Source organism: Agelaius phoeniceus, chromosome 19 (assembly GCF_051311805.1).
Source record: "Agelaius phoeniceus isolate bAgePho1 chromosome 19, bAgePho1.hap1, whole genome shotgun sequence".
Lineage (NCBI taxonomy): Eukaryota > Metazoa > Chordata > Aves > Passeriformes > Icteridae > Agelaius > Agelaius phoeniceus.
Genome location: NC_135283.1, coordinates 12,131,797 through 12,201,556, shown reverse-complemented (window position 1 = coordinate 12,201,556; position 69,760 = coordinate 12,131,797). Strand labels below are relative to the sequence as shown.

Sequence of the window (69,760 nt, the reverse complement as noted above, 5' to 3'; positions counted from 1 at the left end):
CAGCCCCAAAATCTTTTATTGGCCCCAAAATCTTTATCAGCCCCAAAATATTTTATCAGTCCCAAAATCTTTCCTCAGTCTCAAAACCTTTTATCAGCTCCAGAATATTTAATCAGCACCAAAGACTTTTATCACCCCCAAAACCTTTTATCAGCCCCTAAAACCTTTTATTAGCACCAAAATCTTTTATCAGCTCCAGAATCTTTTATCAGCCCCAAAATCTTTGTCAGCCCCAAAACCTTTTATCAGCTCCAGAATATTTTATCAGCCCCAAAATCTTTATCAGCCCCACAATCCACTATCAGCCCCAAAGTCTTTTATCACCCCCAAAACCTTTTCTCAGCTCCAGAATCTTTTCTCAGCCCAAACTCTTTTCTCACCCAGGGAGAGGGAGGATGGAGATGAGGGGGCTCAGCTTTGGGTGGTTTTTGGGGTGGTTTTTCAGCGTTGGTGCTGCCTGTAGGGATGAGGTGATCAAAATCAGCTTTTCGAGGCCGATATCTGCAAGAAAAGCGGCGCCCACTGCCCTTCCCAAGGGCTTCCAGATTCTTTCCCAGGATTATTTTCGGGATTTTCAGAAGGAAGGGTTTTGCCCGCTGCCCTTCCCAAGCGTTTCTGGATTCTTTTCCAGGATTTTTCCCCTGTATTTGGGTTTTGCCCACTGCCCTTCCCAAGAGTTTCTGGATTTTTTTTCCCCCTGGATTTTCCAGGATGAAGGGTTTTGTTCATTGCTCTTCCCAAGGGCTTCCAGATTCTTTTCCAGGATTTTTTTCCTGTATTTTCCACACTGAAGGGTTTTGCCCACTGCTCCTCCCAAGGGTTTCTGGATTCTTTTCCAGGATTATTTTCTGGATTCTTTGAGAATGAAGGATTTTGCCCACTGCTCTTCCCAAGGATTTCCAGATTCCTTTCCAGGATTCTTTCCTGCATTTTCCAGACTGAAGGGTTTTGCCCACTGCTCTTCCCAAGGCTTTCTGGAGTCTTTTCCAGGACCCTTTTATGGATTTTTCAAAAAAATGAAGGGTTTTGCCCACTGCTCTTCCCAAGGATTTCCAGATTCCCTTCCAGGATTCTTTCCTGGATTTTCCAGACTGAAGGTTTTGCTCACTGCTCTTCCCAAGGGCATCCAGATTATTTTCCAGGATTCTTTTCTGGATTTTTGAGAATGAAGGATTTTGCCCACTGTTCTTCCAAAGGATTTCCAGATTCCTTTCCAGGATTTTTTTTCCTGGATTTTCCAGACTGAAGCGTTTTGCTCACTGCTCTTCCCAAGGCTTTCTGGAGTCTTTTCCAGGACCCTTTTATGGATTTTTCAAAAAAATGAAGGGTTTTGCACACTTCTCCTTCCAAGAGTTTCTGGATTCTTTTCCAGGATTCTTTTATGGATTTTTGAAAAAAATGAAGGTTTTTGCACACTTCTCCTCCCAAGGGTTTCCAGATTCCTTTCCAGGATTCTTTTCTGGATTTTCCAGAATAAAGTTTTTTGCTCACTGCTCTTCCCAAGGATTTCTGGATTTTATTTTTCCAGGATGGGTTTCCCTTCCTGTATTTCCCATTTTACAAATTTTGGGATAAAGGTGGGGAGGGCAGCATCCTCCACTGTGCCCTCCCAGCACTCCTGGGGATTATTTTCCCTCTTCCTCTCCTATTCTGGAAGGCTGGGGTGGCTCTGGGACTGGGAATGCCAAAATCCATCCTGGGGAGGGGACTGGGACCTGAACCCTGCATTGTCCCGGGCTCTGGGCCCCGAGCCCTCGGCTCTGGCACCTCCAGGGAAGCAGAGAAAGTTCCAGAAGGAGCTGGGGCCGGTGCCTGATGCACCTGGAGCCGCCAGGGTGGGATCAGCGCTCCCTGAAATGCTCTCAGTGAAAGTGAGGAGCGCTCAAGGGTGAGGAGCCCCAACCTTTCCGTCCCCGAGGGTGCCGATGTCACCTGCCTTTGGTGACACTGGAATTGCCCGTTAAACACGGGTTTGAACACCCTGCTAATTGTCATTAATTGGGGATTGCTCCTCCCTGCCATCCCCGGGGCAGGACGGTCCCCACCAGCACCAGCAGCGGCCAGCAGGGAAAAAACAGCTGGAAACAGCAAAATTCCCAAATTCCAATAATTTGGACCAAACCAGGCCCGGATCTTCATCCTCCTCTCCCATCTCAAATTCCAATAATTTGGAGCAAACCAGGCCCAGATTTTCATTCTCCTCTCCCATCTCAAATTCCAATAATTTGGAGTAAAACGGGCTCAGATTTACATCCTCTTCTCCATCCCCAAGTTTCATTATTTGGAGCAAAACAGGTTCTGATTTTCATTTTCATCTTCTCCAAAACCCCAATGATTTGGAGCAAAACTGGCTCGGATTTTCATCCTCCTCTCCCATCTCAAATTCCAATAATTTGGAGTAAACCAGGCTCAGATTTTCATCCTCTTCTCTGTCCCGAAGTTTCATTATTTGGAGCAAAACAGGAATTTCATTTTCATCTTCTCCAAAACCCCAATAATTTGGAGCAAAACTGGCTCAGATTTTCATCCTCCTCTTGCATCTCAAACGCCAATAATTTGGAGTAGAAGGGGCTCAAAAGGAGTTTGGAGGAAGATGAGGATTAAAATTTGAGCCTGGTTTGCTCCAAATTATTGGAGTTTGGGGTGGGAGAGGAGGACGAAAATCTGGGCCTGATTTGCTCCAAATTATTGGAGTTTTGGGGAAGATGAGAATGAAAATCTGAACCTGTTTTACTCCAAATTATTGGAATTTGAGGTGGGAGAAGAGGATGAAAATCTGGGCCTGATTTGCTCCAAATTATTGGAGTTTTGGGGAAGATGAGAATGAAAATCTGAACCTGTTTTACTCCAAACAATTGGAATTTGAGGATGGGAGAGGAGGATGAAAATCTGGGCCTGATTTGCTCCTAATTATTGGAGTTTTGGGGAAGACGAGGTTGAAAATCTGAGCCTGTTTTGCTCCAAATTATTTGAGTTATGAATGGGAGAGGAGGATGAAAATCAGAGCATGGGTTTTTTTCCAAATTACTGGAATTTTGGGGAAGATGAGGATGTAAATCTGAACCTGTTTTGCTCCAAATTATTGGAATTTGAGGATGGGAGAGGAGGATGAAAATCTGGGCCTGGTTTGCTCCTAATTAATGGAATTATGAAAACCAGAGCGTGGGTTTTTTTCCAAATTATTGGAACTTTGGGGAAGATGAGGATGAAAATCTGAACCTGTTTTGCTCCAAACGATTGGAATTTGAGATGGGAGTAGAGGGCGGCAATCCGAACCCATTTTCCTGCAACCCTCACGGAATTCAAGCTCGGAGAGGAGCACGCACCCATCCCAATCAATCCCGGGGGCTCAGGAACCCCTCGGGTGGATTTTTTTTCCCCTGAGAAAAGGGGGAGCGGGGCCAGCCCCAGCCCCACAGCGCGGAGCGCTGCCCCATTGTTCGATCCGGCTGTGAGACAGATTAGCAGCCCCAGGTGGAAAGTCAGAATCTGCATTTCAATGGGCCGCTTATAAAAGGTGGGGAGCGCAGGAGCCCGCAGCATTGTGCGGTGTCTTTAGCACGCCCTAATCTCTCTTTATTTTCTCCGCAGCCTGACCTGGGGGCACGGTTTCTAATTACCAGGTCACCCTGCTAATATTGTCATTTCCAGCCAGTGGGTGTGAAACCATGGCAACGCCACATTTGCGTCCAAGTTCCTCCAGGAATAAAATTTGCCTTTTAATCACAGAAAATGACTGGGCGGCTCCGCGCTGCCCCCCCGGCCCGGCCTGCTCCGGGCTGATGGAATTCATTCCCGGCGCTTTTCAAAGGTGTTTCGAGGGGAGCTTTGGGAATATTCACCTTGGAGCTGCTCCCGAGATGAGGGAGAAACCTCCACCAGGGCTGGTTTGCATCCCAAAGCTTCCCTGAATGGAATAATGGGATTTTTAGGATAGGAAGGGAATTTAAATCCCATCCATTCCCACCTTCCCCATCCCAGGTTGCTCCTGGGACAATTCCAGCTCCAGCTTCTCTGGGAATTCTATTCCAGAGCCTCCCCACCCGAAGGTCCATATTTTCATGTTTAGGATGAAAAGTCCATATTTTCATTTTTAGGATGATTTTTATCTTTGAAAGTTGTGAGTGAGCTGCTAAAAGGAATTCATTCCTGGGGCTTTTCAAGGGTGTTTTGAGGGGGAGCTTTGGGAATATTCACCTTGGAGCCGCGGCCAAGATGAGGGAGAAACCTCCACCAGGGCTGGTTTGCATCCCAAAGCTTCCCTGGATGGAATAATGGGATTGTTTTGGTTGGAAGGGACTTTAAATCCCATCCATTCCCACCTTCCCTATCCCAGGCTGCTCCTGGGACAATTCCAGGGATGGGGCAGCCCCAGCTTCTCTGGGAATTCTATTCCAGAGCCTCCCCACCCTATGGTAAAAGTCCATATTTTCTTTTTTAGGATGATTTTTATCTTTGAAAGTTGCGAGTGAGCTGCTAAAAGGAATTAATTCCTGGGGCTTTTCAAAGGTGTTTCAAGGGGGAGCTTTGGGAATATTCACCTTGGAGCCCTGGCCAAGATGAGGGAGAAACCTCCACCAGGGCTGGTTTGTATCCCAAAGCTTCCCTGAATGGAATAATGGGATTTTCAGGATGGGAAGGGACCTTAAATCCCATCCATTCCCACCTTCCCCATCCCAGGTTGCTCCTGGGACAATTCCAGGGATGGGGCAGCCCCAGCTTCTCTGGGAATTCTATTCCAGAGCCTCCCCACCCGAAGGTCCATAATTTCATTTTTAGGATGAAAGTCCATAATTTCATGTTTAGGATGAAAGCCCATATTTTCATGTTTAGGATGAAAAGTCCATATTTTCATGTTTAGGATGAAAAGTCCATAATTTCATTTTTAGGATGATTTTTACCTTTGAAAGTTGCGCGTGAGCTGCTGAAAGAGGGAACAGAGGGTTCAGAGCTCCAGGGACGCCCTGGTCACCCTGGGCTGGTGACTCCAGCTCCTGGAATTCACCTCCCAGCCTGGGGAAAACCCGGGGGGAATCAGGAACGCACGGGGCCGCTGGGGTGGGTGCACCCCGTGCTCCGTGTTTGTCATTCCTGGGGCGTCTCTGACAATTTGGGCCTTCAGAATCCACATTTTCCTCCCTCCCAGCTGCTAAATCCGAGGCGTGCTTGGTCTGCTTGATGAAGGGATGAGCCTGGAGAGGTCCCCAAGCTCATGGAGGTGATTTGCAGCTCCCCAGGGCTGGGCTGGCAGTGCCGAGGGACACCTGGCGAAATCTGCTCTGATTTTGGGACAAATTCAGCTCAGCCTTGAGCTGAAAGCGCCCCCGGGGCCTCCTCTGGTTTCCAGGGCAGTTTCTCACTCTCCAAAAGTGAAACTCCCACTCCAAGCCGGTCAGAGGAGAGCTGGAATCCCATTTTAAGGTGATTTTCCAGCTGACAGGAGTAGGTTAATTGCAGACTGTCTACTGAAGCTTTAAAACTCCTGTCCAGCCTTATTATCAGCAGCTGGGGATTTATGGAGCGAGACTCGGCGTGGTGATAGGTGTGGAATTAATCCCCACGCTGGCAGCAGGAAAATCAGATGGGAAACTGCTTTTTAAAATTGATTTCTGACACATCTGGGAGGGGACAGGAGCTCTGTCCTGCCTGAGGGAGAACTCAGGGCTGTCAACCCGGGGACTGAGGGGTTAAACCCTTCCAAGATGGGAGAAACCCCAGTGCGGGGATCATCAGTCCCTGAATTTGGGATTTTGGGGGGGTTGGATCTGGAAAATGCAGGGTTCAAACCCTCATGGGGTTTTCCTCTGAAATTGGGATTTTGGGTGGTGGATGTGGAGTCTCTGGGGTGCAGATTCCCTAAGGGATTTTCCCCTGAAATTGGGATTTTGGGTGTGGGTCTGGACCTTGTATGGTGCAAATCCTCATGGGATTTTTCCCTAAAATTGGGATTTTGGGTGGTGGATCTGGGCCTTGTAGGGTGCAAATCCTCATGGGATTTTCCTCTGAAATTGGGATTTTGGGTGTGGGTCTGGGCCTTGTATGGTGCAAATCCACATGAGGTTTTTCCCTAAAATTGGGATTTTGAGTGGTGGGTCTGGAAAATGCAGGGTCCAAGTTCTCATGGGATTTTCCCCTAAAATTTCCCCATTAGGTTTTTCCCCTAAAACTGGGATTTTGGCTGGTGGGTCTGGACAATGCAGGGTCCAAATCCTCATGGGATTTTCCTGTGAAATTGGGATTTTGGGTGGTGGATCTGGAGTCTGTGGGGTGCAGATCCCCACAGGGTTTTTCCCTGAAATTGGGAGTTTTGGGGGGTGGATTTGGGGACAGACAGAGCTCAGGTGTCCCCTTTGGGGTCACACCCTGACCTGGCCAGCCTGGGGTTCTCCATTCAGTCCCATTTATTCCCTGGCTCTGCTTTGTCTGGCATGGCTGTGCTTGGGATAAAGAGGGGGGCACACCCCAGCCCTGAGCCATGAACCCAAACCCATCCAGCATTGCCCTGGGGGCTGAGAAAAAACCCTGATAAAAACCCTGATAACAAACCCTGATAACAAACCCTGATAACAAACCCCACACCCAGGGCAGGTACAACTTATTTTTTGTATAATTTGGGGCTTCAAAATCCCCATTTCTCATTCCTCGGAGCCGTTTGTGCCCTGTGTCCCTGAGCTCTCCTCTCTCCTCGCTTTTCAGCACGGAACCCAAACATTTGAAGCAGATTTGGAGGACAAATGGGATTTGGGTTTATTCCCACCCTCTCCAGGCTGCTGGCTGCAATTCCCTGCTGTGATCCTGAGGGAAACAACCCCCGGGTTTGTTAATAATAATTGTTAACAAACTATTATTATTATTATTATTATTATTATTATTATTATTATTATTATTAACCCTAGGGAGTCTGGGATGATGATGATGGTAATAATAATAATAATAATAATAATAATAATAATAATAATAATAATAATAATAATAATAGATATTTTGTTATTATTGTTATTATTGTCTATATTATTATTAATATTATCATCATCATCATCATCATCATCATCATCATCATCATCATATTTCTGAGCCCGCCCCAAGAGCAGAGCAGGAATGGCAGGGCCAGGCTGGGGCTAAAGAAGCAAAAGTTTTGCTGTTTTTGGGGTTTTTGTGAGGAGGAAATCCCAGGGATGCTTCTGCTGGCAAAGGGGGCAGGGGGAGCTGAGCAAAGAAGGGTGGGGACAGAAATGTCCCAGGAAATGCCCCAGGAAATGTCCCAGGAAATGTCCCAGGAAACGTCCCAGGAATCCCATTTGCCAGGCTGGAGCAAAAGAGCAAAAGTTTTGCTGTTTTTGGGGTTTTTGTGAGGAGGAAATCCCAGGGATGCTTCTGCTGGCAAAGGGGGCAGAGGGGAGCTGAGCACAGCGGGGTGGGAATATCCCAGGAAATGTCCCAGGAAATGTCCCAGGAAATACCCCAGGAAATGTCCCAGGAATCCCATTTGCCAGGCTGAAGCAAAAGAAGCAAAAGTTTTGCTGTTTTTGGGGTTTTTGTGAGGAGGAAATCCCAGGGATGCTTCTGCTGGAAAAGGGGGCAGAGGGGAGCTGAGCAAAGCAGGGTGGGGACAGAAATGTCCCAGGAAATGTCCCAGGAAATGCCCCAGGAAATGTCCCAGGAAATGCCCCAGGAAATGCTCCAGGAAATGTCCCAGGAAATGCCCCAGGAAATGCCCCAGGAAACGTCTCAGGAAATGCCCCAGGAAATGTCCCAGGAAATGCCCCAGGAAACGTCCCAGGAATGCCCCAGGAAATGTCCCAGGAATGCCGTTGGGGTGGGATGAGAAAGGTCCCTCCTGTTCCAGGCTCTGCCTGTCCCGATTCCAGGCCCTTTCCCAGCCCACCCCAGCCCCAGGAGCGTTTTGTGTTTTGTGGAATTGTTCGTGGCCCCGCTGAGCTCCCCCTGGAGCTCCTTGCTCACCCTAAACCCTGGAGCTGCGTTTGCTGTCCCAAAAAGCAGCCAGGGCAAAGTCTGGGAGGAGCAGGGGAAATGCTGAGGAGAGAAATGCCTGGGATCAAAGAGCTCCCACACGGCACAGCAGAGCAGCGCTGACCCCAATTAACGCTCGGAGTTAATGAATCCCTGGGGGTGCTGGGCTGAGGGGGGAAAGGATCGGCAGAGGCAGCTCTGGGGCTGCAGGATGGGATCAGAGGGGCTTTTCCAGCCAGGAAAAGATTCCAGGGGGATCAAATCCCCACCTGAGCGCTGGAGCTGGGCCCAGAGAGGGGCAGGGCCAGCAGGGCCAGCAGGATTTGGGGACAGACAGAGCTCAGGTGTCCCCTCTGGGGTCACACCCTGACCAGGCCAGCCGGGATTTCTCCATTCAATCCCATTTATTCCCTGGCTCTGCTTTGTCTGGCAGGGCTGTGCTTGGGATAAAGAGGGGGTTTGCCCATCCCTGATCCTGTTTGGTGCCTGGCTCAGCTTTTCCAGCAGTCCCGTGCCAGCTGCAGCTCTGGGGGAATTTGGGACAAGCTGGGACATTGGACACGAGTTTTCCCAGCTGGAAGCTGAGGCCTTGCAGGGACCTGCAGGGATTTGTGTCCCCAGCGAGCCCTGAGGTGACAAAGCCTGGCCTGAGCTGCTCCAGAGCCCAGAGCAGGGCAGGGACAGAGTTGGGATGGGTTGGGTTGGAAAATCCAAGCTGGGCCGAGCCAGGGGGGTCCTTCCTTCCCAGGGAGGGACAGGGGACACGGATCCCTGAGGGGGACACGGGCCCTGCTTGGCTGGCGGCAGATTTGGGGTTTTTGGGGAGGATTGCAGCAGATTTGGGGAGGATTGCAGCAGATTTGGGGTTTTTGGGGAGGATTGCAGCAGATTTGGGGAGGATTTCAGCAGATTTTTAAGCCCAAACCCTTGGGGTTGCTCCTTTCTCTTCCCCTCATGCTCAGCATGCCCAGAATGGAGCAGACACCCCAGAGCCAGCAGGATTTGGGGACAGCCCAGGTGTTTGGGGAGCTCAGGTGTCCCCTTTGGGGTCACACCCTGACCTGGCCAGCCTGGGGTTCTCCATTCAATCCCATTTATTCCCTGGCTCTGCTTTGTCTGGGATGGCTGTGCTTGGGATAAAGGAGGGGGGGACATCCCAGCCCTGAGCCATGAACCCAAACCCATCCAGCATTGCCCTGGGGGCTGAGAAAAAACCCTGATAACAAACCCCGATAACAAACCCCGATAACAAACCCCACACCCGGGGCAGGTGCAACTTTTGATACAATGTATATTTATTGCAAACAATAATATACAAAAAAAAACCAACCAAAAAAAACCAAAAAAATCCAAACCAAAACGAACAACAACAAAAAAAATAAGGTAAGTTTCACAAAGAGAAGGATCTTGTAACCAAAACCAAACCAAACTTACCCTAAAGACAAAATATGATTTATAAAGGACAGGTCTTTTAAGTTACAGAAATACTTTAAAAAGATCTGCTTTTATACAGAAATAGAAAGATGCCATATTATAAGAGTGCTTTAAGATTTTTTTTATTCTCCTACTGAATCCCTACCAAAAAAAAAAAAAAAAAAGTTAACAAATATATCATTATTTTTTTTTAAATAAAAAAAAGTCTGCTGTCTTTTTTAAAAAGCAATCCTTAACTGTTCAGCCACAGCTTCACCAAAATCAGTGTCCCCCCCAGCTCTCCCAGGCAGTTTTAGGGGGGGTTGAAGGCTAAAACGGTGCCACCCCTGCAGCAGGGCTGGGGTGAGGGCTCGTCCTCGCACGAGCTCGTGTGTCCCAGAGAGCTGAGGCAGGAAACAAGGCAAATGATTCAGTGATCCGCTACATTTGCAATCTTTAGTTTGTACAAATCTCATTTTTTCTTTTTTTTTTTCTTTCTTCCAGTTTCTCCTCGAAGGCAAAAAAAAAAAAACAAAACAAAACAAAACAAAAAAAAAAAAAAAGGAAGAGCACAAAGTTTGTACAAACCCAGGACACAGATTCCAAAAAAAAAAAAAAGAATAATAATAATAATAATAACAACGACCAAAAAGGAATTAAAGAGATAAATAAAGGACTGGTTACAGTTTCAGACCATAATTTAACAGGCACGGTCACCTTCCAAATAATGCTCCCAACCTAATGCGACGCTTCTGAAAGGACTTGAAAACAACAAAACCCAAGGAAAACGGCGATTGAAAGCTGCTCTTCTCCCCAAATAAATAATTTAAAGGATCTGTGAGGGCCCCCAGGCAGAGAGGAGCCCCCGGCTGGGTTTGGCACCCTGGGGTGGGCAGGGGGTGCCCGGAGGGGTCGGGCTCAGCCCCAGCCCGGGGCCTGTGATTATCAGGGGCTGCTTTAAGGCTTCCAGCAGCACTTTGGGGCTGCTCCGTGGATTTATTTCTTTTTTTTTTGTCATTATTTTTTTTTTTCCTCTTTTTGTTTTTCTTTTAAGGCTCAAGGTTATTAAAAAATAAAGTGAAGTTCTCCTCCTGGCTGGTTTTGCTACGAGTTAGAAAAATAAAGCCTCTCCCATGCTGGTCCCTGCCCCAGTGCTGGGTTCCCAGGGCAGAGCACGCTGGTTTAGTTTCATTTTTAGAGCAAAAAAAAGACACTTCTCTATACAAAAATACCTCTGCAAGAAACCCTAGGGCTGCTCCACTAAGTGTCATTTTTTTTTTTTTTTTAGCTGTTGGAAAAATAAGAGCATTTCCAAAAAATCTCTAAAAAATAGGTATAAATCCCCTCACAATTGGTAACGAATCATACACAGTACATACTAAAAATATTTAAAATAGAGAATATTCCTCACAGAGGACTCTGAGCTTTCTCTTTTACCCCCCTTTTTTTTTTTAATTTTTATTTTTTTATCTCGCTTTTAATTACTGCTAAAAAAAAAACCAAAAAACAAAACAAAAAATCATTACAAAAGTCCAGAGAAGGAGCCAGCTGGGCGTGTTGGATGGAAATCTCCTCTCCACGCTGGAAGAAGCAGAGTTCAAGTCCAGTCCTTGGCAAGTCTGTCCCAAATTTCAGGCCTTGGGAGCGGGTCCTGGAGGATGCTGTAGTGCAGAAGGCTCGAGGCGCCAGCTTCCACGCGAGCGTCTTTTTAATCATCATTTCAATCTCACACACTCTGAGGCAACTCCTTGGTGCTTTCGCTCGTTCTGATCGTTTTTTTTTTTTTAATTTTTATTTTTCCTCTCGCTTTTTTTTCTTTTTTTTTCGCCTTTTCCGGCGCCGTCTCCCCGTGGCTCAGGGCCGGGTGAGCTGCGTGTACACGGGCTGCTCCCAGTGCTGCGGGCTGTGCGTCTGCGGGATGGAGGGCACCCCCGCGCTGTCGGCGATCGGGGTGTACATGGGGCGCTGCGTGGGGCTCATGTAGCTGAAGGTGGAGTAGATGCCCCCTCCCTGCCCGGCGTGGCTGTAGTAGGAGCCCGAGGAGGAGCCCTGGTGCTCGCCGTACTCGTACTGCGCGCGGCTGATGCTGGGGTAGGACGAGCTGTAGTGCTGCAGGTTGAAGGAGCTGTAGCTCAGCTGCTGCTGCTGCTGCTGCTGCTGCGGGGAGTGCTGCTGCTGCTCGCTGTAGTGGCTGGGGCTCAGCTGCTCTGTCTTGATGTGGGTCCTTTGCTGCTGCTGCTGCTGTTGCTGCTGCTGCTGTTGGGGGCCCTGCTCGGCGCTCAGCGCCGGCAGCTGCGCCGCTGGCGGCTGCTGCTGCTGCTGCTGCTTGGACATCCAGACCCCGGCAGCGCCGCTGATGCCGTAGGTGCCCGTGTAGGTGACCTGGCCGGGGTGCCCGTTGGGGGGCAGGTACTGGTCGAACTCGTTGACGTCGAAGGTCTCGATGTTGGAGATGACGTCGCTGCTGAGCTCGCCGATGTCCACGTCGCGGAAGTCGATGTGCGGCGGCTGCCGGCCGCCCTCGCCCAGCGCGCGGCCCTCGCGCTTCAGGTCCTGCTTGCCCGGCTGGGCGTCCGTCTTGGGGGTGGTGGGGGGCGTGGGGGGCCCCTGGGACTGGCCTGGGGGAGCAAGGACAGGGGTGAGGGTGGGACGGGGGTGGCAGCGCCCTGAGCGGTGACAGACACGTGTCTGGCGCGAGGGACGCGGAGCCCAGCAGCCCGCTGTGCCCTCACACACAAGAGATTATTTTGGGCCTTTAAAAAGCACAAGTTTGTGTTTCTCACAGGCAAATGGCTGCAGTGGGGTGACAATTTGTGTGCCCGGCCTCTGGGCACAGCTCGTGGGCAGTTCTCCCTGTTCTCCTCCACTCCTGCCTCTTTCCTTCCCCTCCCCTCAGCCAACCCCGACCTCAGCCCTGTCTGGGCAGCTGTGCCGTGTCCCCACAACCTCAGCCCTGTCTGGGCAGCTGTGCCCTGTCCCCCCAACCTCAGCCCTGTCTGGGCAGCTGTGCCGTGCCCCCCAACCTCAGCCCTGCCTGGGCAGCTGTGCCGTGTCCCCTCAGCCCTGCCTGGGCAGCTGTGCCCTGTCCCCACAACCTCAGCCCTGTCGGGGCAGCTGTGCCGTGCCCCCCGCAGGCATTCCTGGATCTTTCCATTCCTGGATCTCTCCTGGATCTTTCCATTCCTGGATCTTCCCCTCCCCACACCCAACCCCACGCTCAGCCCTGCCTGGGCAGCCGCGCCGTGTGCCCCGCAGGCTCCCTGGGCACCTACCCGAGTGCTCCCCGGGCGAGTGCACCTCGCTGATGCTGGAGGAGGATTGGGGCGAGTCCGCCTGCAGCGCCTTGAAGATGGCGTTGGGGGAGATGTGGGTCTGCTCCGCGCCCTCCTCCTGCTCCGCCTGCCCGTTCTTCACCGATTTCCTCCGCCGGGGCTGGTACTTGTAGTCGGGGTGGTCCTTCTTGTGCTGCACCCGCAGCCGCTCGGCCTCCTCCACGAACGGGCGCTTCTCGCTCTCGTTCAGCAGCCTGGGGGGACACGGGGGGCGCGGGGTCACTCGTGGTGGCCGAGCAGCGACACCGGCACCGATCCCTCCTTGGGATCCCCGCAAAGAGCGATGCCAAGCCCCCCACAAGCTGATCCCCCTGTCCGGGACACTCGCTGGTTGTCACCCCCTTGTCCCCGGCGCTCTCCGGTTGTCACCCCCTTGTCCCCCAGGTCCCTTCGGTGCCCAGACCAGAGCCGCAGAAGGGCTCCAGCCCCCTCCCTCCTCCCCACCCTGCGGGCACATCTCGCCGCTGTCCCCGGGCGTTTGGGGACACCCCCGCCTGCCAGGGCCAGCTTTGCTGCCCCGTGTCACCGCCGCGGGGTCCCCCCCTCCCCGAGGACGCGGTGGCCCAGGTGACTCACTCGCCTCGTGTTTTCCTCCCCTCCCCGCCTTATTCTGGCACTCGGAGGCCACCCGGCCCTGCGCCACCCACCCTCCCCTCGCTCCCTCCCTCCCCGCATCGCCCCGCGCTCCCTCCGGCCCGGCCCGAGCTGATGCAATAATCCCCAAAATCCAAAATCCATCGTTTCCTCCGCACCCGCGGCGCAAACAAACCACGGCCGGGGGGGCTCCGCATGGTACCCCCGCTCCGGAAACAGAAACCACTCCCAACACCACGAATGAACAACTTTCCCTACTTTCCCTGCTCTCCCCCTCCTATCCTGGTTTCTCCCCTTCCTAACAAGTTTTGCGCTCCGCACAAGTTTTCCAGCGCCTTTTCAACCCCGCATCCCCCGCTCCCCGCGGGCATCCCCGGCCCCGCACTCACCTCCAGAGCTTGCCCAGGGTCTTGCTGAGCTCGGCGTTGTGCAGATGCGGGTATTGATCCGCCAGCTTCCTGCGGGCCGCCTGCGCCCACACCATGAAGGCGTTCATGGGTCTCTTGACGTGCGGTTTGTTCTTGCTGGAGCCGTTCACCCGCACCGGCATCGGCACCAGGGTCCAGTCGTAGCCCTTGAGCACCTGGCTCACGGCCTCCCGGATGCACACCGGGAACTTGTCCTCGTCGTTCTCCTTCTTCAGGTCCGGGTCGCCCTTGGGGAAGGTGTTCTCTTGGGGTCTGGTGTTCTCCGTGTCCGAGCCGGATCCAGAGGGGCAGGGGGAGCCGGCGGAGTCATCCGACATGGTGGGGCTGGGGGCGTCGGAGATACATTTGTCCTGTTCTTCTGTCATTTTCATGAAAGGGTCGAGGAGATTCATGCGAGAAAGTGGCCGAGGGGGAACAAGGGGGCGAAAAAAAATTAACAATAAAAAAAAATTAAAAAGTTAGGCGCTAAGGGGCAGGGATGGGTTAAAAAAAGCAAAAAAACTCGGAGAAACAAAGTCTCCACCGGCTGCGGAGAGGAGGCTCGCAAAAAAACTTTTTATTACTTCTCCTCAGCGCAAAACGCTAAAAAACAAAAAAATTACAAAAAGCAAGAAAACCAAAAAAACTCCGAAACGAGGAAAGGGAAAAAGAAAAACTTTGTCGAGGCCGGGAGCGGGCTCGGGCTCAGGATCGGGCTCAGGACAAGGAGCAGGGCGAGCCCCGGGCAGTGTCGGGCGCGGCGGCCCCGCCGGTCTCCAGCGCGGCTCTGCGGCCGCTGCGCGCCGCGCGCACAAATACCCGCGCGCCCGCCCCGGCCCGGCCAATCACAGCGCGGCCCGCGGGGGCCGCTCCGCCCCTATTGGCTGAGCCGCGCGGAGGGGGCGGGGCCGCGCGGCGCAGCGCGGGGGGCACGGCCCGGCCGGAGCGGCGACAGAGCGGGGACAGAGCGGGGACAGAGCGGGGACACAGCGGGGACACAGCGGGGACAGCGACAGCGCCCCGCCCGTGCCCCACGGTCCCCGCGGGTGGCTGCTGGAGGCGCCGCCGCCGGGCCCCGCCGCTGGGGCCGCTGCAGCCGCGCTGGCGGCGGGCGGGACGCGCGGAGCGGAGCGGGGGCCGCGGGCGCTGCGCGGCTCCGTCCCGAGGGGGCGCCAGAGGCTCAGGAACGGCGCGCGGGGGGCGGCGGGGCCGGGCCGGGCCGGGGACCCCGAAAATCGCAGCTGCGCTTCAGCTTTTTCTCCTTTTTTAAACTTTCTTTTTTTCTTTTTTTTTTTTTTTCTTTTTGGAGGGGGTGCCCGGCGCGTCCCTCCGCCCACCCCGCGCTGCGACATCCGCACGTTCCCCCGGTTATTCCTCTTTCTATCGTTATTCCTCATCCCCGTGGCCCCGGCGCGGCTTTCCCTGCGCGGCCGGACCGGGCTGCGGGACCCTCATCCCGGTTCCCCATTCCGCTTCCTAATTCCGGTTCCTCATCCCGGTTGTCCGTCCCAGTCCCTTATCCTGGTCCCGCATCCCGATCCTGTATCCCGGTTCCTCATCCCGGTCCCGCATCCCGATCCTGTATCCCGGTTCCCCATCCCGGTTCCCCGTCCCAGTCCCTTATCCCGGTCCCGCATCCCAATCCGGGATCCCGGTTCCTCCTCCCGGTTCCCCATCCCAGTTCCCCATCCCGATCCTGCATCCAGGTTCCCCATCCCAATCCCGGATCCCGGTTCCTCCTACCGGTTCCCCATCCCGGTTCCCCATCCCGATCCTGGATCCCGGTTCCCCATCCCAATCCTGGATCCCAGTTCCCCATCCCGGTTCCCCAATCCCGATCCTGGATCCCGGTTCCCCATCCCGGTTCCCCGTCCCAGTCCCTTATCCCGGTCCTGCATCCCAATCCCGGATCCCGGTTCCTCCTCCTGGTTCCCCATCCCGGTTCCCCATCCCGATCCTGGATCCCGGTTCCCCATCCCAATCCTGGATCCCGGTTCCCCATCCCGGTTCCCCATCCCGATCCCGCATCCCTGGAGCCGTGCCCGGGGAAGGAGCGGCCTCTTCCCTCCCCCTCTGCACAGAAATAAAAGTTTTGCCGAGTGGATCAGGTCTGGGAAGGCAAGGCCGGGGCTGCCCGGGGTTATCTGCGGGAGCTGCGGCTGTTTCCCGGTACAGGAACATTCCGGGGCTGCAGGAATCGCCCGGCTGGAGCCGGATGAGATCGGGGCTCTCCCTGCAGCCCCCGTCCAGGTGGGCAGTAAAACACACCCCGGCTTTTCAGGCTCCAGGAGAAGGATTTGGTGGGAGCTGCCCGAAAAGCTGCGCCCCTTCCCACCTCCCTCCTTCTCCCCGCGCTCCCCGCCGCCTTTTTGGGGCAGAAACCTCCGAGTTCTGCTCCTTTCCCAAAGCCCGAGCCCAGAATTTTTCATCGCAACTCGAGCGTTAAAGTTGGGGCTTTCTGGCAGCCGCTTTCCTTCGCTGCTCTCATTTGCAGCCTTTGTGCGGCCGGACAAGCCTCGGGGCAGCCCTGTCGCGATTGTCGTCGTTGTCCTGACCATGGGGGCTTCAAGGTATTGGAAAGGGCACGTGGAAAAAAACCAAAATTCAAAAAAAAGTAATATAAAATTAAAATAAAAGGACAGCGTGGAAGGAGCCGGGAATAAACACACTCGAAAGCCTCTCCTTGGTTGTTTTTGGTTTTCCCTGAGGTTCTGGTGATGATTTTGATTTTTTTTTGGGTTTTTTTTTTGCTTGCAAACTGTTTTGGGAAGTAGCTTTGCTCTGGGTGAGTTTAAGGTAAGTGGCTGTGCTGTCCCGGAGCCTTTGTCTGCAGGAGCAGAGCGGGGCTTTTCTGCTTTTCTCCAGGGGAATTTGTTTTTTTTTTTTATTCCTGAAACACCAAGAAAGCTTTTCCCAGAGTTGTATTTCCTTCCTTTGCTAAATATCCAATTTTCCAGGAGAGGGCCGCTGAATTTTGCGTTGTTATTTGCGGTGATAGAGGTAAACTTTCAGCCAATATTACAGGTGATAATTTGGATTATTTTCCCTGGGTAATCCCAGCTCTAGGGCGGTGCATGCCGGAGTTTAGCTCCCCAAATCTCATTTAATAAATGTATTTATTGCAGAACATGAAAGCAAAGGCAGGCAGGAGATTGTTCTGATCTCAGCTGGAGCTGCTGGGGCCCAAAACCTGAACAAAACGCACCTGGAGAGGAGCAGAACCCGGTGACAGCAAATTGTCCCCCGGCCCTGCTGCTGCTGATGGCAGAACCAGCACGGGGACAACTCAGGAGGGTCAGGGATTGAACGGGAAGGGTCAGAACTGGGGCATTTTTCATCCTGCAAATCGTCTGGAAGGGGCTCTGCCTTCCCCGCGAGCTGCGAGGGCCTTGACAGGTTTGAACAATAAACAAAAGCGAAAGGGGAAGCAGCTCTGCACTTCTTGTGTGTGATTCGATAATTTCTGGCTTATTATTTTTAATTATTGCTCGATGGGCTATTTGGACAAGGTGGACAAGCTGATTAATCACAGCCGGGTGGAAGCTGCCTCTGGAGCTGCTGCTGCTGCTGCTGCTTTGGATGGAAGTTTTCCTTCCCTTTTTTTTTTTTCTTTTTTTTCTGGAATTAATGTTAATTTTTGTTTTATCCAAAGTGGCCAGCTCAGGGAGCGGGGAAGGTTTTTAGTGGGATTAAAGCTCCTGTTTGATGGGTTTTTCCTGCTCCTTGTGCTCAATGAAATCCCTGGTTTTTAGGGAATAACCTTTCCAAGGGTTAGCGGAGGAGACGGGAATTTTGGGAGTGGGGGGGGGGGCGGATTTGGGGAGGTTTTTCTGTCCAAATTGAAAAACTCATCTGTGCTTCAGATGGGCTGAGCTTCAAAAGTTGTTGTGTGGATTTTTGGGGGAGCCCCTTTGATGCTGGGGACGTTCAGGCTCTGCTCTGACCCCTGGGATTTGGGATCGGGGTTGGGAACGTCTGAGTTCTGTTCCAACCCCCAGGATTTGGGATTGGGCTTGGGAAGGTTCAGGCTCTGCTCTGAGCCCTGGATTTGGGATTGGGGTTGGGAATGTTTGAGTTCTGTTCCAACCCCCAGGATTTGGGATTGGGCTTGGGAAGGTTCAGGCTCTGCTCAGGATTTGTGATTGGGGTTGGGAAGGTTCAGGCTCTGCTCCAACATCCAGAATTTGGGATTGGGGTTGGGAGGGCTCAGACTCTGCTCTGATCCCTGGGATCTGGGATTGGTGCTGGGAAGGTTCAGGCTCTGCTCAGGATTTGGGATTGGGTTTGGGAATGTTCAGGCTCTGCACTCACCCCTGGATTTGGGGTTGGGAAGGTTCAGGCTCTGCTCAGGATTTGGGACTGGGGTTGGGAAGGTTCAGGCTCTGCTCTGACCCCTGGAATTTGGGATTGGGGTTGGGAATGTTCAGGCTCTGCTCTGACCCCGGGATTTGGGATTGGGGCTGGGAATGCTCCCAGGGATGCTGGGATGTCACCGTGTCCCTGCTCTGATTCCTGGGATCTGGGATTGGGGTTGGGAAGGTTCAGGCTCTGCTCTGAGCCCTGGATTTGGGATTGGGAAGGTTCAGGCTCTGCTTTAACCCTTGGGATTTGGGATTGGGGTTGGGAATGCTCCCAGGGATGCTGGGATGTCACCGTGTCCCCTCTGAGCCCACCCAGAATCCCAAGGAGAAGCTGCAGATCCTGGCAAACGTTCCCTGCTCCTGGTGCTCACCATGAACTTCAGGGGTGCAGGAATTCCCCAGAACCAGAGGTGTTCCTGCAGCAGAATCTGAATTCTGATATAAAACTGGATCAATTATTGATCCAGGGCCCAAAATGTGAAATTCCAGGTGTGATTGTGCCTTTGGATTTATCCAGGAATGTTCGCTCCTAGGTTTCCAGAGGGAGGTTTTGGCAGGGCCGGTTAATTAATTAATCACAGCTTAATTAATGTAAAAATTAAAAATCCCCCTCCTCATCAGTGATATTTTATTAAATCCAAGAGTAGGGGTTGCATCCCACAGAAATATTCCCACATTTTGTTTTTTCCCTCTCTCCTGGCAGCAGGGAAAGCTCAGCCTGTCCTTGGCTTTCCCAGAAATTTCAGCTTTTCCCTGATCTTCCCCTTTTCCCACCCAGGGATCCCACATTGTGCCATTCCAGGAGTAAAATGCCGCAGGTTTCCCTCCCAAATATCCCAAATATTCCTGGTGCAGGGATGGAATTTGTGCTCTGTGGAACCCTGATCCCATTTCCAGCTGATCCAGGGAATGAAACAGGAGCTGAGGGGGCACGGCCTTGGGGCCTTGAAATGGAAATGAAGAATTAAAGAATGGCCTTGAAATCTCTCATTTCAGCTCAGAATTCACTTGCATCAGATGGATTTTGTAAATTCAGCCGAGAATTCCTTGGGATTGGATCCATTTTGTAAATTCAGTTTATGAAAGTTCATTGGGATTTGATTCACTTTGTAAATTCAGCTGAAAGTTCATTGGGATTTGATTCACTTTGTAAATTCAGCTCAGAATTCATTGGGATTTTATTCACTTTGTAAATTCAGCTGAGAATTCCTTGGGACTGGATTAGTTTTTAAAATTCAGCTGAAAATTCCTTGGGACTGGATAAAATTTTAAAATTCAGCTGAAAATTCCTTGTGATTGCATTCATTTTGTAAATTCAGCTGAGAATTCCTTAGGACTGGATAAAATTTTAAAATTCAGCTGAGAATTCCTTGGGATTTTACTAATTGTGTAAATCCACTTAAGAATTCCTTTGGGTTGGATTCATTTTGTAAATTCAGCTGAGAATTCATTGGGATTTTATTCCTTTTGTAAATTCACTTGAGAATTCCTTTGGATTGGATTCATTTTGTAAATTCAGCTGAGAATTCCTTGGGATTGGATTCATTTTTAAAATTCAGCAGAGAATTCCTTGGGGTTGGATTAATTTTTAAAATTCAGCAAAGAATTCCTTTGGACTGGATTAATTTTTAAAATTCTGCTGAAAATTCCTTGGGATTGGATTCATTTTGTAAATTCAGCAGAGAATTCCTTGGGGTTGGATTCATTTGGTAAATTCAGCTGAGAATTCTTTGGGATTTTATTCCTTTTGTAAATTCAGCTGAGAATTCCTTAGGGCTGGATTAATTTTGTAAATTCAGCTGAGAATTCCTTGGGGTTGGATTCATTTGGTAAATTCAGCTGAGAATTCCTTGGGACTGGATTAATTTTTAAAATTCAGCAGAGAATTCCTTTGGACTGGATTAATTTTTAAAATTCTGCTGAAAATTCCTTGGGGTTGGGTTCATTTGCTAAATTCAGCAGAGAATTCTTTGGGATTTTATTCACTTGGTAAATCCAGCTGAGAATTCCTTGGGATTGAATGAATTTTTCGAGTTCCTCAGGACAATGCTCAGCCCTGCTGCACCTTGGGCTGGAACCTGTGAGCTGTGATTTGAACTTGGCACATCCTGGGAACGCCTCAAGAGCCAGCAGAGAACAGGAATTTCCCCCCCTCTTTTTTGAATACATAAAATCACAGCAGCCTGAAGGCTCCAAAATTCAATTTTTAATTCATGCCTAAAAACACCATCAAGAGGGGTTTCCTCTGGGGAGAAAATTCTGGGATTTGGGGTGAAAATATCTTGATTATTTCTGAGCTGGAATTGTGGGAATTATGTCCAAAATCACCCCAAAAAGGCAAAGCTGGGCAGGAATTGGGGTCAGGGTGGGGCTGGAGGCAGCAGGAGAGGAATTGGGAGCAGGGAAAAGCTGCAAAGGTTGGGAAGTGCTGAAAAGAGGAGAATCCGAGGGGAAAAGAGAGGAAAAATTGGGATTTTTTAGCAGAAACGCCAGTGCTGATGGGCAGCTCCAAGTTTGGGGTGGAAAATCTGGAATCCGGGGTGGGTGAATTCCCACCTTGGAAAACAGAAATAATTCCCTTGGAAAACAGAAATAATTGGAATAAACCTTGGAAAGCAGAAATAATTCCCTTGGAAAACAGAAATAATTGGAATAAACCTTGGAAAACAGAAATAATTCCCTTTTTCTGCTCCTTCTCCCCCAGCTGGAAACCTCCGGGCACAGCCCTGGATGTCAGAAATGCTCCTGGGATTTCTTTGGATTTTATTCCTGGAGATTAAAGACAGGAATCTGGAGATTTAGGGAAGGGGGAAAATATTTATTATTTATAATAATTTATATTTATTATTTATAATAATTTTTACTTATGTATTGATTTATTTTAGCGTTTCATAAATAAACATTCCCCCCTTTCCCTAAATCTCCAGATTTATTGATTTATTTTACCATTTCTTTCTTTCTTTCTTTCTTTCTTTCTTTCTTTCTTTCTTTCTTTCTTTCTTTCTTTCTTTCTTTCTTTCTTTCTTTCTTTCTTTCTTTCTTTCTTTCTTTCTTTCTTTCTTTCTTTCTTTCTTTCTTTCTTTCTTTCTTTCTTTCTTTCTTTCATTATTTATTTCTTTGCTCCAGGATTTTTGGCTCCAAACTCTCGCAAACTTTGCCTACATGGAAAATTTATCCCTCTCATGGAAATCCCCTCCCCAAAGTGTTCCCTCCTTTCCCAAAGAGTTTTCTCCTGGATGGAAAAAAAAAATAAAAATTAGAATTATTATTAATTTATTCTTTTTTTCTCCACTCAAAATGCAACTTGAAATTCTGGAAAAACCAATCCAAGCCACGAGGAAACCCCAGGAATGAGGACAAAAGAGGGAATTTGAATTCCTAACAATCAGAGCTCCCCAAAAAAGGAAAAATTCCCTGCAGGGAATGCTGCAGGTGAGGGATCACCAGAATTTTCCACCTATTTGAATCCATTTTTTTTCCTTAAAAATCTGGGATACAGAGAAAAGGGAAAATGCCCTGCAGGGAATGCTGGAGACAGATCACCATCATAATTTACCCATTTTTACCCTTTTTTAAAAAAATAAATCAGTGATAAGGAGAAAAGGAAAAATCTCCCGATGGGAATTTTTTTTCCTTAGAAATGGAGAATTCCCTGCAGGGTTTGCTGGTGGCATCATCACAATTTACCGACTTTTACCATTTTTTTCTTAAATAAATGAGGTGGCACCATCATATCCTGCTCCTTTTTGTCCATTTTTCCTTAGAAATCAGGGATATCCCACCCACGTCACTGTGAAATCTCTCTCTGTGAGGTTCAAGAGAATTTGAATTTCTTGACAAGCTACTAAACCTGCTTAAAAATAAATAAAAAAAATAAATTTCCAGAGTTTAACTCCTGATCGATTCTAATTTTTGATCTCTTTCTTTTTTAATCTCTCTATTTTTTTATCCCTCTATTTTTTCCCCCTCTATTTTTCCCCCTCTTTTTCCCCCCTCTATTTTATCACTCAATTTTTTCCCCCTCTATTTTACCCCTCTATTTTTAATTCTTCTATTTTATCCCTCTATTTTTTACCTCTCTATTTTTCATCCCTTTATTTTTTCACTCCATTTTTCCCTCTCCATTTTCCCCCTCTATTTTTTATCCCTCTATTCTTTACCCCTATATTTTCCCCTCTATTTTACCCCTCTATTTTTTACCCTTCTATTTTACTCCTCTATTTTATCCCTCTATTTTTACCCCTCTTTTTTTTTTACTCCTCCATTTTTTATCTATTTTCCCCTTTTATTTTATCCCTCTATTTTTTCCTCTATATTTTATCCCTCTATTTTCCCTCTCTATTTTATCCCTGTATTTTCCATCCCTGTATTTTTGATCCCTGTATTTTTTCCCCTCTATATTTTATCCCTCTATTTTCCCCTCTATTGTTCATCCCTCTATTTTCCCTCTCTATTTTTAATCCCTGTATTTTTCCCCTCTATTTTATCCCTCTATTTTTCCCCTCTATTTTATCCCTCTATTTTCCATCCCTGTATTTTTCATCCCTGTATTTTTTCCCCTCTATTTTATCCCTCTATTTTTCCCCCTCCATTTTTCCCCCTCCATTTCCCCCCTCCATTTTCCCCCCTCTATTTTTCCCCCCTCTATTTTTTCCCTCTATTTTCCCTCTCTATTTTTCATCCCTGTATTTTTCCCCTCTATTTTTTCCCCTCCATTTTTCCCCCTCCATTTTCCCCCCTCTATTTTCCCTCTCTATTTTATTTCTATTTTTCATCCCTGTATTTTTCCCCTCTATTTTATCCCTCTATTTTCCCCCCTCTATTTTTTCCCTCTATTTTTTCCCCTCCATTTCCCCCCCTCTATTTCCCCCCTTTATTTTATCCCTCTATTTTTCCCTCTCTATTTTATCCCTCTATTTTTCATCCCTGTATTTTTCATCCCTGTATTTTTTCCCCTCTATTTTATTCCTCTATTTTTTCCCCTCTATTTTTCTCCTCTATTTCCCCCCTCTCTATTTTATCCCTCTATTTTTTCCCTCTATTTTATCCCTCTATTTTCCCCCCTCTATTTTTTCCCTCTATTTTATCCCTCTATTTCCCCCCCTCTATTTTCCCCCTTTATTTTATCCCTCTATTTTCCCCCTCCATTTTCCCCCCTTTATTTTTCCCCCTCTATTTTATCCCTCTATTTTTTCCCCTCCATTTTTCCCCTCCATTCCCCCCTCTATTTTTCCCCCCTCTATTTTTCCCCATCTATTTTATCCCTCCATTTCCCCCTCCATTCCCCCCCTCTATTTTTTACCCCTTTATCTTTTTCCATTCCATTTCCCCCCCTCCATTTTCCCCCCTCTATTTTTTCCCCTCTATTTTTTCCCCTCTATTTTCCCCCCTCTATTTTCCCCCTTTATTTTATCCCTCTATTTTATCCCTCTATTTTTTCCCCTCTATTTTCCCCCCTCTATTTTCCCCCTTTATTTTATCCCTCTATTTTATCCCTCTATTTTTCCCCCTCTATTTTTCCCCCCTCCATTTTTCACCCCTTTATCTTTTCCCATTCCATCCCCCCCCTCTCCTTCCCCCCTCCCACCACCTCAGCCCCGAATTCCCCATTCCCCTCTCCCATCCCGACAAACCCAACGGCTGCAATTTCCAACCTGGCCCCGCTCTGTTTTCCCAGCAATAGTTCAAATTACAGAGCCCAGCAGCAGCTTTACAAGAAAATCCCCCAGAATTGGGCAAAGGGAATAAAACTGCCATTCTCTCTACCTGTTTGTGCAGCTCCTGCCCAACGCAGGCAGAGCCCGGCTGTTTATTTGGAGAAGGAAAGTTGTGGAAATCTCCTTGGAGGGTGTAATGTGGCCAGCACGTGTTGCTGGGAGCTACCTGAAGTCTGGACCCTAATGGCTTGCAGATGTCCCTGGGTCACCCATTTCCTCTCAAATTCGAGCGAGAAATTCGAATAAATTAAAAAAAAAAAAGAAATAAAAGAAAAAAACACACACACACAAAAAAAGGGGGTGTTTGGGCAGGGAAAGGAGGGGTTTTGGACTTCTGGAACTTGTAAAATTGTTTGTTTGGGTTGTTTCCAGCTGCTGGCCCTGCAGTGGGTTGGAAATCGGAGCTGCCAGCTCCAGGGAGGGGTAGGGGGGAGGATGATTTATTTGAAAAAGAGAGAAATCTGCGCCGGGATCCCTCGCAGTTTGCTCAGGGAGGGGAGTTTATTGACACGGGGATTATTTCTGCAGAAAACGCCGCGGTTTGCTCTGCCGAGCAATAAACAGGGATTTGTTGGAGCTGGGTGTACACGGATTTAAAGCCAGGCTCACGTAGGCCGGCCTAGAGCTGGGCCTGGCTGCCCCCGCGCCCAGGCCCTCTGTGAATCCTTTATTTCACAAAAAAACATCAATTTGCAACCAAAATCCAGCCGGGTTTTGCTCATTTTTGGGGGTTTGGGGTTGATTTTTCAAAATCAATTTTGATTTTTTGGTTCAAAATCAATTTTGGACCAAAATCCAGCTGGGTTTTGCTCATTTTTGGGGGTTTGGGGTTGATTTTTGCCCCGGGGCTGAGTCGCCTCCTGTCCCCAAGGCTGCTGAACCTGCCACGCTCTGGGCTTGCTCTGCTCCAGTTTGGGGAGTTTTTGGGATTATTTTTGGGATTTTTTGGGATTTTTTGGGGATTTTTGGGGATTTTTCTGGGGGAATTTGAAAAAAAAAAATTGGATTATTTCAGAGATTTTTTTGTGGATTTTTTGGGATTTTTGGGAGGTTTTTTTGGGATTTTCAGGATTTTTTTCAGAGATTTTTGGGGGTGATTTTTTGGGATTTTTTTTTGGGATTTTGGGGATTCTTTCAGAGATTTTTGGGGGTGATTTTTTGGGAGTGTTTTTGGGGATTTTTTGAGGGGATTTATTTTTATTTTTTGGGATTATTTTGGAGATTTTTTGGGGGGATTTTTGAGAGTTTTCTTGGGATTATCGGGATTTTTTCAGAGATTTTTGGGGGTGATTTTTTGGGAGTTTTTTGGGATATTTGGGAGGTTTTTTTGGATCTTTGGGAGGTTTTTGGGGATTTTTGGAATTCTGTCAGAGATTTTTTAGGGGGGAATTTTTGGGAGATTTTTTTTTTATTTTTGGGAGGTTTTTTGGGGATTTGTTGAGGGGATTTATTTTTATTTTTTGGGAATATTTCGGAGATTTTTTGGGGGGATTTTGGGGGATTTTTGGGAGGTTTGTTTTGGGATTTTTGGGAGATTTTTGGGGGATTTTCGGAATTATTTTGGATATTTTTTTGGGGGGGATTTTTTTTGATTTTTGTTAGGTTTTTTTGGGATTTTTGGGATTATTTCAGAGATTTTTGGGGGGATTTTGGGGGATTTTTGGGAGGGGTTTTTGGGAGTTTCTTTGGGATTTTTGGGATTATTTTTGAGATTTTTTTGGGATTTTTGGGAGTTTTTTTGGGGGGATTTTTGCCTCTACCGTGCCCCTCCGTGGCTCAGGGATGGGATGTGACCCTGGCCCTGGTGCTGAGCCTTTCCCAGCTGTGCGATTTCATTTCCCTGCTCCCCACGGATGCTGAGGCAGCTCTGCCCCAGCACCAAGAGGTTCCCAAACCCCTTTCCCATGGGAAAAGCCTCCCCAGGGCATTTTGAGGTGCCCATTCCGGTGCTGGCACTGAAGGGTCGGGGCTGCACCCCTGAAATCTCCATGGAATTTCCCATTTTCTGCCCTGTCCTGATAATTCAAGGAGTTTCCAAAGGGCTGAGGAGCCTGGATCTCCTTCAGGAGGGGCTGAAATGAAATTTTGATTTTCTGGAGCCTCCAACAGGCAGGAAAAGCCCTGGAGCCACCGAGGCAGCCGAGAGGTGCTGCCTTTAATTCCTCTCTAAATTAAAATTCATCAGCAGAGCTGCCCTTGAATTAATTTATTTATTTGCTTTCAATTTTACGACGAGGCCTTGAAGAGGAGCATCATTTATTCCATTTTCCTTTGCTGAAGTGGCAAAAAAGCAGGGGCAGCTTATGGTGAGAAGAAAAACACTCATTAAAAATTAAAATGAAGGGAGAGGAGGATGAAAATCCACAAATGAGGAGGGCAGGGAGTGCTGGATTTGCTGTGCCCGTCTCTCCTACCTGTGACAGATTAGAAATACGCTCTGGCCATTTAGCTTGGCAAAAATCAGATTTTTTTAGTTTTTTATATTTTTTTTGGTGAAAAAAACTTCATCCTGCTGCTAAGTGGGAAAAGTTTATTCTGAGCATAACACCCTCCAGCTCTCAGGGTTTTTGATTTTTTTATTTTTTTTTTTTTACCGAGAAATGTTTGCTAGGTCTTAATAATAACACAGAAAGTCTCTGACTGCCTGACAGAATATCACTGCATTTTCTGCAGGGGAAAAATCTGATTTTAAATAGGGCTCTGAATGGTTTATGTGGAGTTTAATTCGCTGTCAGCCTCCAACCTCTCTCTATCAAATCCTGGGCTCCTACACAGCATCCAAACCCATTTTGGTTGGGAAAAACAGGAGGAAAACAGCAAAAAAATCCCAAAATCCCAGTGACATCCCCACAACCCTCGGAGGGGGCACAAAGCTCATCCCCAGGTTTAATTTTTAACACCAAATTCCCAAAGCTGCGCCGCAGAAATTCGGGTTGCGAGCTCCGCCGGCCGAAATAAAGCCGGGCTTAGAGGGGATGTTTGAGCTGGGCTTAAAGGAAAGAAGAGTTGGCAGAACGTACCTGGGCGCTGGAGGTTTAGTCCCGGCTTTAAGCTCGGTCTTTGCAGGCGCTGGAGAGAGATTTAGCGGGAATCGGGGGTTGGAGGGCAGAGGGATGGGCTGGGAAGAGGAGCTTTGAGCCAGGTGCTCGCTGCCGATCCCCCCAAGGCTGCGCTCAGGGAGTTAAAATTCACCCAAATATTGATGGCAGCTCCCTCCTCTGCCAGCCCTTATCGGAGCCGGGCCTTGGCAGGGCCTGAAAGGAGCCATTGTTACCTGACAGGGGGGAAAAGGGGAGAAAAAGGAGGAAAAAAACCGGCGGGAGCTGAGGAACAAAGGAGGATTTGGGGATCTGGCAGCCCTGGGATGGGACCGTCCCCGGGGCCTGGCAGAGGGGAATGTTTGCTCTTCACACAACACCTTGGGCTGGTTTCGAAAATCTCCGAGGTTTTTGAGATCACCAGAGGCCTCAGGAATCCAGGATTTGCTACTTATTTCAGTCCATTTTTACTTAAAAATCCGGGATGTGGAAAAAAGGGAAAATGCCCTGCAGGGAATGCTGGAGACAGGATGGAGAAAAGGGAAAATGCCCTGTAGGGAATGCTGGAGACAGGGGATCACCAGCAAAATTTACCCATTTTTATCCATTTTCTTTCTTATAAATGAATGGCAGAGATAAAAGGAAAAATATCCTGGTGGGAATTTTTTCCTTTCCTTTCCTTTCCTTTCCTTTCCTTTCCTTTCCTTTCCTTTCCTTTCCTTTCCTTTCCTTTCCTTTCCTTTCCTTTCCTTTCCTTTCCTTTCCTTTCCTTTCCTTTCCTTTCCTTTCCTTTCCTTTCCTTTCCTTTCCTTTCCTTTCCTTTCCTTTCCTTTCCTTTCCTTTCCTTTCCTTTCCTTTCCTTTCCTTTCCTTTCCTTTCCTTTCTTTTCCTTTCCTTTCCTTCTGAGATCACCAGAATTTTCTACTTATTTCAGTCCATTTTTTCTTTAAAAATCCAGGATAATGAGAAAAGGGAAAATGCCCTGCAGAGAATGCTGGAGACAGGGGATCACCAGCAAAATTTACCCATTTTTATCCATTTTCTTTCTTGTAAATGAGTGGCAGGGATAAAAGGAAAAATATCCTTTATTTGGGGATTTTTTCCTTAGAAATGAGCAATGTGGAGTTTTGTGTGCCTGAGCTCAATCCTGGGTTTGGGGATGGCTTTGGGTTTGTGTGGGATGATCTGATCCGTGTCCTCCTGCTCCAATTCCAGCCAAATTCCACAGAGGGGACGTTTATGGGATCCATTTTCCTGGTAATTTGTGGAGATTTGGTAAAACCCTGCTGAGAAACAGAACCCCTGAGGATTATCCATGGCAAACCGGGATCCTCTTCCCTCCTGCACATGCAGCTCCTCGTGGGCTTTTGTTTCGTTATTCCCTCATCTGCCACCTCATCACTTGTCCTCAGTTGGCCCCAGGACTGACCAGAATCAGATATTTCATCCTTTGGCATCAAATGCTCCGGGTTTGGTGCCCAAGAGGTCCCAGCCTGAACAACAACCCCCACAAAGGTGACAAATCTGAGCTCTCCCCAGCGACCCGAAACTGCTCAGCAACACCCACATTTTTTCTCTATGACTGGGGCACCAGGGATATATTTGGGGAAAAGAAAAAGAAAAATAAAAATAGAAATGCCCCAGAGGGAGCCCAATCCAGTCCTGCTGGTCTGGCAGCTTTTGGGGGAGGAAAAACCAGGAGGACAACGGGGTGACCATGGAGTGTCCTTGTGTGGGGAGAGACCTCTCTGCCTGGGAGGGCAAATTTTGGCTCTTTTGGGGCTGTTTTAGGGGGATTTGGGGGTTGGGCTGAGGAAGCTCTGTCCCACAGCTCCTGCCACCGTGGCTCTGGGGGAATCTGTGCTTTCCTCCTGTGCTTTCCTGCTGGGGATGAGCCTTGGGCTGTGACCCTGGGGGATGCTGAGCGCCTTCAGCTGCCCTGGGGTGGGGCTGGCACTGCTGGGTGTCCCCAGGAGCCTCCTTGGCAGCAGGAAGAGCCCTGGGAAGGCCTTTGAGGGGTCCTCCCTCAGCTGGGACAGCGAGGCTCCGGTTCCCCAACCCAGCAGCTCCTTTCCCTCATCCAGCAGCTCCTTTTCCTATCCAGCATCTCCTTTCCCTGATCCAGCAGCTCCTTTTCAACCCAGCAGCTCCTTTCTGATCCAGCATCTCCTTTCTAAAATCCAGCAGCTCCTTTACCCCAACAGCTCCTTTCCATAATCCAGCAGCTCCTTTCTAAAATCCAGCAGCTCCTTTACCCCAACAGCTCCTTTCTCTGATCCAGCAGCTCCTTTCTAAAATCCAGCAGCTCCTTTCTGATCCAGCAGCTCCTTTCTGATCCAGCAGCTCCTTTTCCCCAATCCAGCAGCTCCTTTTTAACCCAGCAGCTCCTTTCCCTGATCCAGCAGCTCCTTTCTCTGATCCAGCAGCTCCTTTTCCCCAATCCAGCCCCTCCTTTTCCTATCCAGCATCTCCTTTCCCTGATCCAGCAGCTCCTTTTCAACCCAGCAGCTCCTTTCCCCCATCCAGCAGCTCCTTTACCTCAGCATCTCTTTTCTGATCCAGCAGCTCCTTTCTAAAATCCAGCAGCTCCTTTTCCCCAATCCAGCAGCTCCTTTCCCCCATCCAGCAGCTCCTTTACCTCAGCATCTCTTTTCTGATCCAGCAGCTCCTTTCTAAAATCCCGCAGCTCCTTTTCCCACCTAGCAGCTCCTTTCTCTGATCCAGCAGCTCCTTTCCATAATCCAGCAGTTTTTCCCCCAACCAGCAGCTCCTTTCTGATCCAATAGCTCCTTTCCCTAATCCAGCAGCTCCTTTCTAAAATCCTGCAGCTCCTTTCACTGATCCAGAGGCTCCTTTCTGATCCAGCAGCTCCTTTCCCCAATCCAGCATCTCCTTTTCCCACCCAGCAGCTCCTTTCCCTAATCCAGCAGTTTTTCCCCCAGCCAGCAGCTCCTTTCCCCGTCAGCCCCTGAAGGGCATTAATTGATTAATTCCCAACATCTTGTGCCTGATCCCAGGCCTTGACTGGGCAAACAGGAAAGGTCACTTTGAGTCACCCCTGGCGGTGGCATCCAAAGCAAACAGAGCCTGTGGCGTGCAGGGGGGGCTGGGGGGATTCCCACGGGAGCAGAGGCAGCTCCGGGTCCCTCCTCGCCCTGCTGCCACCCAGGCAGGGGGGAAACCCTGGAAAAAACCCTGGAAAACGCGGTGGCTGTGAAACCAGGAGCGTTTCTGTGAGGGTTGGAGCGAAAAAAAGGAGGGAGGAGCAGAAGTGTCCTTGTTTGTCCTGCAGGATCCTGGTTTTTAATCCCCTTGGCACGAGGAGGGACAGCCCCAGCTGAGGGCCCAGGGAGGGGTTTTGCTGTCTCGTGGCTCTGCAGGACACAGGGGGAATCTCAGCCCAGAATTCCTGGGGGTTTTGGGGTGTGCAAACAGAGCTTGGCCGAGGGACTGAGCCCTCGCTGCACCTTGCTCCCCTTTTGGGTGGGAAAATGGGAAAAGGAAGGAGGATAGGGAAGGGCTGGGGTAAGGAAGGGTTGATGGAGGGATGAGGAATGGCTGGTGAAAGGATGGGATGAGGGATAAGAAATGTTGATGGAGGGATGGGATGAGGAATAAGGAATGGTTGTGGATGGGTAAGGAATGGTTGTGGATGGGTAAGGAATGGTTGTGGATGGGTAAGGAATGGTGGATGGATAAGGAATGGTTGTGGATGGGTAAGGAATGGCTGGTGAAAGGATGGGATGAAGGGATAAGGAATGGCTGTGGATGGACAAGGAATGGTTGGTGGGTAAGGAAAGGTTGGTGGAGGGATGGGATGAAGGGATAAGGAAGGGTTGATGGAGGGATGGGATGAGGGATAAGGAAAAATTGATGGAAGGATAAGGAAGGGCTGTGTAGGGATAAGGAATGGCTGGTGAAGTGATGGGATGAGGGATAAAGAATGCTGATGGAGGGATGGGATGAGGGGATAAGGAAGGGTTGATGGAGGGATGAGGAATGGCTGGTACAGGGATGGGATGAGAGATAAGGAATGGTGGATGGGTAAGGAAAGGCTGATGGAGAGATGGGATGAGGGGTAGGGAATGGTGGATGGAGAGGGAAGGGTTGATGGAGGGATGAGGAATGGCTGGTACAGGGATGGGATGAGGGATAAGGAATGGTGGATGGATAAGGAATGGTGGATGGATAAGGAATCATGTATGGGTAAAGGAATGGTTGGTGAGTAAGGAATGGCTGTGGATGGGTAAGGAATGGCTGTGGATGGGTAAGGAATTGTGGATGGGTAAGGAATGGCTGTGGATGGGTAAAGGAATGGTTGGTGAGTAAGGAATTGTGGATGGGTAAGGAATGGCTGTGGATGGGTAAGGAATGGCTGTGGATGGATAAGGAATTGTGGATGGATAAGGAATTGTGGATGGGTAAGGAATTGTGGATGGATAAGGAATTGTAGATGGATAAGGAATTGTGGATGGGTAAGGAATTGTGGATGGGTAAGGAATTATGGATGGATAAGGAATTGTGGATGGGTAAGGAATTGTGGATGGATAAGGAATTGTGGATGGGTAAGGAATTGTACATGGATAAGGAATTGTGGATGGGTAAGGAATTGTGGATGGATAAGGAATTGTGGATGGATAAGGAATTGTGGATGGGTAAGGTCATTTTCACAGACAAGAGAGTGGCTGAATCCACCCAGACTTCCAGAAAATGGAAAATGTTTTTGTCTCACACAAACTCTGCCCTTTTCTGTTTGCGCTGTTTTCATGCTTTCTCCATGCTGGGGACTCCCAGGATGGGTCTCTCCCTCTGGAGAGCAGCACAGGCTGCAGGGATGTGGCTCCAGGAGCCCCTGGCCAGGCTCTCTGGCTGTGACACGGGGCTGGCCCGGGGCTGTGCAGCAGCTGCTGCACATCTGGCTCAGTCCCATCCCAACCACGTCCTTCCAGGGCTGGCTGAAGGAGGAGAAGCCTCTCCCTCCATGCTCAGGGCAGATGGGGAAGAGCTTTCCACATTTCTGGAGCTTTCTCTGGGTAAACCTCCTCCATCCAACCCATCCACGTCCTCCCCGGCTTCCCTCTGTCTCCCTGTCCATCCCCTGGCACAGAACTCCACCCCTCAGGAGCTCCATTTTCCCCCAAACAGGCTTAAAAATGTTGAAATATTCATCCAAATAATTTTGGAAGCTCCCACAACAACAGATCCAGGAGAACATGGCAGAAAAAATGTAAAAATGCAACTGAAGCTGCAATATTTTGTGTGTGCAAAATTTTTGCCCAATTTTCAGATTGGGCACCCAGCACAATTCTTGGTTTTTCTTGGGGTCCTCAACAGAAAGCAAAACTGTCCCGTGGGGAATGAGTTTGTACAGAAGGGTTTGTGTCACTCAAACTCAATTTTTGTTTTTAAATGTTGAAATATTCATCCAAATAATTTTGGAAGCTCCCACAACAGCAGATCCAGGAGAACAACACACAACTTCAAGAAAAGAAGTAAAAATACAACTGAAGCTGCAATATTTTGTGTGTGGCACCTTTCAGATTGGGCACCCAGCACAAATCTTGGCCCACTTTGGTGGTTTTTTTTTTGGGGTGCTCAACAGAAAGCAAAACTGTCCCGTGGGGAATGAGTTTGTACAGAAGGGTTTGTATCACTCAAACTCAATTTTTTATATTCATCCAAATAATAATTTTGGAAGCTCCCACAACAGCAGATCCAGGAGAACATGGCACAGCTTTAAGAAAAATGTGAAAATACAACTGAAGCTGCATTTTTTTGTGTGTGGCACCTTTCAGATTGGGCACCCAGCACAATTCTTGGTGTTTTTCTTGGGGTCCTCAACAGAAAGCAAAACTGTCCCGTTGGGAATGGGTTTGTACAGAAGGGTTTGTGTCACTCAAACCCAATTTTTTTTTTTTTTAGAAAACCCAGAAGCTCTGACCAAGCAATTGGCATTTTCTGACTGGTTTTCCAGCAGCACAGCCTCTCCCTTGTTCCCCAGACGTGGGTGGGAGCAGCTGGAGGTGGGCGAGCGCTCGCTGGCGGCTCTGGCCAGGCCTTGGCCGTGGCCCAGCTCAGCTCCCAGGGCTCAGGAGAAGCCAAAGCAGCGGGAGAATTCTCCAGCACCGTCTCCTGCCATCCACAGCCCTTCCCATTGCTGTGTTTGCTCTTGCCCGTGCAGACGGGCACCAGCAGCGGCTCTGAGCTGTGGTTTGCAGCCAGAGCCAAGCCAGGCCCAGCCCTGGCTCGGCCTCTGAGGAGCTCCAAGGCCTGGTGTCCACCTGGGCTGCTTCTCCCTCTCTAAGTGGGCAGTTGGTCCCACAAGCTCCCAGCAGGAGCTTTCTGCCTGTTTGCATCATAAAATCCTGTTTAAAGTGTGGTTATGGGCAGCACAGAGCCAGAGAGCAGCTGGAAAATCGACATCTCTGGGTTTTTTTTTTTTAAAGGATTTTTTTTTGTATTTCTCCCTTGTTAATGGGAGTCTTCTCCCTCCTTTAGGAGGTTCCTCCTTCCCCACATCCAGCGTGGCACTGGGAGCTGGTCCTCTCCTTGCTGGGCATGGCCTGAGGGGGTTTTGGGGAGCCAAGGGACAGGGAGGCAGCTTTGGGTCCCTCAGGCTGCCCCAGCTCGGTGGCCGTGCCCAGCAGGGCATTCCTGGGGCGTGCGCTCCCTTTTCCTACTGGAATCACCAATATTTGTGTGCAATATTTGTGTGCAATGTGCATGGGATGTGCCTGGGCTGGTCTGGCCTTTGCTGCTGAGCCAAACAGGGGCAACTGTGGGGTTTCACCCCAGAGACACTTTTGGCACACCCAGCCAGCCAAAGTGGGGTGAAACACCAGAGCTGTCCCCGTTTGCTTGAGCACCAAGGGCCAGACAAGCTCAGGCACGTCCTGTCTACAATATTGGTGATTATTGCCATAGATGGGAGGAGGGAAGGGGCAGGGAGCCACCAACCAGGGGAGGAGGGACAAAGGACACCTGGATGGCCCAATGTCCCCCTCCAGGGGTGGAGGGCATCCTGTGAATCTGCCAATCACTCAACAATTCCCTTCTGGAATGCCAGGAGTGACAGACAGTGCTGGGAGAGGAGAGGAGAGGGGAGTGACACACCTGGGAGAGTTCCTGGGGAGCAGAGCTACAGGAGCAGGGGGAAAGGCTTGGACAGGGAATTCTGAATATTCCTTAATGAGAGAACGAGGAAAAGGCTTGGACAGGGAATTCTGAATATTCCTCAATGGGAGAACAAGGAAAAGGTTTGGACAGGGAATTCTGAATATTCCTCGGTGGATGAACAAGGAAAAGGCTTGGACAGGGAATTCTGAATATTCTTCAATGGGAGAATGAGGAAAAGGCTTGGACAGGGAATTCTGAATATTCCTCGGTGGCAGAATGAGGAAAAGGGCAGAGATGGGGGAGCTCTGCTGTCCCCAGGTGTCTGTAGGAATGACAGAAATGATACAGCTGGGAGGGAGGATTGACAGTGCTGGGAGGGGCCAGGGAAGGGAAAATGAGGGATGTTTTACACACCTGGGGGGAATCTTCAGGGGAGGGATCCTGTAGGGGTTCTGGGGTAAACCCTGAAATCACACCACAACATTTTCCCAGAGGAACACCATGAAATCACACCACAACATTTTCCCAGAGGAACACCTTGAAATCACACCACAACATTTTCCCAAAGGAACACCCTGAAATCACACCACAACATTTTCCCAGAGGAACACCCTGAAATCACACCACAACATTTTCCCAGAGGAACACCTTGAAATCACAGCACAACATTTTCCCAAAGGAACACCATGAAATCACACCACAACATTTTCCCAAAGGAACACCCTGAAATCACACCACAACATTTTCCCAAAGGAACACCCTGAAATCACACCACAACATTTTCCCAAAGCTCCCAGCTCCTCGGTGGGTGTCCCCAGCCCTCCCTGGCCATGGTTTTTCCAGGGCACTGCAGCTTTTCCCCAGGAAGGTCCCATCCCACGGGAGGGACAGGAGGGCTCTGCTCCTCTCCTGTGGCAGCCCCATCAATGGGGGGCATTGTCCTGCGGGGTTCTGCTCCAGCTGAGCGCTCAGCAGCTCCATTCATTTGGGTCAGGACACACAAATATTCCCTGGAATTCATCGGCTGGGCCAGGCTGAGGGCTGGCCAGAGCCCAGAGAGCACAGGGCGAGCTGGGGAGGAGGCACAGCCACCCCTGCCTGGCAGGGTGCAGTTCCTAGAACCTGTGGGGTGGCACAGGGACAGGGCTGGAGGGGGGCCCTGAGGAACTCCTCAGCCGAGCTCTGTGAGAATCCCAGGGCAAACGTTGGAGGCAAACTGAGAAATCAGGGCTCAGCTCCCTCCCAGCTGGAGGGGGGATGTCAAAAGCTGAAATCACCCTCAACTCTGGCCTTCCCAGCTTCTCCCCAGTGATCCCAGAGCTTCTGGAGCACGGGGGACACAAAAACTGCCCCAAATGGGGCTGATCCTGGCTGGTTGGTGGGGGCACGGGGCTGGCTGGGGGCTCTGATCTGCCCTCCCCAGGTCTGGGAGCTGGGAAAAGCCCTGATCCAGGCCCTGAGATCCTTCCCCCCATCAATTTGTGTTTTCTCTCATCCCGTGATGGATGTGGGGGTTTGGTGAGGGAATTTGGGATCTGTTTGGGAACAGGGAGCTCCAAACCCAGCTGGGAAATGAGTTTGGATTTTTGGGGATAATCAGAGCAAAACCAGTGCTGGAGACCCCAAATCTGGGGAAAACCTCGTGTGTGAGGCAAGGTGGGATTCATTTTTGTGCTGGAATTTGGAAGTGAGGGCCATCCCAAATGCCTTGTTTTCAGTTTGCTCTCCAAGCTGGTGCCTCACCCTCATTTCCCGACCCTTTAGGGACTGGCAAAGTGTCCCCAGTGCCACCTCCTGAGGCCAGAGGGCCACCTTTGGCACTGCTGGGGAGCCCTTGGCATCCCCTGCCACCAAACCAGAAAAAAGGGACCCTGGGGAGCGTGGGAACAGCCCCCTGACCCCCCTGTTTGGTTTGGGGGTGAAAGTCCATGTGAGGAATGAGAGGAATTCTGCTGGAATCCTGCTCTGGGAGCAGCTGGGATTGGGATGCTCCTTTTCCTGCCCTTTTCCTCGTTCTGCCACTGAGGAATATTCAGAATTCCCTGTCCAAGCCTTTTCCTTGTTCTCCCAGTGAGGAATATTCAGAATTCCCTGTCCAAGCCTTTTCCTCCTTCTCCCACTGAGGAATATTCAGAATTCCCTGTCCAAGCCTTTTCCTTGTTCTCCCATTAAGGAATATTCACAATTCCCTGTCCAAGCCTTTTCCTCATTCATCCAGTGAGGAATATTCAGAATTCCCTGTCCAAGCCTTTTCCTCGTTCTCCCATTGAGGAATATTCAGAATTCCCTGTCCAAGCCTTTTCCTCATTCTCCCATTGAGGAATATTCAGAATTCCCTGTCCAAGCCTTTTCCTTGTTCTCCCACTGAGGAATATTCAGAATTCCCTGTCCAAGCCTTTTCCTCATTCTCCCATTGAGGAATATTCAGAATTCCCTGTCCAAGCCTTTTCCTCATTCTCCCATTAAGGAATATTCAGAATTCCCTGTCCAAGCCTTTTCCCCCTCCTGCTGTAGCTCTGCTCCCCAGGAACTCTCCAAAGGCTCCCTCCTATCAATTTTCCCCACCATATGTTCTCATTAAAACATTTATTGTGCTCTTTATCTGCGGATTATTTGCCATCAATTAATAAAACGTGGGGGGGGAGCTTCAAATGAACATTCTCCCCCCTCCCCACTTCCCCTTAACGAGGGAAAGGACAGAGAAATAGGGGAGAAAAAGAATAAATTACCATGACAGATGGTGTTTTTTAACCTTTCTTTTGCTCAATCTGGGAAAAAAGGGCATTTTTCTCAGAATATTGGCGTGGGTTTTTCCTGCTGAGTTACAGCACTTGGAGGCCTAATCCTGGGCTTAGCCGAGCTCAGCCTGAACTGTGTTGGGGTGTTAAGGGGAGGGGGGTGATGGCACTGCTGGAGCAGGGATGAGCAGGGAAAGCTGCAAAATCCACTCCTGGAAGGAAAAATGTGCCTTGGGTTGGCAGCCAAAAGGCCCCATCGTCCTTGGCAGGAGCTGCCCGGGCTTGTGGAGCCTTCAAAAAAAGTGGCTTTGGGGTTTTTTAAAGAGTTCCTGCCGGGAGAGACCTCCCTGCTGTGCCCCTTCCCCGGGGGAACATCATCCCTGCTTTAGGAGCACGGAGGGAGCGGGATGAGGCCTCTCCTTTCCCACCTGGGGAGATCAGGAGCATCCCGTGGTTTTGCCCTGGTGTTTTTTGGAATTTTGGGCTCTCCAGGGTGGCTGCTGGGGAGCTGGGCAGGGAGGGAAGGCAAACAGAGCATTCCCTGTGGGTGCCGCAGGCCGGGACACCGAGTACCACCAGGGATAAATAAATCCAGGCCCAATTCACACCCAGGGGTTTCTTGGATAAACAAACGTCTGGGGAGAGACCTGCCTGTGGGGAATCTGCAGGGAAAGCCCTGCTGGGCCGGGAATTGGGGATTTAAACACCCCAGACCAGCCTGGGCTTTGATTTCTGCCTGGGCCTGGATGTTTGCCCAGCCTGGTGGCAGGGCTGGCCCAGCAGCACATGTTGACACTGGGCTTTAGCTCTGGGGAAAAGTTTAAGCTGGGCTTTAAGGTGGCTCTGACACCTCACTGAGGCTTCCCTGCCTCAGTGCCACCCCACCCCGGGGCTTCTGCTGCCTCCCTGTCACTGGTGCTCCAAGAAATTCAAAGAGAAAAAGCCGAATAAACTCATGGAAAAGCTCATTCTAATTCATTTTTTGTGCTGGAATTTGGAAGTGAGGGACATCCCAAATGCCTTGTTTTCAGTTTGCTGAAGGGTGCAAGGAACTAAGGGTGCCTCACCCTTGTTTCCTGACCCTTTAGGGACTGGCAAATTGTCCCCAGTGGCACCTCATGAGTGGACACCCCACTGCCCTCGGATTTTGTGGCCAATTCTCTACTGGCTTGTGCTGGTGGAACAGAAATGTGGGAGGAGAGGTTTGGGGTCAGCCAGGCCCTTCCAGCCCAGCCCACGTGGCTCCAGTTTGCCCCAGGAGCTCTGGAACAGCCTCAGGAAGCAGGAAAAATTCATTTTTGGGCAATGAGACTCATCTGTGTGGGGTCAAAGCAGTCACTCTGGCTTGGGACTACCATATTTTTTCTCCCCAATCCATCCTTTTTTTTTAATTTTAATGAGAATTGCTCAGACTGACCCTGCCAAGGTTGTTCCCAGCTGGAAAAGAGTGGGAGCAGTTTTGGGGGCCAAGGGCTGCCCCCAGCTCGTCCTGGACCCTCACCATGCAGGAAAAGGGGTACAGGGCAGGGTCATCCCACTTGTCCCTGCTGCCCACACAAGTCCAAGCTCAAGGCCCAACAGAGTGGGGTTTAACCCATTCCAGAAATGGAGTTTAATCACACCAGAAATGGGGTTTAACACCCACCTAAATGGGGTTTTACTCACACCACAAGTGGGGTTTAGCTACACCAGAAGTGAGGTTTAACCCACACAAGAAGTGGGGTTTAACTACACCACAAGTGGGGTTTAACCACACCAGAAATGGGGTTTCACTCACACCTGAAGTAGGGTTTAACTACACCAGAAGTGGGTTTTAACCCACACCACAAGTAGGGTTTAACCACACCTGAAGTAGGGTTTAACTACACCAGAAATGGGGTTTAACCCACTCCAGAAATGGGGTTTAACCACACCTGAAGTGGGGTTTAACTACATCAGAATGGGGTTTAACCCACTCCAGAAATGGGGTTTAACCCCCACCACAAGTAGGGTTTCACCCACACCAGAAATGAAGTTTAGCCACACAAGAAATGGGGTTTCACTCACACCAGAAATGGGGTTTAACCACACCACAAATAGGGTTTAACTACACCAGCAATGGGGTTTAACCACACCACAAATGGGGTTTAACTACACCAGCAATGGGGTTTAACCACACCACAAATGGGGTTTAAGCCACACCTGAAGTGGGGTTTAACCCAGCCACCCCCAGCCTTGCCCTTTGAATAAATCTCATGCTAAATTGCACTGAACTAATTTAATTTTCTGCCTTGATTTTTATGAGCAACAATTAAGAAAAAGAAAAACCAAACAAAAAAACAACCCCAAACCCCAAACAGAAGGTAATTACAACTCCTGAAGGCCTGAGCTGGGGCTGGGATGTGGCAGCTTTTATCTGGGATCTGATAGGGGTGTTATTCATTGTATTAAAAGTTTGCCAAGAGAGGCTTCACTGAAAATGACCCTGTGTTATCACAGGGAGCAATATCCTGCTTTTATCAGGTGGAATAAATAAATAAACCCAGCTTCAGGCTGGGCTTTAACGAGGTGACACCAAGGGCAGGGTGAGAAACGGCGTCACCTGTGCGGAAAAGGTGATTAAAGGGGAGCTGGAACTGGAACAGAAAGTGCCCCCAGATTTCTGGCACAACCACAGAGTTGTGTTCCTATTAATTATCTTATGGAACAGGAATGGGATGGAATTTGGCTCTTTCTGGGTTTGAAAACTCTTGGAAAACATCTCAGCGATTTGTCTGGAAAATTCCGCCTGGGTCGCGCTCACGGCGTTGTTTTCTCACCTTGACCCTTGAGCCATCCTGCCCAAAAAATCACCTTTATCCTGCCCAAAAAGTCACCTTTATCCTGCCCCCAAAAAAATCACCTTTGGGAGCCTTTCCCATGGGATTTCCCTGGTGCTTTTCCCACCTGGAAGCCCCAACCAGACTGGGAGTGATGGTGGAGAATGGGTGGGAATGCCCAAAATTGGGATTGCAGCAGCTGAGGCTGGGCAGGATCCACCCAGGATCAGTTCATCCCGGGCATGGCTGGAGCTCTGCTCTAGGCTGGAGATCCCCATGGAAAATGGGAATTTTGGTTCGTGTTCATCTGGGCAATCTGAACTTGGATGGGAAATTCCATGAGAAGAGACATGGATGATCAGATCAGCTCAGGTTTTGGGTTTAAATATTTATTTCTAAAATTTTATAACTAAAACCCCTGGATTTTATTTTTTTTTTTGAGTTTTAATATTCATTTCCTCAACGTTTTTCCATGAAATACAGAAACTTTTTTTCGGGGAAGTGCAACCAAAACCTCCAGATTTCTGCCCCAAACCAGTCTGGAGCAGCCATCCCAACAATGCAACCATCCCAGGGCTTGGGTTTCTCCCCTCCTTAGCAAACAGCAGGCCAAAAAAGAGAGAGAAAAAAATTAAAATCACCAATTAAAAAAAAAAATTAAAAACGAGGAGTTTTTTGCCATCCATGGTGTATTTTTCCTTTGGAAACTGGCCACCCCAAGCACACACAGGGCTCTCTGTGAGCCTCCCTGGCCCTCCAGGAGGGAGCAGAGCAGGAAAAGTCCCCGTGCTGGGATGGGATGGGCAGGGGGGAGGGCAGGGGCGGCCTCTGGAGCTCAGTTCCTCTCTCTGCTGCATTTCCAGCAGGTTCTGCTCAGCGGGGCCAGCTCTTCATTAGAGCAGCACCCCCTGCTCGGCCTTCTAAGGTTTCACGAGGGAAGTTGTCCTGCCCCATTTCCTGAGCTCCGTACTCCAGCCGAGAGCGGGGATTCCAAGGGGAGGAAAGGACATGAAATTTAATCATCTTTATTGGATTCTGGGCCAGGGAGGGGGCAGAGCACCGGCAGCCCTGTCCTCTCCTCCTCCCTTGATCTCTTCTCTTCTCTTCTCTTCTCTTCTCTTCTCTTCTCTTCTCTTCTCTTCTCTTCTCTTCTCTTCTCTTCTCTTCTCTTCTCTTCTCTTCTCTTCTCTTCTCTTCTCTTCTCTTCTCTTCTCTTCTCTTCTCTTCTCTTCTCTTCTCTTCTCTTCTCTTCCCTTCTCTTCCCTTCCCTTCCCTTCCCTTCCCTTCCCTTCCCTTCCCTTCCCTTCCCTTCCCTTCCCTTCCCTTCCCTTCCCTTCCCTTCCCTTCCCTTCCCTTCCCTTCCCTTCCCTTCCCTTCCCTTCCCTTCCCTTCCCTTCCCTTCCCTTCCCCAGCAAAGGCAGCAAAAAAAGTGATTTTCCTAAAAGATCATGGAGTGATGGAATTTTTTTCTCCTGATTTATGGATTTTCCAGAGCTGGAGCTGCTGTTTCAGTCTCAGGCAGACCCATGTCTCCCCATGGGTTTGTTAATGACTAATTTGTGATTAAAAATTGTCATTTTTAAATGCACTTGGTTACAGGGAAGAGAATCCCATCCTTCCGAAGGGTGTTTGGGAGTGGGGCTGGATCAGAGTAAGTGGGGAAGGAAAATGTGGAATTTTGCAGGGAAAAGGAATCCCATCCTTCCAAAGGGTGTTTGAGAGTGGGGTGAGAGGGGCTGGACCAGGGTGAGTGGGGAAGGAAAATGTGGAATTTTCCCACTTGCTGGTGTTTTTTGGAACCCAAGGAGGGCAGGCAGCCTCCACCAGGAGTGTCCTGGGCATGGCTCTGCCCAGCTCCCATTTCCAGAGGGCAGGGCAGAGCCTCCCCCAGCCCCTCTGAAGTCAGAAGAGCAAAAACTTGGGGAGATTTATTGCAAACTAGAGATGATGAGGGAGAAAAAGAATCCCAAAATGCTTCATTCCATGGTGGTGGCTCAAAAGTTTGATTGCTTTTCTCACCCCTACTGGGCAAAACTGATGTGAACGCACAGAGGGGCACCAGAACTCTTCATTTTCGTGGCTGAGGACCCCTGCCCTGCCAGGCCCTGCTCATGCCAGCTCTGCCCACACATATTCCCGATTTTTATTTAATTTAAATCGCTGCTGACCCACTGATGCCAACAAAGCCAGGCTTTTCCAGCCTTGCCTTTCTCATCCTGCACACTCAGCTGTGACCTCACAGCTTCAGAGATATTAAACCAGGCTCAGTGGGGAGCGGGGGGGGGCCCATCCCCTTTTAATTCAGATGAAATCAAACCCGGGATTTTTTTAATAAATCCATTTTATGGCTGGAACGAGGGCGGGAGCAGGGAATATTTGGGGCCTGGAGACCCCAGCTCTGCTGCCTCTCCCCGTGGGTTGGAATTATTATTTTCCTGGCTTTGAAAAGCTCCCGTGGAGGGTGGGAGGGGTTTATAAGTCACTAATGGGTTTCTCACCTCAAAGTGGCTCCAGTTTTTTCTCTTTGGGATGGGATGGTTTCCATTATGTTGTTAATGGGCAGGAGCCGCTCCCAAGGGAGGGCTGAGAGGGGCCAGGAGCTCTGGGGACAATCAGGGGACACTGGGGAGCAAAACACCTCCAGCCTGTGGAAATAACTCTCTAAAATGCCCCTTTTTTGGTCCCTGAGGGAATTTTGTTGTTAAATGCTCCCAGGGGAGGGCTGAGAGGGACCAGGAGCTCTGGGGACAATCAGGGGACAGCGACCCAGCCCAGGTGGTGTTGGGGGACAAAACACCTCCAGCCTGGTCTAGGTGTGGAAATAACTTTCTAAAATGCCCCTTTTTTGTTCCCTGAGGGAATTTTGTTGTTAAATGGGCAGGAGCTGCTCCCAAGGGAGGGCTGAGAGGGGCCAGGAGCTCTGGGGACAATCAGGGGACACCGACCCAGCCCAGGTGATGCTGGGGGACAAAACATCTCCAGCCTGGTCTGAAAACCCCACAATGCTTGAAAAGCCCATGATGCTTGAAAATGCCACAATGCTGAAAACCCCACAAAGATTGAAAACCCCACAATGCTGAAAACCCCACAATGCTTGAGAACTGCACAATGCTTGAGAACCCCACAATGCTGAAACCCCACAATGCTGAAAACCCCATAAAGCTGAAAACCCCACAATGCTGAACACCCCACAATGCTGAAACCCCACAATGTTGAAAACCCCACAATGCTGAAAACCTACAATGTTTGAGAACCCCACGATGCTGAAAACCCCACAAAGCTTGAAAACCCCACAATGCTGAAAACCCCACAATTCTTGAATACCCCACAATTCCTGAGAACCCCACAATTCTTGAATACCCCACAATTCCTGAGAACCCCACGATGCTTTAAAACCCCACAAAACACCCTCCTGCTCCTTCCCCAGCCCATCCCAGCTGCAGGGGGAGGAGAGGGAGAGGAGGCAGGGATGAAGGTCACCGTCTTCACCTTCCTCACCTCCCGTTGTCCCACCAAGGCTGTGCAGGGCCTGGTTGAGATTTTTGAGTGATTATCACACCAGGCTGCCAGAGGTTAGGGAGGAAAGAGCTTTTCGGAAGCCTTTGCCCTCTAATTGGTGGTGAAGAGAGGAAGGAAGGATGGAGGGAGAAAAAAGAAAAAATAAAAAAAAAAGAAAAGAAAAAAGAAAAAAAAAAGAAAAAAGAAAAGGGCCCTGCCACTGGGACGTGCAGGTTGGGGTTGGAGCAGAGCAGGAGGGAAATCAGATCCAGCAGGAGCAGGGGCTCCTTCCAGCCTGGTGGAAAAGTTTGCCAGCATCATTAGGAAAATTCCTGGGATAAGAAAGAGGGAAGAATTAAAGACCCCATAAATGACTGTAGGACCAAGAACATGATTTTGTGTAGAGCAAGTTGAACATCGTGGACACATTAATTATGTTCATTTTTCTCCTCACCAATGAGGCCCAGAGTCCTGCTCTGGGTGGTTCTCCTGGTAATGAGCAGGAAAATTCCCAGGATAAGAAAAATTCCCAGGATAAGAGTTAAATTCCCAAGTGGACACATAATTGTGTTTGTTTTTTCTCCTCACTGATGAGGCCCAGAGTCCTGCTCTGGGTCATTCTCCTGGTAATAAATGGGAAAATTCCTGGGATAAGAAAAAGGGAAGAGTTAAAGACCCCATAAATGGCTGTAGGACCAAGAACATGATTTCATGTAGAGCAAGTTGACCATGGTGGACACATAATTGTGTTAATTTTTTCTCCTCACTGATGAGGCTGAGTCCTGCTCTGTGTGGTTCTCCTGGTAATGAGCAGGAAAATTCCAGGGATAAGAAAATCGAGTGGTGGGGAGCAAATTCCTTCAGGCTCTTTTTGGGATGTTCTCCTGCTGTTTGGAAATGCATCTACTTTGCCATGGAGGAGGAAACTCGGATAGCTGGGATGCTCCTGATCCAGGAGAAAACCCAGTGGGAAGAGCTGAGCTGCTCCGCTGGGGAGTGACTTCTTCATCAGCTTTGATGAGCGCTGCAATGCCCATCCCGGTGGAATTATCATCACTGCTACCTTGCTAAGAAAGGAAATAAAACCCCAAAATGATGTTTGGGGCTTGATGGGATTCACCCAAATCAGGCTAAAATCAGGAACACTCCCTGAGCCACCAGGAACAGCCTGAGACTGGATGCCTCCAGTTGCCTCCATGCCTCCCTCCAACCACCAGACGACCCACCCTGTGTGAGCAAACGGAATAAAATCTGAAAGAAAACAAAAATCTGACTTGAAAAATGTGCTCAGCGCAGAACCAGAATGTTCAGCGCCGGGAAAAAGGATGCAGTCCAACCTTTTACTTCCAGGCAAACATTTCAAAATGGACTTATAATGTAGCCTTTCATTTCGCTTTTATATGAAGGTTTTACTTGAACTTGTAATGAAGATGGAAAAATCCGAGGTTGCCATGGCTCCTGGCACTCTGCCTAATGCACTCCAATCTTTTTCCCCTAATAAAGGAGATTTCTGAAACCCCCCTAGAAAAAGGGAAGAGTTAAAGACCCCATAAATGGCTGTAGGACCAAGAACATGATTTTGTGTAGAGCAAGTTGAACATCATGGACACATAATTGTGTTCATTTTTTCTCCTCACTGATGAGGCCCAGAGTCCTGCTCTGGGTGGTTCTCCTGGTAATAAATGGGAAAATTCCCAGGATAAGAGTTAAATTCCCAAGTTGACCATGGTGGACACATAATTATGTTCATTTTTTTCTCCTCACTGATGAGGCCCAGAGTTCTGGTCTGGGTGGTTCTCCTGGTAATAAGTGGGAAAATTCCTGGGATAAGAAAAAGGGAAGAGTTAAAGACCCCATAAATGGCTGTAGGACCAAGAACATGATTTCATGTAGACAAGTTGACCATCATGGACACGTAATTGTGTTCATTTTTTCTCCTCACTGATGAGGCCCCGAGTCCTTCTCTGTGTGGTTCTCCTGGTAATAAATGGGAAAATTCCCTGGATAAGAAAAATTCCCAAGCTGACCATCATGGACACATTAATTATGTTCATTTTTTCTCCTTACCAATGAGGCCCAGAGTCCTGCCCTGTGTGGTTCTCCTGGTAATGAGCAGGAAAATTCCTGGTGTAAGAAAATTGGGTGGTGGGGAGCAAATTCCTTCAGGCTCTTTTTGGGATGTTCTCCTGCTGTTTGGAAATGCATTTACTTTGCCATGGGGGAGGAAATTTGGAAAGCTGGGATGCTCCTGCTCCATCCCAGCTGGGATGATCCCTCCTGGGTGGGATTCCAGCTGTGCCAGGGGCTGCTCAACTCCCGTCCAGCAGGATTTGGGACAGCTCAGGGTGCTGGTGCCAAGCAGAGGTTGTGCCTGTGAGATGAAGAAGGTTTGATCCAAATCCTGGGCTGGAGATGGGTTTGGGCAGGGATTTTGGGCTGGGATGGGAGATGGGTTCCTTCGAGCTGGGATGGACACCTTGGAGTGAGCTGAGCCTTGGGGACTCTTCCACCCAAAGCAAGCCAGGATGATTTGATGATGATGATTTGATGATATTGATGATGATGATTGATGATGATGATGATTTGGTGATGATGATGATGGTGATTTGATAATAATGATGATGACGATGATGGTGATCTAATGATTTGGTGATGGTTTGATGATGATGATGATGGTGATTTGACAATGATGATGATGGTGATTTAATAATGGTGATTTGATGATGATGGTGATGATGGTGGTAATTTGATGATGATGATGATGATTATCTAATGATAATTCAGTGATGATTTGATGATGATGATGATGATTTGGTGATGATGATGATAGCGATTTGATGATGATGATGATTTGATGATGATGATGATGGTGATTTGATGATGATGATGATGGTGATTTGATGATGATGATGATGGTGATTTGATGATGATGATGATTTGATGATGATGATTTTGTGATGATGATTTGGTGATGATGATGATGATGGTGATTCGATGATGATGATGATGATGATTTGATGATGATGATTTGGTGATGATGATTTGGTGATGATGATGGTGATTTGATGATGATGATGATGATTTGGTGATGATGATGATGGTGATTTGATGATGATGATGATGATGGTGATTTGATGATGATGGTGATGATGATTTGATGATGATGATGATGATGATGATGATGATGATGATGATGATATCCCAGGCAGAAAGCTGCTGGAAGGGGGAGAAGAGGCAGCCTGGAGCTGTCTCCTGGCCCTCTGCAGCTCCCTGGCCAAGCCAGGATCCAGCAATTCTCCTCCTCAGCTTCCTTCTCCTGCCATCCTTGCTCTCCATCCCTGGCACCAGAGGGGCTCTGGCCACTCCATTGTCCTCTCCAGGATGGATTTACTTCTGGATTCAGGGGCTTTTGTAGCTTTTCCCCTTGCAGTTTCCTTGGAGATCTGGTGGGGATGATTGGATCCACACAGAGCTGGGCTCTGACGTTTTCTCAGAGGAGCCTGAGCCTGCTGGAATTTTGGGGAGGGAAGGGCAGTGGGAACACTCAGAAATCACCAGAAACGGTTCAAAAATGGTTGCGATGTTCCCGTAGGTGGGAACCAGGATAAATCCCAGGAGTTATCCTGGTCCTGAGGACAGCAGGGAAGCGCTGGTGCTCTTGCTCTCTCCAGGCTTCCAGGGGATCCTCTCAGAGCCAGAGCTCCTTGGCTTTTCCAAGTGGTGGCTGCCTGCCAGCCCCATTTATTCCCAACATGTGGTTCTGATTTGAAAATGTCCAGATCTCAAAATCTTTAATCTTCTCACACCTCGGGATTTTTTGTTTTGGTTTGGTTTTGGGAAAGGCTGAACCATGTGCTCGGGATAATGGTTAAAAAGCAACACAGACAGTTTAACAGGGAGGAAAAAAAAAAAAAAAGAAAAGAAGAAAGATAAACTAAAATTATTTATTAAAAAAAAACCAACAATCCAGCTGGCGCTTTTCTGGTCTCAAAATGGAAATTCAGGGATGCTTTTGTTTGTCTCAGCTCTGTAATCCCTGATGAAACTCCGGGAAGTTAGTGATTAAAAAGATCCTGATAGATCCCTCCAGATGACCAAAAATTAAATATTTTTAATGTTGAAGAAAGTTGCCTTCCCAGAGGTTGAAATCCAATCCAGTTCTGGTGTAAACTGGAAGGACTGGGTGCCCTCCCTGGGCGAGATCAGCAGGGCAGGAAGATTTTCCTGGGGTTTGGAATGTCCCCGGATCCCTCCAGGGGTTTGCAAAGGTGACCTGATCCCCCCTGGGATTTGGGAAGGTCCCTGGATTTTCCCTGGAGTTTTGGAACATTTCTGGATCTCTCCTGGGGTTTGGGAAGATCCCTGGATCTCTCCTGGGGTTTGAGGAGGTTCCTGGATTTCTCCTGGGGTTTGAGGAGGTGCCTGGATCTCTCCTGGGATTTGGGAAGGTCCCTGGATTTCCCCTGGGGTCTGGGAATGTTCCTGGATCTCTCCTGGAGTCTGGGAAGGTCCCTGGATCTCCTCTGGAGTTTGAGAAGGTCCCTGGATTTCTCCTGGGGTTTGAGGAGGTTCCTGGATTTCCCCTGGGGTTTGGGAAGGTCCCTGGATCTCCCCGGGGTTTGGGAAGGTCTCTGGATTTCCCTGGGATTTGGGAAGGTCCCTGGATCTCTCCTGGGCTCTGGGAATGTTCCTGGATCTCCTCTGGAGTTTGAGAAGGTCCCTGGATTTCTCCTGGGGTTTGAGGAGGTTCCTGGATTTCCCCGGGGTTTGGGAAGGTCCCTGGATTTCCCTGGGATGTGGGAAGGTCCCTGGATCTCTCCTAGGGTTTGGGAAGGTCCCTGGATCTCTCCTAGGGTTTGGGAAGGTCCCTGGATCTCTCCTGGGATTTGGGAAGGTCCCTGGATCTCTCCTGGGGTTTGGGAAGGTCCCTGGATCTCTCCTGGGGTTTGGGAAGGTCCCTGGATCTCCTCTGGAGTTTGGGAAGGTCCCTGGATCTCTCCTAGGGTTTGGGAAGGCCGCCTTATCACTGTCCTGCTGCTGCCTGGCTGACATGGAGATTCTGAGATGGAATCAGGGGATGGGTTGGGTTGGAAGGGCCCTCACAGCTCGTCCTGTTCCACAGGGACCCCTTCGGGCTGCCCCAAGTGGCTTTGGACACTCCCAGGGATGGGGCAGCCAGAGCTTCTCCGGAAAACTGCGCCAGGTCCTCCCCACCCTGCCAGGGAAGGATTTCCTGCTAATTACTGATTGAAACCTGCTTGGTTTAATTGGCAGCCTCAGGGATGTCACAGCTGTGATGGTGCAACCACGGGGACACGGCAGCCGGGGCGGAATCCCAGAACCATGGGACAGTTTGGGTTGGAAAAGACCTTTAAATTCCAAACTCCCAAACTCCAACCCTCCTGCAATGAGCAGGGACATCTTCAACTCAGCCAGGTCACCCTGTCCAGCAACCTGCAGCAATGATGGGCAGCAATGATGGGCAGCAATGATGGGCAGCAATGATGGGCAGCAATGATGGTGTTGGGCCAGCAGGAACGGGGTGGGGGGAAAGAGAAAGAAACTCTGCCCCTGTTCCCACCCAGCACCTGGGCTGGGGCTGCTGCCTCCCCCTCTGGTGCCTCAGGTTTGAGCTTTTCTATGTTTCAGGTTCTGTGCTGCTTTAGTGTGTGGGGCTGGGCTCACATCAGGGGATGCTGAGCTCTGTGCACAGAGCAGGGACACAAAACAATTCCTGCTCCAGCTGGGCACCAAGGACAAATGATCCAAATCTCAGCCCAGGAGCACAAACCCCGTGGGCTGGAGAGAGAAAAACAAGGATGGGACTGCAGGGGCTAAAGCTGGAATGGGACAATGAACTGCAAGATGCAAATGGAGCAGAACTGATCCCAGGGAGAGACCCCGTGGGATCAAAAACCAGATTTCCTCCTGTTTCCCACCTTACAGAACAAACCTGAGACAAACATCTCCAACTTGTTCCTTTTTTTACATAAATTAATCTTACTTTAAAAGGCAATTCTCCTTTTTCTGCTTCCAGCCTTAGAGCAAACGTGAAACAAACATCTCCAGGGGCTTAATTGTTCCTTTTTTGACTCACTTGAATTAAAATTAAACTTAAAATTAATCTTACTTTAAAAGTCGTGCACTTTGGGACCATTTTGGTTCATCTCGGGTTCATTTTGTGACCATTTTGGGTTCCATTTGGGACCATTTTGGTTCATCTTGGGTTCATTTTGTGACCATTTTGGGTTCAATTTGGGACCATTTTGGTTCATCTTGGGTGCAGCCCTGGCTGGGCTCTGGTGCTGCCCAAGGTGGATCCATGGAGGAGATGCTTTGAATAAATCCCTGCTTTATTCTGTGACTCTGCCCAGCTCAGCCTCCTCAAGGCATCACCTCCTTCCCAGCCCTGGGGCTCTCCTTGGAGGGCTTTTCCAGGTCTCCCTATGCCCCAAGAGTTAAGGGATGGAGTGGCTGGGAAGATAAGAACCAGATGATAAAGGCTGGAGGGGATCGCATTTCCACTGCAGCCTGCGAGTGCAGACTCATCAGAATGCAGCCTCCAGCCCCAGAACACACAAAGAAAGGAGAAAGCACAAAAATCCCACTTTTTTTCCCCCCAGGGAAGAAGCTGAGTGGGCACCAAATCCGTGAGAATGGGGAATAATTCAGCGTTGCTGCAGAGAGCTGGGAGAGCCCCATTAGCCAAGGCTGCGGGGCTGCTCTGGGGAGCTTTACTGGGAGCACTGGGAGGCGGCTGCGGGGTCACTGGGAATCACTTTGGGATTCGCCCTGCTCTGGGTAGGGTTGGGAGCAGCCTCTGCTCCTCCCTGGGCTGTCCCTGCTCCGGTTCAGGGGAGCAGCGCTTGCAGCAGGAGGTTTGGGGGCACTGAGGAGGGGATGTGGCGCAGCTCACGGGGGCGCTGGCATTTCAGAAGGAAGCAGAAGAGCCCCGTGGCTCCCTCCCAGCCCAGGGTGCTCCATGATTCCACGGAATCCATGGGATCCCATGAGTTTGTGGCTGTTCCCACCCTACAGAGAGACCTGCCCGGCTCTCGTCTCCCCATGGCAGGGCTGAGCATGTCCATAAGTTTGTGCTGACCTTGGTACCTGAGGATTCTTGGTGCCAAAATGGCCGGAATGCTGCGATTCCCGGGCCTTGAACGCCACCAATCCTTGAGCATTCCCAGGAAAGGAGATCCCTCCTTATCTGGTGACTCAGGCCCTGCAGCTCCCCGTGGATCAGCTGGATGCAGTTCCCTGCCCAACCTCCAGTTTCACTTCCATTCGTTTGTTTTCCTTTTCTTTTCAGCTTTATTTTTCTCTCCTCTGCAGTTCATTAGCATCTTCCCTTTCCTTGCTTGCTTTTCCCTCCCCCGGCTTTCTTCTGGAACCCAGAAGTATTTCACCGTGGGCCGCCAAACGATTTCTATCTCAGTGAAAAAGAACTTGCTATTTCCTGAAAACCTACCGCTGTTTTCTGTCTCTCTCTGCCCCCCCTTAGGTCCTCTCTGAGCCCTGACACAAATCCAGGTAACCTGATAAGAAGGCAACGAAAACAAATGGATCCTGCTTGGCAAAGGCGAATCAAGAAGGGCACCAGAGTCTGGGAGCTTGGGAGTTGTCTCTGCCCAGGTCTGATTTTTAAATTTCCCCCCCAGTGCCAAATTTTTGCAATGACAAAATAAGAGGCTCTGGAGTTTTCCACTTGTGTGAGGGTTTTTTTTTTTTTGTATTTTAGACATTATTTGGGAGGAAGCTCTGGGGTGAGAGCGTTGGGCCAGTGCAGTTTGATGTGGTTTCCCTGCCAGCTGCGGGTGCTGGGGGTGGCTTTAACTCAACCTCCTGCTCCATCCCACCTGCCCACCCCATAATATCCCAAAAAACCCCACGGCCATGCCTGTTAATCCCAGTAAAATTCCCAGCTGAACCATTGCCCTGTGTGCCAGGAGCTGGGATGGGCACCAACCTCCCCTGGCTGCTGTTCCCAAATTGCCTCCGGTGCCATGGGAATGTCATCATTCCAGGGATAAGATTTATATTTCATTTTATTTATATGTTATATGTTATATGTTATATGTTATATGTTATATGTTATATGTTATATATTTTATATTTTATATGTTATATTTAAATTCTATATTTTATATATTATACTTTATATTTTATATTCTATATTCTAAATTCTATATTTATACTATACATTATATATATTATATATTATATATTATATATTATATATTATATATTATATATAATATATTATATATTATATATTATATTATATTTCACATTTTATATTTTACAAATTATAGTTTAGATTTAGATTTATAAATTATAATTTATATTTTATATTTCTATTTTATTTTCCACAGGGTTATTTGATGAACTGGAGCAAAAAGAGAATTGAAACACTCACTTAAGGAGGCCATTCTTTTATTGGGCTGATTTTCAAGTGCATTTCACCTTTCAGCACAGGGGAAGTCGGGCTTTTAAGGAGTTTATTTCTTTATGGTGCCTTCATTTCCGAAGGCTTCTCTGGGCTCAGGGGTCGATTTCTGTTTGGTTTGGGACTTGGAGAACCAAGGCTTTGAACCAAGCACTTGTGGGATTAGGAGCTCTGTTTGTCAGCTGGGTTTTGGTGTTGCATAACTCACAAATATCCTCCAGCATCCAGGAAAATGGATGAGCTCGGGGTTTTTTCCTCACCCCTTCCCCCTCTCGAGCCCTCCCCGTCTTTGCTGTGATTTTTTTTATGGTCCGTGATTGGAAGCAAAAGGTCTGAAAGAGAGAGGAAATCAAGCCCGTCAATAAATGCTAAAAATATTTAGTGTGGCAGCCTCTGTATTTTCTTTTTTGTGAAACACTGATTAATATTCAGTGGTTGAAGGTTAATACCCCATTCATTTTATTCCCTTTACATCCTCTGCACAGCAGTCGCTGCTCCAATTTCGACTCCTAATTCATGCAAATCTGGTTCCAATCAGGATATTAGGAGCTCACTGCATAAGCAGGGGGGGGAGTTAAAGAAAAAAAGAAGAAAAAAGAAAAAGCAGGAGAACTCACCCAATTGTTAAACTTATCTTTGGGGACAAGCCCCACACACACAGGGACACCCCAAATCCACAGCCCTGTCGGTGCAGGGTGTTTATTGTGCATTTCTCTCTGTCCAGACACAGAGGGAACATCCACAGAGGAGTTTTTGGCAGGCTTAACCACAAGTTTTTGTTTGGATACGGCAGCAGAAGTCTCTGGCCTGCCTCACAAAGGAGCTGGATGATAATAAAACCTCATGCTGAGCTTAAAACCCAAGCTGAGTGCAGGCACTGGGTGATCCCAGCCCAGGTGAGGCTCTCAAGCCCAGCTTGGTGCAAAAGGTGCAAGGACAGTGCAGGGTAAATGACATTTGTTTCCTTTTTCCCTTTTCCCCCCTTTTTTTTTCTATAAATGTGAGTGGGAAGCCCTTTTGTCTGCAGATCCCCGGTTTTCCACCCTCTTTGGAGGTTCTGTGTGGTCCTGGCAGGGCTGGATGTGGGATCTGAGGTCCTGCAGGGAGAACCCCAGTGATCCCAGCTGCCTGCCCATCATCTCCCACAGGAATATTCTGGAATGTCCTGTGTGGGCTGGATCCTGAGCAGAACCCCCCTGTCACCCTGCTGGCCTGTGGGGGCACCAGTTGTGGGTTTTTCTGGGTCAGGACTGAAGGCACCTGAGACAGTAATTCATGTTCACACTCAGGTGTTTATTATTTCTTATCAGTAACACAGCCTCACAACCATGAGTTCTGCAGATTTTCGTTAGAAAGCACAAAATGGCCACAATCTCTTGTTCCAAGGTCTTTTAGGACTAAACTATCCAATTAAGAGCTGACACCTGGATTATTTTCCCTTTTAACCCAATAACTGATCCCACAATGGGGACTTTTCTGCCCAATTACAAAATGCATCCAAACCCATGGTGAAGGAGGAGGAAGAAGCATGAAGGAGAAGCCCAGGATGACACCCTGTGCCCTCCATCTTGCTGCCATCCACAGCACACTAAAAATCCCAAAACCTCAATTTCTCACCCAGTGACACCCCTACACTGCTCTCTATAATCCATTTCACACTTTTGTGGGTTCCAGTCTATTCTGGAGTTTAGGAAACTTTCTCCATGGATGAGGGTCAGAGTCAGAGCTGCCCTGGGGCTCAGGGCACCCCAGAGCAGACACAGGAATATTCCCAAAGCCCTGGGTTCCCACACTGGTGGCACTGCAGGGACACTCCCAGGGTCTGCTCAGCAATTCCCACCCTCAGCAGACCCGGCTTTCCAGCAGGAGCTTTGCTGCCCACGAGGGTTTTCCTTCAGCTGGTCCAAAACCAGGGCTGGAGAAGCAGCAGCTGGGTGGGAGCAGCTCCTGCTCCCTCCAGTTCCGAGGGTGACGCTGCTCTTCTCACCCACACACCTCGGGACTGTGCCTTGGCCCCCTCCCAGAGGGGTTTCCAAGCTGCTTTTTCCCTTCTCTTGAGCAATCTGGGATTTGCTGGGTGTTCTCCCGGGCGATAGAGGAGGGGATGAGGGCTCAGCACGTTTTTGGGAGGGTTGGAAGCGAGCCTTGGGTTTGGAATAGAATTGGGAAAGGAGCCCTCAGCAGTCACCAGCACTTTCTCCTATACCGAGGCAAAAAAACCCAAAAAAACGAACTGAAATTTCACAGAGGTGGCACAAACAGAGTGGAAAGAACAAATGCTGAGGGGGGAAAAAAACCAGACCAAACCACAAGAGCTGCAGGCAAAGTGGTTCTAGAAAAAGGCTGGAGCTGAAGTGTGTGATTCAGAGTGTCAGAGGTTCAATACTATTGCCTCCAATTTAAATCACTCCTGAAAGAAGTGCAAAAAAAAAAGGTGATGAAAGGGGCCTAACGCTGTTCCCTGGTCGGAAAAACACAGCCCACTTGTGCCCTGTGGGGAAGTTTTGCATTTTGGCCAGACAGGGCCCTTCTGGAGCCTGAGCTTGTTTTGCAGAGCTGGAGTCACCAGCGGGGAAAGGCTCCCAGCCCTGAGGAGGATGAGGAGCAGCAGCTCCTGGAGGAAGGCAGCACAGCTGGGCTCACACTCTGAGTCCTGGGGCTTCTGCTGCTCACAGTGACCCCAGCATGGGCTGGGCAGTCTCTTTTCCCAGCCCAGTGGTTGAAGAAGGAGTCAGAGCTCTTCAGTTCTCGTTCTCAAGGTTGTTTATTGTTCCTTATCTATAAAATTCTTTCTCCTGTCCAGCCCAGGTCCGTTCAGCAGGACAGACAGAGGCACTCTGGTGTTATCTTTTTATACTAAAAACTACCTGTGCAATATTTACCATAACTTCCCAGTACCCATCACCCGTGTTAGACACTGAGCTTCTGCTCTAAACCAATCCCAAAGTGCCACCAGCACAGCAGGAGATGGAGGCCAAGAAGAAGAAGGAGAAAGGCTGGACATGCCCAGATCCCTCCATCTTGCCCCCTGAACCCCCACTCTAAAAACCCCAAAAAATCTATTTTTCACCCCATGACAAACTAATTATTATTCTCTGCTTAGACTTTTGTGGCTTGCAGATCCTCATAGAAGGTTGGTAACTTTTTCCATGGGTCATAATCAGAGTCACAGGTGTGTCCTGGGCTCTGTGCCAGGGTCTCTGAGCCCCCTGGAAGAGTTCTGGCAATCCAGGACAGCCAAATCCAGAGGGATGCCCTGAATTCCAACACCCAAGTGCCCCCCATTAATGGTCCCACCCTCCTGCTCCTCTCCAGGTACTGTCCCCATCCCTGAGATGCTGTGGGGATATTTGATTATATCCCATCCATCCTGATGTGAAATACCCAAGGATTCCCTTAGGATCAGGTGAACCCTGCAATGTTTGATTATTTCTCATCCTGACTAATGTGAAATATCCATGGATTCCCTTGGGATCAGATGAATCTTCAATGTTTGATCACATCCGACCCATCCTGATGTGAAATCTCCATGGATTCCCTGGGATCAGGTGAACCCTGCTCCTCTCCAGGTGCTGTCCCCATCCCTGAGATGCTGTGGGGATATTTGATCACATCCCATCCATCCTGATGTGAAATCTCCACGGATTCCCTGGGTTCAGGTGAATCCTGCAGTGTTTGATCACATCCCATCCTGACTGATGTTAAATATCCATGGATTAATTTGAAATCAGGTGAATCCTGCAATGTTTGATCACATCCCACCCATCCTGATGTGAAATCTCCACAGATTCCCTGGGACCAGGTGAACCCTGCTCCTCTCCAGGGAAGGTTTCCATCCCTGAGATGCTGTGGGGATATTTGATTACATCCCATCCATCCTGGTGTGAAATCTCCACAGATTCCCTGGGACCAGGTGATCCCTGCTCCTCTCCAGGTGCTGTCCCCATCCCTGAGATGCTGTGGGGATATTTGGTTACATCCCATCCCTCCTGGTGTGAAATACCGATGGATTCCCTGGCACCGGCTGATCCCTGCTCCCCTCCAGGGAAGGTTTCCATCCCTGAGATGCTGTGGGGATATTTGGTTACATCCCATCCATCCTGATGTGAAATACCCACGGATTCCCTGGCACCGGGTGATCCCTGCTCCCCTCCAGGGAAGGTTTTCCTCTTCCCGAGCTCCATAAATCCCCCACGTGCTGCCACAGGCGGCTGCAGCTTTCCCTGTCCGCCCTGCCGTTGCTTTCCCCGTGCTCTAATTAAGAGCAGCAATCCAATTAGCGCCTAATCCCGTCCTGCTTGGAGTCCGGCACGGAGCAGAGGGTGGACGGGATGCTGGTGACGGCACCGAGCGGTGCTGGAATCCCTGCCCGGATGATGAAATGCATCTTCTGGGCTCCGTGCTGGGGAATGCAGAGCCTGGCGGCTCCCGTTAGGGACAGCAGATGCTCCGGGGCTCTCCCTGCCCCGCATTTTCCTCCCGCGGGGAGGCAGGGAGGGAAGGGGCTGCTGCTGGAGGTGTTTGTTTGCACAGATGCTCTGGAGAGGGCAGCTGGGACAGACATTTCAGTGAGGCCCCTCCAGGCCAACTGGTGCTGCTTTGGAAGCGCAGTTTCCTTGATTTGGAAGCGGAGTTTCCTTGATTTAGGAATTCTGGGAGCCGCTCTGAGCAGCCCCTGCTGGGTTCCAGCTGGGAATTGCTGGCGCTGGCTCTGCAGTGAGCCTGGGGGGCCAGGATGGGGAGCTGGGCATGGCTGTGGCACAGCCGGTGGCACTGACAATGAACTGGCTCCTAAAAATGGAAAATAGCGTGGAATGCTGGAAATCAGTGCCCTTGGAGCTCATCCCACAGCTGTGGATGTTAAATTTATATTGATATTTATATATCTATAATATATATCTATATCTATACCTATAATTATATTTATATCTATATTTATAATTTACATTTACATATATTGATATATTTTTATATTTATATCTATACATATCTATAATTTATATTTTTATTTTTATTTTACATTTATAATTTTTATTTTACATTCACATCTATATTTATATTTATATTTTATAAAATATATTTATATTTTTATAAATATAAATATATACTTATAAATATAAATATATATTTACATATAAATATATATTTATATTTAATTTATATAAATATATATTTTTATAAATATAAATATATATAGATAATATATTCATATAAATATATGTTAATAAATATATATTTCTATAATTTTATAAAAATATATTTTTATATATCTATAATCTATATTTATATATCTATAATTTATATTTATATTTATATATATAATTTATATTTATATTTATATTTATATTTATATTTATATTTATATTTATATTTATATTTATATTTATATGTTGTTATAGTTACACACATATTTCTACATAACCTGGGGGCTCAGGATGGGGGTTTTGGGGTGGTTTGGGGGATCAGGGAGGCAATTTGGGGGGTCAGGATGGGGTTGGGGGTGTCAGGGTGCAGCTTGGCCACGGTGTTGAAGAATGGGCAGAACCTGTGGGGGTCAGGATGGGGGTTTTGGGGTGTTTTGGGGGAATGTGGGGGGTCGGAAGGGAGTTAGGGGATTCGGGGGTGATCCCATCTGCTTTGGGCTCAGCATGGGCCAGGCTGCAGCTGGGTGTGGCACCCCAAACCTGCTGCTCAAATTCCCAGCAATTCCCTCTGTGCTCTACCTGCCCTGGAAAAACAGGAAAAGGCACCGAATTAACTCAGCCACGGAACCTCCCCAAAGCCACAGCACGGAACTGGAGGCACCATTCCCTTGGTTTTTGCAGCCAGGAGCTCGGATTTGGTGTCCCAGGCTGCTGTTGTGGGGGGAAACAAGAAAGGGAATGAAATGAAGGGGTGAGATTTAAAGCTCAGGGCTTCCCTTTGCATTGTTATTATCCTCTTCCCATGCTGGAAAAAGACTCCAAAATAGACTCCAAACCCGTTTTCCTGCAGGATTAAATTAGCCTGAGGGGATGGCAGGAACAAAACTGCGCAGCTCTTCATGTTCTGTGTCAGGCAGGACAAAACTGGGCTGAATTTGGGAATTTTAGGGCCTGCTGGAGTTGAGGGATGAATTTCCACGGGAATGCAGCTGTGGCCGTGTCACATCTCCTGTGGCTTGGCACGTCCCTCGTGGTGACAGGAGTGCTCCAGCAGCACTGAAACGCTTTCAGGTGGTTGTTGTTGTGTGGCTCTGCTTTTGTCCTGCTGAAAAAGCCCAACCGAAACCTCAGAACCCGGCCCCAGAATGTGATAATTGCAGCTGGGATTGTCCCGGCCGTAAATTTCAGGCGTGTTCTCTGCAGAGGGAAGGATATTCCTGCAGCTGGGAGATCAGTGTTGGTGGGAATGATGGGGAGAAGCCCAAGGGGCTGAGGAATGAGGTGAAGGAAGGGAGAAAATCCAAACTCTCTGGGAATCTTGGAACCTGTGTGAAAGGAAAAGGTAAAAAATGAGGGGATTAATTAGGGAGAGGTTTATCAAGACAATTAAATACGAAATCTAGAAAGTTAAGCTACTCTATGGAGCTGTAGGAAGGAAAAATTTCCTCCAGAAGGGCGCCAGGAATTTCAAGGGAATGGGAATGAAGCCTCCCCAAGCTGCACCCACCCGGCCCCACCGCTCCAACTCCTCTAAAAAGTGAAATTATCCTTTAAAATCTCTTTTCCCATCCATAAATCAGTGGAATCCTTCCCATGGTTTCTTTTATCTCCCAGTGCTGGTTTTATCTCCCAGCAGACCCACAGCTGGTTTGGAAACACAAATCCACTGTTCCTCTTAGGGGTGATGCAGCTCCCCCTTCCTGCTGTGCGGCTGGTCCCACTCCCTGGATCAGGCTTTGGATCCAATCCCAGATCCCAAACTGCCTGGATCAATCCCAGATCCAATCCCACATCCCAAACTGCCTGGATCAATCCCAGATCCAATCTCACATCCCAAACTCCCTGGATCAAGCTGTGGATCCAATTCCAGATCCCAAATTGATGCCTGGATCAATCCCAGATCCAATCCCACATCCCAAACTCTCTGGATCAAGCTGTGGATCCAATCCCAGATCCCAAACTCTCTGGATCAATCCCAGATCCAATCCCAGATCCCAAACTCTCTGGATCAATCCCAGATCAAATCCCACATCCCAAACTGCCTGGATCAATCCCAGATCCAATCCCAGATCCCAAACTGCCTGGATCAATCCCAGATCCAATCCCACATCCCAAACTCCCTGGATCAAGCTGTGGATCCAATCCCAGATCCCAAACTCCCTGGATCAAGCTGTGGATCCAATCCCAGATCCCAGACTCCCTGGACCAAGCCGTGGATCCAAATTGTCACCCGCAGCTGCCGTCTCCTCCCACACTTTGGGCACAGTGACCAACCCGGAGTGGGAACCCCCGGGAGGAGCGAATTCTCTTTCAGCCCCTCAGTCGACACCTGCTCCCTCTGCTCCCAGAAAATCCTGGCTGCACCCCCTGTTTGTGTGCTCCCACTGGAGGCGCCTCCCTGGGGCTCTGCCTGCGTGGTTTGGGCTCAGCTGGCCGCACCTCTGGGCAGAGCACACGCAATTGCAAAGTTTCCTTTTTTCCTCCCGTTTCGTGTCAAACCAGCAGACGCCCGTCGCCCTCCTCGGCCCCGGCTCTGATGCAAACTTTTTCCACCTGGCCGAGTCAAGGCCTTCGAAAATATAAATAAATAGGAAAAGAAAAGGTGGGGGAGAAAAAAAAAAAAAAAGAAAAAAAAAAAGATCTTTTTTAGAGATATTTTTACAGCCGTGACACAGAGGAGGAGGGTGACACACACTGGCCGTGCTCAGTGGGTGGGAGCAGGGCTGGTTCCTGTTGTTCTTGTGCCTGGGCCCAGCATTACAAGTGGGCACCTTGTTTTGGGGTCTGGGGGTGCAGGAGGGTGGGTGGTGGTGCTGCAGGGGTGTTTGTGCCTCCAAATCAGGGACGTTTTATTTCCTCCCTCATCCTGTTCTGCTCTGGTGCTGCTGCAATTCCATCTTCCCATGTGCACGTGTCCATCTGAGACATGTGGGAGGTGGGATTGGGGTGGGATTGGGGTGGGAAGGGAGGAATTCATCACTTCATGCCAACAAGAGCTCTTCAGGCAGGCAGAACCTAGGGCAGCCTCCTGATCTTTCATGGATTTCTCACCCATGAGACAGCAAGGGTTACATGGACACAAAAAAGCTGCTTGTCCCCAGCCTGCCATGTCCATCCTGATCCAGTCAGGCTTTGTCACAATAATAATAATAATAATAATAATAATAATAATAATAATAATAATAATAATCCAAAGGTTTCATTCCTCCCTCCCCACCAGAGCAAAGCCAGGGAGATTCCCAGCTCTCCACAGAGGGAAAACCAACCCTGCACTGAAAGGGTTTCTGCAGGACCCACCTTGTAAAAGAAATGAGATTGGTAACGAGGCTTTTACCTCTTTTTTTTGAAATTTTTTTGGTAAATCCAAGTGAAAGCAGGAGTGTGACGAGGACCTGGGAGAGTGTGTGCCATGGAATATTCCTGCAGCACTCGGGGCTGTGGTTTATTTTACTGGTGGTGACTAGTTCAAGCCACATTCAGTCAATAAATATGAGATATGAGGTCACCCCGGCACGGAGCTGTGAGCCTGTCTGCATCCCTCACAGCTGGGCAGTAACCTTTTAACTGGAGTCTGCCTCGGTGGGGAGTCCCCATAAAACCAGGGAGAAGCCAGGGCCAGCATCCCCTGCTCGCGGTGGGGGACCGAGCCTGGGAGCACCGCGGGGCTGGGGCAGACAGGGAGAGCTCAGGGCTTTGCTGGGTCCGTCCTCTCGCCGTCTTCCAGGGCGTCTGAGCTGCCCTGTGGGTGCAGGAATGGAGCGGCACGTCCCACACCCCATCCTTTCACAGGGAATTTGCCTGGTTTTCACACAGAAATGGGCCCAAAAAAACCAAATTTCCTCCTGTTTCTCAATCCCTGGTGACCCAAACCCCTCCAGGGTGCTGTGAACAGTCTGCTTTGTGGTTTAGTAGCCCCTGGCCGATCCCCTGGGAGCCTGGCCCACGAGGGGATCTGGGCTGGAAAAGCTGCTGCACACCCGGAGTCGCCTTCTCCAATCCCCCAAAATCTCCAATCCCCAAAATCTCCACCCAAATGCCCATTTCTCAGTTCCTGGTGACCCAAACCCCTCCAGGGTGCTGTGCACAGTCTGCTTTGTGATTTTTTAAGCTCAGAGCCACCAGCAGATCCAGTGGGAGTCTGGGCCACAAGGGCTGGAGGAGCCACCGCACACCCGGAGTCGCCTTCTCCATTCCCCAAAATCTCCAGCCTAGTGCCCATTTCTCAGTTCCTGGTGACCCAAACCCCTCCAGGGTGCTGTGAACTGTCTGCTTTGTGGTTTATGAGCTCAGGGCTGCCAGAAGATCCAGTGGGAGCCTGGGCCCTGAGGGGATCTGGGCTGGAAGAGCCACCGCACACCCGGAGTTGCCTTCTCCATCCCCCAAAATCTCCATTCCCCAAAATCTCCAGCCAAGTGCCCATTTCTCAATTCCTGGTGACCCAAACCCCTCTAAGGTGCTGTGTACAGTCTGCTTTGTGATTTATGAGCCCAGGGCTGCTGGCAGAGCCCCTGTGAGCCTGGCCCACGAAGGGATCTGGGCACACCCAGAGTTGCCTTCTCCATCCCCCAAAATCTCCAGCCAAGTGCCCATTTCTCAATTCCTGGTGACCCAAACCCCTCCAGGGTGCTGTGAACTGTCTGCTTTGTGGTTTATGAGCCCAGGGCTGCTGGCAGAGCCCCTGTGAGCCTGGCCCACGGGGGGATCTGGGCTGGAAAGGCCCCTGTGTGTCGCAGGTGTTGCTGTGATGGGGTGCCTGGATCACCTTTCTGGCCACAGCTCCTGGTGCTGTGTTTCCCTTTGGAGATTTACGTGCACGTGGAGGGGGTGTGGAAAGGGGTGGAAAAAAGAGGAGCTTGGCAAGGGGATGGGATGCAGATGTTCCAGCTGTGAGCCCACGTCGGCCTGGAGAGCAGCAGCTCTTTGTGGCCACCTCCCTGAACGGTCCCCGGGCAGAAATCTCCTCCCTCACCCATTAATTTCCAGCTGAACTCATTGAAGAAGCTCAGAATTCCAGGCCTGGATGGGAATGGTTTTCTGGATGTTGCCAGGGATGTGCAGCAGTGGCCCCTTGGTGGCTCAGAATTCATCCCGGCCGTGTCACCTGGGATCTTTCCCTAATTATTATCATTACTCATTTATTATAATTATCATTATTCGTTTTCCAAGCTGATGTGTAGATAGATAATGAGGATCAGGGAAAGGAGAGGGAATGGCCTCGTTAATGCCCTGTGGGGATGATGATCCCTGCTCCTGGCTGGGGGGAGCTTTGCCAGCAGGGAGCAGAAAATTTGGATTTCTGGGACTGAAACATTCCCTCTTCCCTCCCTTTTTTTAGGACACACAGATAATTGTGTGTCCTGCTGTCTGTGGGTGTATTTTGGTAGGTGACCAGAGGCTGCTGGGGTGGTTTTGAGCCGTGTCCTGGCTCAAAGGACACCACAAAGCCACCCCTGGGCTGGGGCCACCGCCCGCCCTGGGCTTTGGGGCTGGACCCGTCGTGTTCCACCGCAGTTTCCACCTGAGGCCATAAATCAGCGTGGGGCTGGAGCAAAGCTCAGCCTGGATTCCCTGGCAGCTTTGCTGTTTGCACTGAACCTTGCAGAGCTTTGGACGTGAGCTGGAGATTTATGGGTGTTTGCAGAGCCCACGGTTCCAGGTCACAGCTTGGACCGAGGCATTTCCAGGGAATCATTGCTTCCCTCCGCGCCTTTGGTGGCCCCGTCCGGAGCGAGGAAAGCGCTGCCAGGGCTTATCTCCCCGCCAGGTCAGCCTGGGAGGGGTGAGGGGCTGGGTGAAACCAGCCCAAAATGCTGACAGAAACGTTGCCCAGCAAAAATGGCATCTGTGCTTGGTTGGGATCCCATTGTCGGAGCAATCCCGGGCAGATCGCGGGGGGAAAATGAAAATTGAGGCGGGATCCAGGGTTTGTTTTACTTTTCTGATGCCAAAGCGTGTAAAGAGGAATCAGAAACCCCAGCTCTGCATCCCTGACATCCAAATAACTCCTTGAGCACAGGTGAGCCGTGCCAGGCGCCCCTGGGCATCCACACTCTGATCATTCCCACTCTGATCATTCCCACATTCCCACTCTGATTATTCCCACTCTGATCAATCCCACTCTGATCATCCCCACTCTGATCATTCCCACATTGATCATTCCCACTCTGATCATTCCCACTCTGATCAATCCCACATTGATCATTCCCACTCTGATCAATCCCACTCTGATCAATCCCACATTGATCATTCCCACTCTGATCATTCCCACTCTGATCATTCCCACACTGATCATTCCCACTCTGATCAATCCCACTCTGATCATCCCCACTCTGATCATTCCCACATTGATCATTCCCACTCTGATCATTCCCACTCTGATCATTCCCACATTGATCACTCCCTCATTGATCATTCCCACTCTGATCATCCCCACTCTGATCATCCCCACTCTGATCATTCCCACATTGATCATTCCCACTCTGATCATTCCCACTCTGATCAATCCCACATTGATCATTCCCACTCTGATCAATCCCACTCTGATCATCCCCACTCTGATCAATCCCTGATTGATCATTCCCACATCGATCCATTCCCACTCTGATCATCCCCACACTGATCATTTCACTCTGATCACTCCCTCATTGATCATTCCCATTTTGATCATTCCCACATTGCTCATTCCCACTCTGATAATTTCCACATTGATCATTCCCAATTGATCATTCCCATATTGATCATTCCCTGATTGATCATTCCCATATTGATCATTCCCTGATTGATCATTCCCTCATTGATTATTCCCACACTGATCATTCCAACTCTCAATATTTCCACATTGACCATTCCCTCATTGATCATTCCCAGTCTGATCATTCCCATATTGATCCTTCCCTCACTGATCATTCCCTGATTGATCATCCCCACATTGATCATTCCCACATCAATCCATTCCAACTCTGATAATTCCCTCATGGATCATTCCCACTCTGATCATTCCCACTCTGATCATTCCCTCATTGATCATCCCCTCATTGATCATTCCCTGATTGATCATTCCCACTCTGATCATTCCCTCATTGATCATTCCCTGATTGATCATTCCCACTCTGATCATTCCCATCTCAATCCTTCCCCATTCTCTCCACAAATCCCTTCCCATTTGTCCCTTTTTTGCTGAATCCTCCCTGAGAGTTTTTTTCAGTCTCTCACTCCAATTTTTTTTCACGCTAAATGCCTGATTTTGGCCCGGTAATTTTTAGCAATTATTTATTTGATCATTATTATTTTTTCGGGCTGAGATGAAGCAGGAGGATACCCCCCAGAATTCCCTCCCTCAGGAGAAGTTTCTGGAGCGCCCTGCTGAGTGCAGCTGCCACCTGAGCCACCTCCCTGCTGTCCCTGCCAGCCCATGGGCACATCCCTACGTGCACAGGCACACGTGTTCCCACCCAGATCCACTCTGGAATTGGAACTGGAGCCATAACAATATGGCAGTAAAAAATAATGAAATGCCATCATATAAAAAAAAAAAAAAAGAGATGTGGAAAAGCAATTATTTATTTATACCTTGGGAACTAGGAATAATACACCTGTTTGGTGGGGATGGCTGGCACAAAGCTGGCATTGCAGAGTGGTACTTAATAATTTTTTACCACACTTTATAGGCTCTTTCCTGCAATTAATGCTAAATAAAATCAACATTTCTCCAACGGGTGTTTCTGGCTCTCATTAACTCCCTTCTTGCCATTCAGCATCTCTTTCCCTCTGAATATCTTTTCTTTTTTTTTTTGTGCTTCTCTTTTACATTTTTCTTTGCTCTTCTCCTCTCATCAGCTCTGCTGGCAAGAGCAGGGCCTGGTTTTAATTGAATTGAGATTAGGTGCAGGATTTTTTCCTTCTCCAGGTGGAACAGAGGCTCCTACCCAAGGGCAGGATGAATCCAGAGCCACGAGCAGGGCAGGCAGCAGCTGGAAAGGCAACAAAGCAGCTTGGATCCCAAAAATAAACCCATGGAAAACCTGATGGATGCCCTGGAAGAGGAAAGCTGGAAATTTAGACTCATCCTCCCAGGTGAACTCATGGATGAAGCAACGTGTGAAGCAAAATCTTGTTGATGGTGAGGGGAGGTGATTTTGGGGCAAAACTGGTCCTGAATCCATTGGTTTTGTTTGTTTGGGAAGGAGGAACTTCCAGGACCCCAAGAGTCCCGGTGGGGAGCTGTTGGTCCAGCTCTCAGCAGATGGGAATCCTCTCTCCTCCTTTTTCCTGCTTTTCCTCCTCTTCCCACTTTTTCCTTCCCTCCTCGAAATTCCAGCTGGTTTTGATCCCAAAGGATGGAATTTCAGCACGTGCCAGGGGGTGACCCTCCCTGCAGCAATGCTGACAACAGGCAGGACGGAGGTTCTGAGGGAATAAAAATCTTCTCCAGGGTCCCTTTTGGAATTTCGCATTTTTATATTAAAAATATGAGGAAATGCCCCCAGTTTGGTTGGTGCTTTCTCTGTCACTTCACTTGATCAGGCCCCAGATAACACCTCTTAATTGCCACCCCCAAAAATGAAAGAAGGAGGGATTTTGCTTTATTAACTCCTCCCTTTTGTTTTTTTAAGTCATACATTTTCTGACTTCAGCTTCCATTCTCTTAAAGAAAGAGAAAAAAAAAAAACCCTCCTGATTTTTTACAGAAAAAGATATTTTGGACTACAAACTCTTAAAACCTCCTCTCCCAAAATGGGTTTATTTCTAATAGTAGTTTAATTTATAATCTATTTAGTATATTATATTTAATTTTATTATATTTATATAATATATAAAGATAATATAAAATTATAAATAAATATAGAAACATATATATAAAAACATTTTTAGCAATTATTTATAATTCCTATTTATTTATTTATTTAAATAAATATATAAATATGTAAACATATAAACATAACATATATAAACATTTATTATAGTTACATAAAATAAATCTATTAATATATTTTTATATATTTATAAAAATACAAATATATAATTTTATTATATTTAATCTGTCATATATAATAGACAGATTAAATATAATAAAATTATATCTTTTATATATAAAAATATATATATTTAAATATATTAGATATATTTATCTAATATTTATTCAAGTAAATAATAAGTATTCAAGTAAATATTCAAGTAAATATTCAAGTAAATAATAAGTAATAAAAATGAGCTGGGAGAGCATTAAAAAGGCAGGAATTTCCCTGCACGGGTGAGTTCCAGGAGAGGAGCAAGGATGAGCACCCAGAGCCTGAACCCAGCCCCTGCAGGGAATTTTGGGGCGGCGTGGGGAGCCCTCCCCGAGCTCCATCCAGAGCATTTTCCATCTTTAATCAGCAGCAGTCGCCTCAGAGGGTGGGGGGGCTTTCTCTGCCACCCCAAAATTCCCTGCAGGGGCTGAGGGATGAAACCCAGGGGGATTCCTGGGGAGAGGAGCTGTGCCTGCCTCATTCCTCACGGGAAACTTCCATCCTGTGCCACTTTCCCCGTCTGGAACAAATGAGCACCTCCTGGTGATGCCATGGGAGCAGCAGCCGGGGCTGGGGATGTTCTTGGAAGCTGTGGGAGTGTGGGGTTGTGTAACCTGTTGGCAAAGTGCGTGTACCTCTCAATCTGTTGTATCCTGCTCCGGGTTTAGGTCCAGATCAGCAGCAGGATTTAGTCACCCAGCTCTCGGTAATTCCTTTGGAATGTCGATGTTTAATTACATTTTGTCCTCGGATGAGTCTGTCCTTCTTAATTTATCGCCGGCAGAGGCTGAGCACAAAGATTTGGGGTGGCTTTGGAGCAGTTCCTGGGCGGGCTCAGACCTTCACTCCCCAAAACCAATTTATGAATTCTGAAGCTGGTGATCTTTCTCCAGGCCTAACCCAGCCTGAGGTCCATAAAAATGGCACTGTCACCGAGTGCTTCCAAGCAGGAGTGACAGAGCCCTGTTGAAGGATGAAGGGAATGAAGGAATTCCCTTCTGATGTGGCTTGAGAGGGCGACAGTGACTCAGAAAAGCTGTGAAACTCCACGATCTTTGTCCAGGTGAGATGTCCCATTGACCTTCAAGGGTGCCACACCTGGGAGAGACTTGGAGTCCCTTCATCCCAAGGGATGAGGGAGTGGCTGGATTCTCTTCAGGAGACCCATCCAAGGCTCTTGGGCCACTGTGAATCGTGGAATTTGGAAAAGACCTCCAGCATCACCAAATCCGGCCATCAAATGCTTTTCCAACCATAAAATGTTTTCAGCGACTTCACTTAAACCACTCCCTCTGATGCAAATCAGTTAAAACATGAACATGACATAGAACAGCCACAATAAACTGGTTTACACTGGTTTATACTGGTTTATACTGGTTTATACTGGTTTACACTGGTGTGGGGGGCAGTTTCATGGCCAGCCAGTTCAGTGGTGAGTGCTGAGGGCACCATGGCAACTCTCTGGGACGAATTTTTAGGAGGTGAGGATGACAAAGCCCCAGGGATCACCGGATTTTCAGATGATATTCCCATGGCCTCACTTGTAGGTGTTTCTCCAGATGAACTCATGGAGTGCAGCATCGTCAGCATCACCTGAGACAATTCCTTGAGGCTCTGGTGGCATCACCCAGGGATTTGTCCCAGCTCAAGTCCCCACACGCCTCATCCAGCGTGACTTGGGCGTTACTCACCGTGTTCCTTTTCCCGGGGCTCGGAACCAGCTGTGCCAGCTCCCAAATCCACCTGAGCAGCCTGGGATGGACTTCCCGAGGGCTTGCTTCCATGTGAGGTCATGGAGGTCCTTCCCAAGGGCTGGAATTAGGGATGGCCACACCCGCCTTGCGCAGGTTGGGTTTGCCAAGGCTTGTTGGGCTGTGAACAGCCAGAGCTGTTCCAGTCCCATGAGGAGCTAAATCCAGGGATGGAGACTCCTGGATTCACAAGGAACAGTCCTGACAGCTGGCTGGGCTCTGCTGCCCCATCCCATCCCATCCCATCCCATCCCATCCCATCCCATCCCATCCCATCCCATCCCATCCATCCCATCCCATCCCATCCCATCCCATCCCATCCCATCCCATCCCATCCCATCCATCCCATCCCATCCCATCCCATCCCACCCCATCCCATCCCACCCCATCCCATCCCACCCCATCCCATCCCATCCCATCCCATCCCATCCCATCCCATCCCATCCCATCCCATCCCATCCCATCCCATCCCATCCCATCCCATCCCATCCATCCCATCCTTCCAACCACGGGCTTGGAGCTGACTCTGCCATGAGTTCTCTCCATTCCTTTGCACAATTCCTTTGGCCAGGAATATTTTCTGTTCCATAAAAAGCCAGTCTCTCCAAGCAGAGTAAATTTTGCTTTTTCCATTGCTGCCATCCATAAATAGGAATGGATCCTTTTTTTAGGTTCTTCTTCTTTAGGCTCTTATTTGGTGGAATGACAAAAGGAAAATTGTAAAGAGGTCAAAGCATCTGGGAAAATTTTCACTTGTTAAAAAAAAAACCATAAAATTCAATTTGGAAGGACTTTTCCAAGAGAATATGGGAAAACAGAATATCTGCTCCACCTTAATTGGTGGAGGAAGGAATTGCCTCTTTAATTGACAAGAGGCAGAAAGGAAACTCTTCTTGTTTAAACTCAGCCCAAACCTGCAGCTCATAAACTTCTTGTCAGTCCCGGACCTGTGGTTCCTTTTTTGCTTTTCATCTTCAAATCTGGTTTTTATCTCTTTTTTGTGTCATTCCCAGCTCCTTTTCTGTCTCTTCTAGGTGGTTGGATTTTCAAAGCTTGGATCATCTTGCATCCAGAATCTGTGTCCTTGCACCAAATTATCCTAGAATTATTTGGATATTTCAGACCCAGAATTTTGGGCTGATCCAGGCTGGAATTGCCCATTTCCAGTTCAGATATCCCAGAAGATCCAGACAAAAACCCCACAACCTTCAGAAGATGATGAGGACACTTCCACTTAAGAGGTGGAAAAAAAAATTATTCCGTGTTACTTTTAATTGATTTTTTTAAACTCTGCCTTTCCAAAAAAAAAAAAAAAAAAAAAGAAAATAAAGGCAGGGATGAGGCAGAGCAGTATGTTTAAAACCCAACCTATGTCAGCCAGGAGCTTGCTCCTAAATCAGCCCATCCACCTGGAATTCCCGGGGGCAAGGAAGGAGCCTGTGGGAACAGGTTGGGACAGAGCGGAGCCGTCCCGGAGAGGAGCTGCCACCCAACCACAGAGCTGGAAAAACGCCCTGGGAGCCACTTGTGCAACACCTCCTGTGAGATCCAGGGGGCTGGAAAGGCCCCATTCCATGAAAATCCCCCTCCTCAAACCCCCCGGCAGTTTTGCTGTGCCAACCGAGCGCGGCGCCCGGCGCTCAATTCCCGCTTCAGAACGGGATCGGCACCGGGAATTTTCCACTTCGTGACAGACTTTATAATAAATAATTTCAGAAATCATAAATAGCAGCAGGATTAGATCACTGGAGCTCAGGAACTCGTTTGAGTTTAAAGAATGGTGTGGAAAAGAGGATTTTTTTGGGTGCTGCATCTTTTAACCCCCTGTCTGTGCTCCTCTTTTGCCGTAACTCAATTATTGCTCACGAGAACGTTTGCTTGGTCCAAAAAAAAGGAGAAAAACCCCCAATTATAATAAATCCACTTCAGTGTTTTCCATAAAGTTGGCCAATAACTCAGCAAAGAGCAGGGAAAAAAGGTAGATATTGAATACTTACTAAAACTTGGCGAGAAATGACCTTTTATTGTCGACTTTTTTTTTTTTTTCATGCCCGACTTGGCTGCTTGGGCCAAACTCCGTGCCAAATTTCTCTTGTGTGTTCTTTTCCTATGTGTTAAAAACCCTTCAAAAGCTGCCCCCCAAAGGGTTTTTGCACGGACAAGGCCGGAGGAGCCTGGATTTGAGAGTGAAGATGATGGAGTTTTATGGATATTGATGGAGATTTATTATTTGCTCTTTTTTAATGGCTTTCTTCCTTCCCCCTGCCCTGTCCCCCACCACGGCAAGGCCTCCAGAAGGGCTGTGCTGACAGATGCAGCTGGAGACAGCCACGAGATGTGAACATAAACTCCTCTGGCAGCTTGGACGGGCACCAGGAATGGCCCTGGGAATGGTTTTGGCTCTGCTCAGTGCCCGTGGTGGCAC

The 69,760-nt window shown here is 48.9% G+C and overlaps 1 protein-coding gene across 1 annotated transcript; it reads right to left on the bottom strand.

Moving 5' to 3' along the window:
* Positions 1–9,244: 9,244 nt before the first annotated feature.
* On the bottom strand, positions 9,245–14,493 carry SOX9 (SRY-box transcription factor 9). The gene is made up of 3 exons (XM_054645015.2): positions 13,700–14,493; positions 12,657–12,910; positions 9,245–12,002 (listed from the first exon to the last, which is right to left on the bottom strand). Exons 1-3 carry the CDS (start codon positions 14,128–14,130, stop codon positions 11,239–11,241), a joined length of 1,449 nt encoding a protein of 482 aa, XP_054500990.1. The 5' UTR covers positions 14,131–14,493; the 3' UTR covers positions 9,245–11,238.
* Positions 14,494–69,760: the final 55,267 nt, after the last annotated feature.

Bases quoted from the DNA above. Each gene is read 5' to 3' on its own strand.
- SOX9 (XM_054645015.2), bottom strand. From the start codon at position 14,130: ATGAATCTCCTCGACCCTTTCATGAAAATGACAGAAGAACAGGACAAA. The intron at 12,911-13,699 runs GTGAGTGCGGGG...GTGTCCCCCCAG, and splicing joins ACCCTGGGCAAGCTCTGGAG to GCTGCTGAACGAGAGCGAGA. The intron at 12,003-12,656 runs GTAGGTGCCCAG...TTGCTCCCCCAG, and splicing joins CTCGCCCGGGGAGCACTCGG to GCCAGTCCCAGGGGCCCCCC.